The sequence below is a fragment of the Camelus bactrianus genome, chromosome 36 (assembly GCF_048773025.1).
Source record: "Camelus bactrianus isolate YW-2024 breed Bactrian camel chromosome 36, ASM4877302v1, whole genome shotgun sequence".
NCBI lineage: Eukaryota > Metazoa > Chordata > Mammalia > Artiodactyla > Camelidae > Camelus > Camelus bactrianus.
The window spans coordinates 7,779,966-7,852,054 of NC_133574.1; positions in this window are offsets into that span (position 1 = coordinate 7,779,966).

The following is a 72,089-nucleotide window of genomic DNA, read 5'->3' on the forward strand; positions in this document are numbered from 1 at the left end:
CATTTCAGTGTAAAGGCGAGTTGGAGCTAGTACCTCCCCATATGTATGTATGGATTGGAGTTTGCAACTGAAAAGAAACTTTGTGTTCCCAACAAGTAAGGTGAAGGATGGCTTTCACACACCCTTATCTCCCAGAACTGAGCATGGGGAGAGACGTGCGTTCATCTAGCACGAAGGGAAAGGGTTGCAGGAGAAACTTATACTCTGGTCTCTCAGTCTGTTTCCTAGTGACGGATTGAAGTTCCTGCAGTTTTCACTGTAAAACTTATTTGGTGCTAGTACTTCCCCACATATATATATGGAGTGGAGTTTGCTACTGAAAAGAAACTTTGTAATCCCAACAACATATGTGAAGGACGGCTTTCACACACAATTATCTCTCAGAACTGAGCATGTGGAGAGACATTCTTTCATCTAGCACCAAGGGAATGGGGTTGCAGGGGAAACTTTTACTCTGGTTTCTTTGTCTGTTTCCTAGTGCCGGTTTGTAGTTCCTGCAGTTTTCACTGTAAAACCGAGTTGGAGCTTGTACCTCCCCATATATATGTATGGAGTGGAGTTTGCCCCAGAAAATAAACTTTGTGTTCCCAACAAGCTAGGTGAAGGACGGCTTTCACACACACTTAATTCTCAGATCTGAGCATGTGGAGAGACGTTCTTTCATCTACCACCAAGGGAACGGGTTGCAGGAGAAACTTTTATTCTGGTTTCTCAGTCTGTTTCCTAGTGCCGGTTTGAAGTTCCTTCAGTTTACACTGTAAAACCGAGTTGGAGCTAGTACCTCCCCATATATATGTATGGAGTGGAGTTTGCAACTGGAAAGAAACTTTGTGTTCCCAACAAGCTAGGTGAAGGACGGCTTTCACACACACTTATCTCTCAGAACTGAACATGAGGAGAGAAGTTCGTTCATCTAGCACCAAGGGAACGGGTTGCAGGGGAAACTTTTACTCTGGTTTCTCAGTCTGTTTCCTAGTGCCGTTTTGAACTTCCTGCAGTTTTCACTGTAAAACAGAGTTGTAGCTAGTACCTCCCAATATATATGTATGGAGAGGAGTTTGCAACTGAAAAAAACTTTGTGTTCCAAACAAGCTAGTTGAAGTACGGCTTTCACACACACTTATCTCTCAGAACTGATCATGTAGAGAGACGTTCGTTCATCTAGCACCAACGGAACGGGTTGCAGGAGAAACTTTTACTCTGGTTTCTCAGTCTGTTTCCTAGTGCCGGTTTGAAGTTCCTGCAGTTTTCACTGTAAAACCGAGTTGGAGGTAGTACCTCCCCATATATATGTATTGTGTGGAGTTTGCAAGTGAAAAGAAACTTTGTGTTCCCAACAATCTATGTGAAGGACGGCTTTCACACACACTTATCTCTCAGAACTGAGCATGTGGAGAGACTTTCGTTCATCTAGCACCAAGGGAACGGGTTGCAGGGGAAACTTTTACTCTGGTTTCTCAGTCTGTTTCCTAGTGCCGGTTTGAAGTTCCTGCAGTTTTCACAGTAAAATCGAGTTGGAGCTTGTACCTCCCCATATATATGTATGGAGTGAAGTTAGGAACTGAAAAAAAATTTGTGTTCCCAACAAGCTAGTTTAAGGATGGCTTTCACACACACTTATCTCTCAGAACTGAGCATGTGGAGAGACGTTCGTTCATCAAGCACCAAGGGAATGGGTTGCAGGAGAAACTTTTACTCTGGTTTCTCAGTCTGTTTCCTAGTGCCGGTTTGAAGTTCCTGCATTTTTCACTCTAAAACCGAGTTGGAGCTAGTACCTCCCCATATATATGTATGGAGTGTAGTTTGCAACTGAAAAGAAACTATGTGTTCCCAACAAGGTAAGTGAAGGATGGCATTCACACACACTTATCTCTCAGATTTTAGCATGTGGAGAGACGTTCGTTCATCTAGCACAAAGGGAATGGGTTGCAGGAGCAACTTTTACTCTGGTTTCTCAGTCTGTTTCCTAGTGCCGGTTTGAAGTTCCTGCAGTTTTCATTGTAAAACCGAGTTGGAGCTTGTAACTCCCCATATATATGTATGGAGTGGAGTTTGCAACTGAAAAGAAACTTTGTGTTCCCAACAAGCTAAGTGAAGGACGGCTTTCACACACACTTATCTCTCAGAACTGAGCATGTGGAGAGACGTTCGTTCATCTAGCAACAACGGAACGGGTTGCAGCAGAAACTTATACTCTATTCTCTCAGTCTGTTTCCTACTGACGGATTGAAGTTCCTGCAGTTTTCACTGTAAAACTTAGTTGGTGCTAGTACTTCCCCATATATATGTATGGAGTGGAGTTTGCTACTGAAAAGAAACTTTGTAATCCCAACAACATATGTGAAGGACGGCTTTCACACACACTTATCTCTCAGAACTGAGCATGTGGAGAGACATTCTTTCATCTAGCACCAAGGGAATGGGGTTGCAGGGGAAACTATTTCTATGGTTTCTCTGTCTGTTTCCTACTGCCGGTTTGAAGTTCCTGCAGTTTTCACTGTAAAACCGAGTTCGAGCTTGTACCTCCCCATATATATGTATGGAGTGCAGTTTGCCCCTGAAAAGAAACTTTGTGTTCCCAACAAGCTAGGTGAAGGACGGCTTTCACACACACTTAATTCTCAGAACTGAGCATGTGGAGAGACGTTCTTTCATCTAACACCAAGGGAACGGGTTGCAGGAGAAACTTTTATTCTGGTTTCTCAGTCTGTTTCCTAGTGCCGGTTTGAAGTTCCTGCAGTTTACACTGTAAAACCGAGTTGGAGCTAGTACCTCCCCATATATATGTATGGAGTGGAGTTTGCAACTGAAAAGAAACTTTGTGTTCCCAACAAGCTAGGTGAAGGACGGCTTTCACACACACTTATCTCTCAGAACTGAGCATGTGGAGAGACATTCGTTCATCTAGCACCAAGCGAACGGGTTGCAGGGGAAACTTTTACTCTGGTTTCTCAGTCTGTTTCCTAGTGCCGGTTTGAAGTTCCTGCAGTTTTCACTGTAAAACCGAGTTGGAGCTAATACCTACAAATATATATGTATGGAGTGGAGTTTGCAACTGAAAAGAAACTTTGTGTTCCCAACAAATTAGGTGAAGGGCGGCTTTTACACACACTTATCTCTCAGAACTGAGCATGTGGAGAGACGTTCGTTCATCGAGCACCAAGGGAACGGGTTGCAGGGGAAACTTTTACTCTGGTTTCTCAGTCTGTTTCCTAGTTCCGTTTTGAACTTCCGGCAGTTTTCACTGTAAACAGAGTTGTAGCTAGTACATCCCTATATATATGTATGGAGTGGAGATTGCAACTGAAAAAAACTTTGTGTTCCCAACAAGCTAGGTGAAGGACGGCTTTCACACACACTTATCTCTCAGAACTGTTCATTTGGAGAGACGTTCGTTCATCTAGCACCAACAGAACGGGTTGCAGTAGAAACTTTTACTCTGGATTCTCAGTCTGTTTCCTAGTGCCGGTTTGAAGTTCCTGCAGTTTTCACTGTAAAGCCGAGTTGGAGCTAGTACCTCACCATATATATGTATGGAGTGGAGTTTGCAACTGAAAAGAAACTTTGTGTTCCCTACAATCTAGGTGAAGGACGGCTTTCACACACACTTAACTCTCAGAACTGAGCATGTGGAGAGACGTTCGTTCATCTAGCACCATGGGAACGGGTTGCAGGAGAAACTTTTACTCTGGTTTCTCAGTCTGTTTCCTTGTGCCGGTTTGAAGTTCCTGCAGTTTTCGCTGTAAAACCGAGTTGGAGGTAGTACCTCCCCATACATATGTATGGAGTGGAGTTTGGAACTGAAAAAAAACTTTGTGTTCCCAACAAGCTAGGTTAAGGATAGCTTTCACACACACTTATCTCTCAGAACTGAGCATGTGGAGAGACGTTCGTTCATCTAGCACCAAGGGTACGGGTTGCAGGAGAAACTTTTACTCTGGTTTCTCAGTCTGTTTCCTAGTGCCGGTTTGAAGATCCTGCAGTTTTCACAGTAAAACCGAGTTGGAGCTAGTACCTCCCCATATATATGTATTGAGTGGAGTTTGCAACTGAAAAGAAACTTTGTGTTCCGAACAAGTTAGGTGAAGGACGGCTTTTACACACACATCTCTCAGAACTGAATATGTGGAGAGACGTTCGTTCATGTAGCACCAAGGGAACGGGTTGCAGGGGAAACTTTTACTCTGGTTTCTCAGTCTGTTTCCTAGTGCCGTTTTGAACTTCCTGAAGTTTTCACTGTAAAACAGAGTTGTAGCTAGTACCTCCCAATATATATGTATGGAGAGGAGTTTGCAACTGAAACAAATCTTTGTGTTCCCTACAGTCTAGGTGAAGGACGGCTTTCACACACACTTATCTCTCAGAACTGAGCATGTGGAGAGACGTTCGTTCATCTAGCACCAAGGGAATGGGTTGCAGGAGAAACTTTTATTCTGGTTTCTCAGTCTGTTTCCTTGTGCCGGTTTGAAGTTCCTGCAGTTTTCATTGTAAAACCGAGTTGGAGGTAGTACCTCCCCATATATATGTATGGAGTGGAGTTTGGAACTGAAAAAAAACTTTGTGTTCCCAACAAGCTAGGTTAAGTATAGCTTTCACACACACTTATCTCTCAGAACTGAGCATGTGGAGAGACGTTCGTTCATCTAGCACCAAGGGTACGGGTTGCAGGAGAAACTTTTACTTTGGTTTCTCAGTCTGATTCCTAGTGCCGGTTTGAAGTTCCTGCATTTTTCACTATAAAACCGAGTTGGAGCTAGTACCACCCCATATATATGTATGGAGTGGAGTTTGCAACTGAAAAGAAACTATGTGTTCCCAACAAGCTAAATGAAGGATGGCTTTCACACACACTTATCTCTCAGATCTTAGCATGTGGAGAGACGTACGTTCATCTATCATCAAGGGAACAGGTTGCAGGGGAAACGTTTACTCCGGTCTCTCAGTCTATTTCCTAGTGCCGGTATGAAGTTCCTGCAGTTTTCATTGTAAAACCGAGTTGGAGCTAGTAACTCCCCATATATATGTATGGAGTGGAGTTTGCAACTGAAAAGAATCTTTGTGTTCCAAACAAGCTAGGTGAAGGACGGCTTTCACACACAATTATCTCTCAGAAATGAGCATGTGGAGAGACGTTCGTTCATCTAGCACCAAGGGAACGGGTTGCAGGAGAAACTTTTACACTGGTTTCTCAGTCTGTTTCCTAGTGCCGGTTTGAAGTTCCTGCAATTTTCAGTGTAAAACCTAGCTGGTGCTAGTACTTCCCCTTATATATGTATGGAGTGGAGTTTGCCTCTGAAAAGAAACTTTGTGTTCCCAACAAGCTAGGTGAAGGACGGCTTTCACACACACTTATCTCTCAGAACTGAGCATGTGGAGAGACGTTCGTTCATCAAGCACCACGGGATCGGGTTGCAGGGGAAACTTTTACTCTGGTTTCTCAGTCTGCTTCCTACTGCCGGTTTGAAGTTCCTGTAGTTTTCACTGTAAAACCGTTTTGGAGCTAGTACCCACAAATATATATGTATGGAGTGGAGTTTGCAACTGAAAAGAAACTATGTGTTCCCAACAAGCTAAATGAAGGATAGCTTTCACACACACTTATCTCTCAGATCTTAGCATGTGGAGAGACTTTCGTTCATCTATCATCAAGGGAACAGGTTGCAGGGGAAACTTTTACTCTGGTCTCTCAGTCTGTTTCCTAGTGCCGGTTTGAAGTTCCTGCAATTTTCACTGTAAATACTAGTTGGTGCTAGTACTTCCCCATATATATGTATGGATTGGAGTTTGCTACTGAAAAGAAACTTTGTAATCCCAACAACATATGTGAAGGACGGCTTTCACACACAATTATCTTTCAGAACTGAGCATGTGGAGAGACATTCTTTCATCTAGCACCAAGGGAATGGGGTTGCAGGGGAAACTTTTAGTCTGGTTTCTTTGTCTGTTTACTAGTGCCGGTTTGAAGTTCCTGCAGTTTTCACTGTAAAACCGAGTTGGAGCTTGTACCTCCCCATATATATGTATGGAGTGGAGTTTGCCCCTGAAAAGAAACTTTGTGTTCCCAACAAGCTAGTTGAAGGACGGCTTTCACACACACTTAATTCTCAGAACTGAGCATGTGGAGAGACGTTCTTTCATCTACCACCAAGGGAACGGGTTGCAGGAGAAACTTTTATTCTGGTTTCTCAGTCTGTTTCCTAGTGCCGGTTTGAGGTTCCTTCAGTTTACACTGTAAAAACGAGTTGGAGCTAGTACCTCCCCATATATATGTATGGAGTGGAGTTTGCAACTGAAAAGAAACTTTGTGTTCCCAAGAAGCTAGGTGAAGGACGGCTTTCACACACACTTATCTGTCAGAACTTAGCATGTGGAGAGACGTTCGTTCATCTAGCATCAAGGGAACGGGTTGAAGGGAAACTTTTACTCTGGTTTCTCAGTCTGTTTCCTAGTGCCGGTTTGAAGATACTGCAGTTTTCACAGTAAAACCGAGTTGGAGCTAGTACCTCCCCATATATATGTATTGAGTGGAGTTTGCAACTGAAAATAAACTTTGTGTTCCCAACAAGTTAGGTGAAGGACGGCTTTTACACACACATCTCTCAGAACTGAATATGTGGAGAGACGTTCGTTCATCTAGCACCAAGGGAACGGGTTGCAGGGGAAACTTTTACTCTGGTTTCTCAGTCTGTTTCCTAGTGCCGTTTTGAACTTCCTGAAGTTTTCACTGTAAAACAGAGTTGTAGCTAGTACCTCCCAATATATATGTATGGAGAGGAGTTTGCAACTGAAAAAAACTTTGTGTTCCAAACAAGCTAGTTGAAAGACGGCTTTCACACACACTTATCTCTCAGAACTGATCATGTGGAGAGACGTTCGTTCATCTAGCACCAACGGAACGGGTTGCAGGAGGAACTGTTACTCTGGTTTCTCAGTCTGTTTCCTAGTGCCGGTTTGAAGTTCCTGCAGTTTTCACTGTAAAACCGAGTTGGAGGTAGTACCTCCCCATATATATGTATTGTGTGGAGTTTGCAAGTGAAAAGAAACTTTAGTTCCCAACAATCTATGTGATGGACGGCTTTCACACACAGTTATCTCTCAGAACTGAGCATGTGGAAAGACGTTCGTTCATCAAGCACCAAGGGAACGGGTTGCAGGAGAAACTTTTACTCTGGTTTCTCAGTCTGTTTCCTAGTGCCGGTTTGAAGTTCCTGCAGTTTTCCCTGTAAAACAGAGTTGGAGCTAGTACCTCCCCATATATATGTATGGAGTGGAGTTTGCCCCTGAAAGAAACTTTGTGTTCCCAACAAGCTAGGTGAAGGACGGCTTTTACACACAATTATCTCTCAGAAATGAGCATGTGGAGAGACGTTCGTTCATCTAGCACCAAGGGAACGGGTTGCAGGAGAAACTTTTACACTGGATTCTCAGTCTGTTTCCTAGTGCCGGTTTGAAGTTCCTGCAATTTTCACTGTAAAACCTAGTTGGTGCTAGTACTTCCCCTTGTATATTTATGGAGTGGAGTTTGCAACTGAAAAGAAACTTTGTGTTCCCAACAAGCTAGTTGAAGGACGGCTTTCACACACATTTATTTCTCAGAACTGAGCATGTGGAGACACGTTCATTCATTTAGCACCAACGGAACGGGTTGCAGGAGAAACTTTTACTGTGTTTTCTCAGTGTGTTTCCTAGTGCCGGTTTGAAGTTCCTGCAGTTTTCACTGTAAAATTGTGTTGGAGCTAGTACCTCCCAATATATATGTATGGAGTGGAGTTTGCAACTGAAAAAAACTTTGTGTTCCCAACAAGCAAGGTGAAGGACGGCTTTCACACACACTTATCTCTCAGAACTGAGCATGTGGAGAGACGTTCGTTCATCTAGCACCAATGGAACCGGTTTCAGGATAAACTTTTACTCTGGTTTCTCAGTCTGTTTCCTAGTGCCGGTTTGAAGATCCTGCATTTTTCACTGTAAAACCGAGTTGGAGCTAGTTCCTCCCCATATATATGTATGGAGTGGAGTTTGCAACTGAAAAGAAACTTTGTGAACCCAATAAGCTAGTTGAAGGACGGCTTTCACACACACTTATCTCTCAGTACTGAGCATGTGGAAAGACGTTCGTTCATCTAGCTCAAGGGAACGGGTTGCAAGAGAAACTTTTTCTCTGTTTTCTCAGTCTGTTTCCTAGTGCCGGTTTGAAGTTCCTGCACATTTCAGTGTAAAGGCGAGTTGGAGCTAGTACCTCCCCATATGTATGTATGGATTGGAGTTTGCAACTGAAAAGAAACTTTGTGTTCCCAACAAGTAAGGTGAAGGATGGCTTTCACACACCCTTATCTCCCAGAACTGAGCATGGGGAGAGACGTGCGTTCATCTAGCACGAAGGGAAAGGGTTGCAGGAGAAACTTATACTCTGGTCTCTCAGTCTGTTTCCTAGTGACGGATTGAAGTTCCTGCAGTTTTCACTGTAAAACTTATTTGGTGCTAGTACTTCCCCACATATATGTATGGAGTGGAGTTTGCTACTGAAAAGAAACTTTGTAATCCCAACAACATATGTGAAGGACGGCTTTCACACACAATTATCTCTCAGAACTGAGCATGTGGAGAGACATTCTTTCATCTAGCACCAAGGGAATGGGGTTGCAGGGGAAACTTTTACTCTGGTTTCTTTGTCTGTTTCCTAGTGCCGGTTTGTAGTTCCTGCAGTTTTCACTGTAAAACCGAGTTGGAGCTTGTACCTCCCCATATATATGTATGGAGTGGAGTTTGCCCCAGAAAATAAACTTTGTGTTCCCAACAAGCTAGGTGAAGGACGGCTTTCACACACACTTAATTCTCAGATCTGAGCATGTGGAGAGACGTTCTTTCATCTACCACCAAGGGAACGGGTTGCAGGAGAAACTTTTATTCTGGTTTCTCAGTCTGTTTCCTAGTGCCGGTTTGAAGTTCCTTCAGTTTACACTGTAAAACCGAGTTGGAGCTAGTACCTCCCCATATATATGTATGGAGTGGAGTTTGCAACTGGAAAGAAACTTTGTGTTCCCAACAAGCTAGGTGAAGGACGGCTTTCACACACACTTATCTCTCAGAACTGAACATGAGGAGAGAAGTTCGTTCATCTAGCACCAAGGGAACGGGTTGCAGGGGAAACTTTTACTCTGGTTTCTCAGTCTGTTTCCTAGTGCCGTTTTGAACTTCCTGCAGTTTTCTCTGTAAAACAGAGTTGTAGCTAGTACCTCCCAATATATATGTATGGAGAGGAGTTTGCAACTGAAAAAAACTTTGTGTTCCAAACAAGCTAGTTGAAGTACGGCTTTCACACACACTTATCTCTCAGAACTGATCATGTAGAGAGACGTTCGTTCATCTAGCACCAACGGAACGGGTTGCAGGAGAAACTTTTACTCTGGTTTCTCAGTCTGTTTCCTAGTGCCGGTTTGAAGTTCCTGCAGTTTTCACTGTAAAACCGAGTTGGAGGTAGTACCTCCCCATATATATGTATTGTGTGGAGTTTGCAAGTGAAAAGAAACTTTGTGTTCCCAACAATCTATGTGAAGGACGGCTTTCACACACACTTATCTCTCAGAACTGAGCATGTGGAGAGACTTTCGTTCATCTAGCACCAAGGGAACGGGTTGCAGGGGAAACTTTTACTCTGGTTTCTCAGTCTGTTTCCTAGTGCCGGTTTGAAGTTCCTGCAGTTTTCACAGTAAAATCGAGTTGGAGCTTGTACCTCCCCATATATATGTATGGAGTGAAGTTAGGAACTGAAAAAAAATTTGTGTTCCCAACAAGCTAGTTTAAGGATGGCTTTCACACACACTTATCTCTCAGAACTGAGCATGTGGAGAGACGTTCGTTCATCAAGCACCAAGGGAATGGGTTGCAGGAGAAACTTTTACTCTGGTTTCTCAGTCTGTTTCCTAGTGCCGGTTTGAAGTTCCTGCATTTTTCACTCTAAAACCGAGTTGGAGCTAGTACCTCCCCATATATATGTATGGAGTGTAGTTTGCAACTGAAAAGAAACTATGTGTTCCCAACAAGGTAAGTGAAGGATGGCATTCACACACACTTATCTCTCAGATTTTAGCATGTGGAGAGACGTTCGTTCATCTAGCACAAAGGGAATGGGTTGCAGGAGCAACTTTTACTCTGGTTTCTCAGTCTGTTTCCTAGTGCCGGTTTGAAGTTCCTGCAGTTTTCATTGTAAAACCGAGTTGGAGCTTGTAACTCCCCATATATATGTATGGAGTGGAGTTTGCAACTGAAAAGAAACTTTGTGTTCCCAACAAGCTAAGTGAAGGACGGCTTTCACACACACTTATCTCTCAGAACTGAGCATGTGGAGAGACGTTCGTTCATCTAGCAACAACGGAACGGGTTGCAGCAGAAACTTATACTCTATTCTCTCAGTCTGTTTCCTAGTGACGGATTGAAGTTCCTGCAGTTTTCACTGTAAAACTTAGTTGGTGCTAGTACTTCCCCATATATATGTATGGAGTGGAGTTTGCTACTGAAAAGAAACTTTGTAATCCCAACAACATATGTGAAGGACGGCTTTCACACACACTTATCTCTCAGAACTGAGCATGTGGAGAGACATTCTTTCATCTAGCACCAAGGGAATGGGGTTGCAGGGGAAACTATTTCTATGGTTTCTCTGTCTGTTTCCTACTGCCGGTTTGAAGTTCCTGCAGTTTTCACTGTAAAACCGAGTTCGAGCTTGTACCTCCCCATATATATGTATGGAGTGCAGTTTGCCCCTGAAAAGAAACTTTGTGTTCCCAACAAGCTAGGTGAAGGACGGCTTTCACACACACTTAATTCTCAGAACTGAGCATGTGGAGAGACGTTCTTTCATCTAACACCAAGGGAACGGGTTGCAGGAGAAACTTTTATTCTGGTTTCTCAGTCTGTTTCCTAGTGCCGGTTTGAAGTTCCTGCAGTTTACACTGTAAAACCGAGTTGGAGCTAGTACCTCCCCATATATATGTATGGAGTGGAGTTTGCAACTGAAAAGAAACTTTGTGTTCCCAACAAGCTAGGTGAAGGACGGCTTTCACACACACTTATCTCTCAGAACTGAGCATGTGGAGAGACATTCGTTCATCTAGCACCAAGCGAACGGGTTGCAGGGGAAACTTTTACTCTGGTTTCTCAGTCTGTTTCCTAGTGCCGGTTTGAAGTTCCTGCAGTTTTCACTGTAAAACCGAGTTGGAGCTAATACCTACAAATATATATGTATGGAGTGGAGTTTGCAACTGAAAAGAAACTTTGTGTTCCCAACAAATTAGGTGAAGGGCGGCTTTTACACACACTTATCTCTCAGAACTGAGCATGTGGAGAGACGTTCGTTCATCGAGCACCAAGGGAACGGGTTGCAGGGGAAACTTTTACTCTGGTTTCTCAGTCTGTTTCCTAGTTCCGTTTTGAACTTCCGGCAGTTTTCACTGTAAACAGAGTTGTAGCTAGTACATCCCTATATATATGTATGGAGTGGAGATTGCAACTGAAAAAAACTTTGTGTTCCCAACAAGCTAGGTGAAGGACGGCTTTCACACACACTTATCTCTCAGAACTGTTCATTTGGAGAGACGTTCGTTCATCTAGCACCAACAGAACGGGTTGCAGTAGAAACTTTTACTCTGGATTCTCAGTCTGTTTCCTAGTGCCGGTTTGAAGTTCCTGCAGTTTTCACTGTAAAGCCGAGTTGGAGCTAGTACCTCACCATATATATGTATGGAGTGGAGTTTGCAACTGAAAAGAAACTTTGTGTTCCCTACAATCTAGGTGAAGGACGGCTTTCACACACACTTAACTCTCAGAACTGAGCATGTGGAGAGACGTTCGTTCATCTAGCACCATGGGAACGGGTTGCAGGAGAAACTTTTACTCTGGTTTCTCAGTCTGTTTCCTTGTGCCGGTTTGAAGTTCCTGCAGTTTTCGCTGTAAAACCGAGTTGGAGGTAGTACCTCCCCATACATATGTATGGAGTGGAGTTTGGAACTGAAAAAAAACTTTGTGTTCCCAACAAGCTAGGTTAAGGATAGCTTTCACACACACTTATCTCTCAGAACTGAGCATGTGGAGAGACGTTCGTTCATCTAGCACCAAGGGTAAGGGTTGCAGGAGAAACTTTTACTCTGGTATCTCAGTCTGTTTCCTAGTGCCGGTTTGAAGATCCTGCAGTTTTCACAGTAAAACCGAGTTGGAGCTAGTACCTCCCCATATATATGTATTGAGTGGAGTTTGCAACTGAAAAGAAACTTTGTGTTCCGAACAAGTTAGGTGAAGGACGGCTTTTACACACACATCTCTCAGAACTGAATATGTGGAGAGACGTTCGTTCATGTAGCACCAAGGGAACGGGTTGCAGGGGAAACTTTTACTCTGGTTTCTCAGTCTGTTTCCTAGTGCCGTTTTGAACTTCCTGAAGTTTTCACTGTAAAACAGAGTTGTAGCTAGTACCTCCCAATATATATGTATGGAGAGGAGTTTGCAACTGAAAAGAAACTTTGTGTTCCCTACAATCTAGGTGAAGGACGGCTTTCACACACACTTATCTCTCAGAACTGAGCATGTGGAGAGACGTTCGTTCATCTAGCACCAAGGGAATGGGTTGCAGGAGAAACTTTTACTCTGGTTTCTCAGTCTGTTTCCTTGTGCCGGTTTGAAGTTCCTGCAGTTTTCATTGTAAAACCGAGTTGGAGGTAGTACCTCCCCATATATATGTATGGAGTGGAGTTTGGAACTGAAAAAAAACTTTGTGTTCCCAACAAGCTAGGTTAAGTATAGCTTTCACACACACTTATCTCTCAGAACTGAGCATGTGGAGAGACGTTCGTTCATCTAGCACCAAGGGTACGGGTTGCAGGAGAAACTTTTACTTTGGTTTCTCAGTCTGATTCCTAGTGCCGGTTTGAAGTTCCTGCATTTTTCACTATAAAACCGAGTTGGAGCTAGTACCACCCCATATATATGTATGGAGTGGAGTTTGCAACTGAAAAGAAACTATGTGTTCCCAACAAGCTAAATGAAGGATGGCTTTCACACACACTTATCTCTCAGATCTTAGCATGTGGAGAGACGTACGTTCATCTATCATCAAGGGAACAGGTTGCAGGGGAAACGTTTACTCCGGTCTCTCAGTCTATTTCCTAGTGCCGGTATGAAGTTCCTGCAGTTTTCATTGTAAAACCGAGTTGGAGCTAGTAACTCCCCATATATATGTATGGAGTGGAGTTTGCAACTGAAAAGAATCTTTGTGTTCCAAACAAGCTAGGTGAAGGACGGCTTTCACACACAATTATCTCTCAGAAATGAGCATGTGGAGAGACGTTCGTTCATCTAGCACCAAGGGAACGGGTTGCAGGAGAAACTTTTACACTGGTTTCTCAGTCTGTTTCCTAGTGCCGGTTTGAAGTTCCTGCAATTTTCAGTGTAAAACCTAGTTGGTGCTAGTACTTCCCCTTATATATGTATGGAGTGGAGTTTGCCTCTGAAAAGAAACTTTGTGTTCCCAACAAGCTAGGTGAAGGACGGCTTTCACACACACTTATCTCTCAGAACTGAGCATGTGGAGAGACGTTCGTTCATCAAGCACCAAGGGATCGGGTTGCAGGGGAAACTTTTACTCTGGTTTCTCAGTCTGCTTCCTACTGCCGGTTTGAAGTTCCTGTAGTTTTCACTGTAAAACCGTTTTGGAGCTAGTACCCACAAATATATATGTATGGAGTGGAGTTTGCAACTGAAAAGAAACTATGTGTTCCCAACAAGCTAAATGAAGGATAGCTTTCACACACACTTATCTCTCAGATCTTAGCATGTGGAGAGACTTTCGTTCATCTATCATCAAGGGAACAGGTTGCAGGGGAAACTTTTACTCTGGTCTCTCAGTCTGTTTCCTAGTGCCGGTTTGAAGTTCCTGCAATTTTCACTGTAAATCCTAGTTGGTGCTAGTACTTCCCCATATATATGTATGGATTGGAGTTTGCTACTGAAAAGAAACTTTGTAATCCCAACAACATATGTGAAGGACGGCTTTCACACACAATTATCTTTCAGAACTGAGCATGTGGAGAGACATTCTTTCATCTAGCACCAAGGGAATGGGGTTGCAGGGGAAACTTTTAGTCTGGTTTCTTTGTCTGTTTACTAGTGCCGGTTTGAAGTTCCTGCAGTTTTCACTGTAAAACCGAGTTGGAGCTTGTACCTCCCCATATATATGTATGGAGTGGAGTTTGCCCCTGAAAAGAAACTTTGTGTTCCCAACAAGCTAGTTGAAGGACGGCTTTCACACACACTTAATTCTCAGCACTGAGCATGTGGAGAGACGTTCTTTCATCTACCACCAAGGGAACGGGTTGCAGGAGAAACTTTTATTCTGGTTTCTCAGTCTGTTTCCTAGTGCCGGTTTGAGGTTCCTTCAGTTTACACTGTAAAAACGAGTTGGAGCTAGTACCTCCCCATATATATGTATGGAGTGGAGTTTGCAACTGAAAAGAAACTTTGTGTTCCCAAGAAGCTAGGTGAAGGACGGCTTTCACACACACTTATCTGTCAGAACTTAGCATGTGGAGAGACGTTCGTTCATCTAGCATCAAGGGAACGGGTTGAAGGGAAACTTTTACTCTGGTTTCTCAGTCTGTTTCCTAGTGCCGGTTTGAAGATACTGCAGTTTTCACAGTAAAACCGAGTTGGAGCTAGTACCTCCCCATATATATGTATTGAGTGGAGTTTGCAACTGAAAATAAACTTTGTGTTCCCAACAAGTTAGGTGAAGGACGGCTTTTACACACACATCTCTCAGAACTGAATATGTGGAGAGACGTTCGTTCATCTAGCACCAAGGGAACGGGTTGCAGGGGAAACTTTTACTCTGGTTTCTCAGTCTGTTTCCTAGTGCCGTTTTGAACTTCCTGAAGTTTTCACTGTAAAACAGAGTTGTAGCTAGTACCTCCCAATATATATGTATGGAGAGGAGTTTGCAACTGAAAAAAACTTTGTGTTCCAAACAAGCTAGTTGAAAGACGGCTTTCACACACACTTATCTCTCAGAACTGATCATGTGGAGAGACGTTCGTTCATCTAGCACCAACGGAACGGGTTGCAGGAGGAACTGTTACTCTGGTTTCTCAGTCTGTTTCCTAGTGCCGGTTTGAAGTTCCTGCAGTTTTCACTGTAAAACCGAGTTGGAGGTAGTACCTCCCCATATATATGTATTGTGTGGAGTTTGCAAGTGAAAAGAAACTTTAGTTCCCAACAATCTATGTGATGGACGGCTTTCACACACAGTTATCTCTCAGAACTGAGCATGTGGAGAGACGTTCGTTCATCAAGCACCAAGGGAACGGGTTGCAGGAGAAACTTTTACTCTGGTTTCTCAGTCTGTTTCCTAGTGCCGGTTTGAAGTTCCTGCAGTTTTCCCTGTAAAACAGAGTTGGAGCTAGTACCTCCCCATATATATGTATGGAGTGGAGTTTGGCCCTGAAAGAAACTTTGTGTTCCCAACAAGCTAGGTGAAGGACGGCTTTTACACACAATTATCTCTCAGAAATGAGCATGTGGAGAGACGTTCGTTCATCTAGCACCAAGGGAACGGGTTGCAGGAGAAACTTTTACACTGGATTCTCAGTCTGTTTCCTAGTGCCGGTTTGAAGTTCCTGCAATTTTCACTGTAAAACCTAGTTGGTGCTAGTACTTCCCCTTGTATATTTATGGAGTGGAGTTTGCTACTGAAAAGAAACTTTGTTTTCCCAACAACCTAGTTGATGGACGGTTTTCACACACACTTATCTCTCAGAAATTAGCATGTGGATAGACGTTCGTTCATCTAGCACCAAGGGAACGGGTTGCAGGGGAAACTTTTACTCTGGTTTCTCAGTCTGTTTCCTAGTGCCTGTTTGATGTTCATTCAGTTTTCACTGTAAAACCGAGTTGGAGCTATTTCCTCCCCATATATATGTATGGATTGGGTTTGCAACTGAAAAGAAGCTTTGTGTTCCCAACAAGTTATGTGAAGGACGGCTTTTACACACACTTATCTCTCAGAACTGAGCATGTGGAGAGACGTTCGTTCATCTAGCACCAAGGGAACGGGTTGCAGGAGAAACTTTTACTCTGGTTTCTCAGTCTGTTTCCTAGTGCCGGTTTGAAGTTCCTGCAGTTATCACTGTAAAACAGAGTTGTAGCTAGTACCTCCCAATATATATGTATAGGGAGGAGTTTGAAATTGAAAAGAAACTTAGTGTTCCCAACAAGCTAGGTGAAGGACGGCTTTCACACACACTTATCTCTCAGAAATGATCATGTGGAGAGACGATCGTTCATATAGCACCAACGGAACGGGTTGCAGGAGAAACTTATACTCTGGTCTATCAGTCTGTTTCCTAGTGACGGATTGAAGATCCTGCAGTTTTCACTGTAAAACCGAGTTGGAGTTAGTACCCCCCATATATATGTATGGATTGGAGTTTGCAACTGAAAAGAAGCTTTGTGTTCCCAACAAGCTAGGTGAAGGATGGCTTTCACACACTCTTATCTCTCAGAACTGAGCATGGTGAGAGACGTGCGTTCATCTAGCACGAAGGGAACGGGTTGCAGGAGAAACTTTTACTCTGGTTTCTCTGTCTGTTTCCTAGTGCCGGTTTGAAGTTCCTGCAGTTTTCACTGTAAAACAGTTTGGAGCTAGTACCTCACATTATATATGTATGGAGTGGATTTTGCAACAGAAAAAATCTTTGTGTTCCCAACAAGCTAGGTGAAGGACGGCTTTCACACACACATATCTCTCAGAACATAGCATGTGGAGAGACGTTCGTTCATCTAGCACCAAGGGAACGGGTTGCAGGAGAAACTTTTACTCTGGTTTTTCAGTCTGTTTCCTTGTGCCGGTTTGAAGTTCCTGCAGTTTTCACTGTAAAACCGAGTTGGAGCTAGTACCGCCCCATATATATGTATGGAATGGAGTTTGCAACTGAAAAGAAACTTTGTGTTCCCAACAAGCTAGTTGAAGGACGGCTTTCACACACATTTTTTCTCAGAACTGAGCATGTGGAGACACGTTCATTCATTTAGCACCAACGGAACGGGTTGCAGGAGAAACTTTTACTGTGGTTTCTCAGTGTGTTTCCTAGTGCCGGTTTGAAGTTACTGCAGTTTTCACTGTAAAATTGAGTTGGAGCTAGTACCTCCCAATATATATGTATGGAGTGGAGTTTGCAACTGAAAAAAACTTTGTGTTCCCAACAAGCTAGGTGAAGGACGGCTTTCACACACACTTATCTCTCAGAACTGAGCATGTGGAGAGACGTTCGTTCATCTAGCACCAATGGAACCGGTTTCAGGATAAACTTTTACTCTGGTTTCTCAGTCTGTTTCCTAGTGCCGGTTTGAAGATCCTGCAGTTTTCACTGTAAAACCGAGTTGGAGCTAGTTCCTCCCCATATATATGTATGGAGTGTAGTTTGCAACTGAAAAGAAACTTTGTGAAACCAATAAGCTAGTTGAAGGACGGCTTTCACACACACTTATCTCTCAGTACTGAGCATGTGGAGAGACGTTCGTTCATCTAGCTCAAGGGAACGGGTTGCAGGAGAAACTTTTTCTCTGTTTTCTCAGTCTGTTTCCTAGTGCCGGTTTGAAGTTCCTGCACATTTCAGTGTAAAAGCGAGTTGGAGCTAGTACCTCCCCATATGTATGTATGGATTGGAGTTTGCAACTGAAAAGAAACTTTGTGTTCCCAACAAGTTAGGTGAAGGATGGCTTTCACACACTCTTATCTCCCAGAACTGAGCATGGGGAGAGACGTGCGTTCATCTAGCACGAAGGGAAAGGGTTGCAGGAGAAACTTATACTCTGGTCTCTCAGTCTGTTTCCTAGTGACGGATTGAAGTTCCTGCAGTTTTCACTGTAAAACTTAGTTGGTGCTAGTACTTCCCCACATATATGTATGGAGTGGAGTTTGCTACTGAAAAGAAACTTTGTAATCCCAACAACATATGTGAAGGACGGCTTTCACACACAATTATCTCTCAGAACTGAGCATGTGGAGAGACATTCTTTCATCTAGCACCAAGGGAATGGGGTTGCAGGGGAAACTATTTCTATGGTTTCTCTGTCTGTTTCCTACTGCCGGTTTGAAGTTCCTGCAGTTTTCACTGTAAAACCGAGTTCGAGCTTGTACCTCCCCATATATATGTATGGAGTGCAGTTTGCCCCTGAAAAGAAACTTTGTGTTCCCAACAAGCTAGGTGAAGGACGGCTTTCACACACACTTAATTCTCAGAACTGAGCATGTGGAGAGACGTTCTTTCATCTAACACCAAGGGAACGGGTTGCAGGAGAAACTTTTATTCTGGTTTCTCAGTCTGTTTCCTAGTGCCGGTTTGAAGTTCCTGCAGTTTACACTGTAAAACCGAGTTGGAGCTAGTACCTCCCCATATATATGTATGGAGTGGAGTTTGCAACTGAAAAGAAACTTTGTGTTCCCAACAAGCTAGGTGAAGGACGGCTTTCACACACACTTATCTCTCAGAACTGAGCATGTGGAGAGACATTCGTTCATCTAGCACCAAGCGAACGGGTTGCAGGGGAAACTTTTACTCTGGTTTCTCAGTCTGTTTCCTAGTGCCGGTTTGAAGTTCCTGCAGTTTTCACTGTAAAACCGAGTTGGAGCTAATACCTACAAATATATATGTATGGAGTGGAGTTTGCAACTGAAAAGAAACTTTGTGTTCCCAACAAATTAGGTGAAGGGCGGCTTTTACACACACTTATCTCTCAGAACTGAGCATGTGGAGAGACGTTCGTTCATCGAGCACCAAGGGAACGGGTTGCAGGGGAAACTTTTACTCTGGTTTCTCAGTCTGTTTCCTAGTTCCGTTTTGAACTTCCGGCAGTTTTCACTGTAAACAGAGTTGTAGCTAGTACATCCCTATATATATGTATGGAGTGGAGATTGCAACTGAAAAAAACTTTGTGTTCCCAACAAGCTAGGTGAAGGACGGCTTTCACACACACTTATCTCTCAGAACTGTTCATTTGGAGAGACGTTCGTTCATCTAGCACCAACAGAACGGGTTGCAGTAGAAACTTTTACTCTGGATTCTCAGTCTGTTTCCTAGTGCCGGTTTGAAGTTCCTGCAGTTTTCACTGTAAAGCCGAGTTGGAGCTAGTACCTCACCATATATATGTATGGAGTGGAGTTTGCAACTGAAAAGAAACTTTGTGTTCCCTACAATCTAGGTGAAGGACGGCTTTCACACACACTTAACTCTCAGAACTGAGCATGTGGAGAGACGTTCGTTCATCTAGCACCATGGGAACGGGTTGCAGGAGAAACTTTTACTCTGGTTTCTCAGTCTGTTTCCTTGTGCCGGTTTGAAGTTCCTGCAGTTTTCGCTGTAAAACCGAGTTGGAGGTAGTACCTCCCCATACATATGTATGGAGTGGAGTTTGGAACTGAAAAAAAACTTTGAGTTCCCAACAAGCTAGGTTAAGGATAGCTTTCACACACACTTATCTCTCAGAACTGAGCATGTGGAGAGACGTTCGTTCATCTAGCACCAAGGGTACGGGTTGCAGGAGAAACTTTTACTCTGGTATCTCAGTCTGTTTCCTAGTGCCGGTTTGAAGATCCTGCAGTTTTCACAGTAAAACCGAGTTGGAGCTAGTACCTCCCCATATATATGTATTGAGTGGAGTTTGCAACTGAAAAGAAACTTTGTGTTCCGAACAAGTTAGGTGAAGGACGGCTTTTACACACACATCTCTCAGAACTGAATATGTGGAGAGACGTTCGTTCATGTAGCACCAAGGGAACGGGTTGCAGGGGAAACTTTTACTCTGGTTTCTCAGTCTGTTTCCTAGTGCCGTTTTGAACTTCCTGAAGTTTTCACTGTAAAACAGAGTTGTAGCTAGTACCTCCCAATATATATGTATGGAGAGGAGTTTGCAACTGAAAAGAAACTTTGTGTTCCCTACAATCTAGGTGAAGGACGGCTTTCACACACACTTATCTCTCAGAACTGAGCATGTGGAGAGACGTTCGTTCATCTAGCACCAAGGGAATGGGTTGCAGGAGAAACTTTTACTCTGGTTTCTCAGTCTGTTTCCTTGTGCCGGTTTGAAGTTCCTGCAGTTTTCATTGTAAAACCGAGTTGGAGGTAGTACCTCCCCATATATATGTATGGAGTGGAGTTTGGAACTGAAAAAAAACTTTGTGTTCCCAACAAGCTAGGTTAAGTATAGCTTTCACACACACTTATCTCTCAGAACTGAGCATGTGGAGAGACGTTCGTTCATCTAGCACCAAGGGTACGGGTTGCAGGAGAAACTTTTACTTTGGTTTCTCAGTCTGATTCCTAGTGCCGGTTTGAAGTTCCTGCATTTTTCACTATAAAACCGAGTTGGAGCTAGTACCACCCCATATATATGTATGGAGTGGAGTTTGCAACTGAAAAGAAACTATGTGTTCCCAACAAGCTAAATGAAGGATGGCTTTCACACACACTTATCTCTCAGATCTTAGCATGTGGAGAGACGTACGTTCATCTATCATCAAGGGAACAGGTTGCAGGGGAAACGTTTACTCCGGTCTCTCAGTCTATTTCCTAGTGCCGGTATGAAGTTCCTGCAGTTTTCATTGTAAAACCGAGTTGGAGCTAGTAACTCCCCATATATATGTATGGAGTGGAGTTTGCAACTGAAAAGAATCTTTGTGTTCCAAACAAGCTAGGTGAAGGACGGCTTTCACACACAATTATCTCTCAGAAATGAGCATGTGGAGAGACGTTCGTTCATCTAGCACCAAGGGAACGGGTTGCAGGAGAAACTTTTACACTGGTTTCTCAGTCTGTTTCCTAGTGCCGGTTTGAAGTTCCTGCAATTTTCAGTGTAAAACCTAGTTGGTGCTAGTACTTCCCCTTATATATGTATGGAGTGGAGTTTGCCTCTGAAAAGAAACTTTGTGTTCCCAACAAGCTAGGTGAAGGACGGCTTTCACACACACTTATCTCTCAGAACTGAGCATGTGGAGAGACGTTCGTTCATCAAGCACCAAGGGATCGGGTTGCAGGGGAAACTTTTACTCTGGTTTCTCAGTCTGCTTCCTACTGCCGGTTTGAAGTTCCTGTAGTTTTCACTGTAAAACCGTTTTGGAGCTAGTACCCACAAATATATATGTATGGAGTGGAGTTTGCAACTGAAAAGAAACTATGTGTTCCCAACAAGCTAAATGAAGGATAGCTTTCACACACACTTATCTCTCAGATCTTAGCATGTGGAGAGACTTTCGTTCATCTATCATCAAGGGAACAGGTTGCAGGGGAAACTTTTACTCTGGTCTCTCAGTCTGTTTCCTAGTGCCGGTTTGAAGTTCCTGCAATTTTCACTGTAAATCCTAGTTGGTGCTAGTACTTCCCCATATATATGTATGGATTGGAGTTTGCTACTGAAAAGAAACTTTGTAATCCCAACAACATATGTGAAGGACGGCTTTCACACACAATTATCTCTCAGAACTGAGCATGTGGAGAGACGTTCGTTCATCAAGCACCAAGGGATCGGGTTGCAGGGGAAACTTTTACTCTGGTTTCTCAGTCTGCTTCCTACTGCCGGTTTGAAGTTCCTGTAGTTTTCACTGTAAAACCGTTTTGGAGCTAGTACCCACAAATATATATGTATGGAGTGGAGTTTGCAACTGAAAAGAAACTATGTGTTCCCAACAAGCTAAATGAAGGATAGCTTTCACACACACTTATCTCTCAGATCTTAGCATGTGGAGAGACTTTCGTTCATCTATCATCAAGGGAACAGGTTGCAGGGGAAACTTTTACTCTGGTCTCTCAGTCTGTTTCCTAGTGCCGGTTTGAAGTTCCTGCAATTTTCACTGTAAATCCTAGTTGGTGCTAGTACTTCCCCATATATATGTATGGATTGGAGTTTGCTACTGAAAAGAAACTTTGTAATCCCAACAACATATGTGAAGGACGGCTTTCACACACAATTATCTTTCAGAACTGAGCATGTGGAGAGACATTCTTTCATCTAGCACCAAGGGAATGGGGTTGCAGGGGAAACTTTTAGTCTGGTTTCTTTGTCTGTTTACTAGTGCCGGTTTGAAGTTCCTGCAGTTTTCACTGTAAAACCGAGTTGGAGCTTGTACCTCCCCATATATATGTATGGAGTGGAGTTTGCCCCTGAAAAGAAACTTTGTGTTCCCAACAAGCTAGTTGAAGGACGGCTTTCACACACACTTAATTCTCAGCACTGAGCATGTGGAGAGACGTTCTTTCATCTACCACCAAGGGAACGGGTTGCAGGAGAAACTTTTATTCTGGTTTCTCAGTCTGTTTCCTAGTGCCGGTTTGAGGTTCCTTCAGTTTACACTGTAAAAACGAGTTGGAGCTAGTACCTCCCCATATATATGTATGGAGTGGAGTTTGCAACTGAAAAGAAACTTTGTGTTCCCAAGAAGCTAGGTGAAGGACGGCTTTCACACACACTTATCTGTCAGAACTTAGCATGTGGAGAGACGTTCGTTCATCTAGCATCAAGGGAACGGGTTGAAGGGAAACTTTTACTCTGGTTTCTCAGTCTGTTTCCTAGTGCCGGTTTGAAGATACTGCAGTTTTCACAGTAAAACCGAGTTGGAGCTAGTACCTCCCCATATATATGTATTGAGTGGAGTTTGCAACTGAAAATAAACTTTGTGTTCCCAACAAGTTAGGTGAAGGACGGCTTTTACACACACATCTCTCAGAACTGAATATGTGGAGAGACGTTCGTTCATCTAGCACCAAGGGAACGGGTTGCAGGGGAAACTTTTACTCTGGTTTCTCAGTCTGTTTCCTAGTGCCGTTTTGAACTTCCTGAAGTTTTCACTGTAAAACAGAGTTGTAGCTAGTACCTCCCAATATATATGTATGGAGAGGAGTTTGCAACTGAAAAAAACTTTGTGTTCCAAACAAGCTAGTTGAAAGACGGCTTTCACACACACTTATCTCTCAGAACTGATCATGTGGAGAGACGTTCGTTCATCTAGCACCAACGGAACGGGTTGCAGGAGGAACTGTTACTCTGGTTTCTCAGTCTGTTTCCTAGTGCCGGTTTGAAGTTCCTGCAGTTTTCACTGTAAAACCGAGTTGGAGGTAGTACCTCCCCATATATATGTATTGTGTGGAGTTTGCAAGTGAAAAGAAACTTTAGTTCCCAACAATCTATGTGATGGACGGCTTTCACACACAGTTATCTCTCAGAACTGAGCATGTGGAGAGACGTTCGTTCATCAAGCACCAAGGGAACGGGTTGCAGGAGAAACTTTTACTCTGGTTTCTCAGTCTGTTTCCTAGTGCCGGTTTGAAGTTCCTGCAGTTTTCCCTGTAAAACAGAGTTGGAGCTAGTACCTCCCCATATATATGTATGGAGTGGAGTTTGCCCCTGAAAGAAACTTTGTGTTCCCAACAAGCTAGGTGAAGGACGGCTTTTACACACAATTATCTCTCAGAAATGAGCATGTGGAGAGACGTTCGTTCATCTAGCACCAAGGGAACGGGTTGCAGGAGAAACTTTTACACTGGATTCTCAGTCTGTTTCCTAGTGCCGGTTTGAAGTTCCTGCAATTTTCACTGTAAAACCTAGTTGGTGCTAGTACTTCCCCTTGTATATTTATGGAGTGGAGTTTGCTACTGAAAAGAAACTTTGTTTTCCCAACAACCTAGTTGATGGACGGTTTTCACACACACTTATCTCTCAGAAATTAGCATGTGGATAGACGTTCGTTCATCTAGCACCAAGGGAACGGGTTGCAGGGGAAACTTTTACTCTGGTTTCTCAGTCTGTTTCCTAGTGCCTGTTTGATGTTCATTCAGTTTTCACTGTAAAACCGAGTTGGAGCTATTTCCTCCCCATATATATGTATGGATTGGGTTTGCAACTGAAAAGAAGCTTTGTGTTCCCAACAAGTTATGTGAAGGACGGCTTTTACACACACTTATCTCTCAGAACTGAGCATGTGGAGAGACGTTCGTTCATCTAGCACCAAGGGAACGGGTTGCAGGAGAAACTTTTACTCTGGTTTCTCAGTCTGTTTCCTAGTGCCGGTTTGAAGTTCCTGCAGTTATCACTGTAAAACAGAGTTGTAGCTAGTACCTCCCAATATATATGTATAGGGAGGAGTTTGAAATTGAAAAGAAACTTAGTGTTCCCAACAAGCTAGGTGAAGGACGGCTTTCACACACACTTATCTCTCAGAAATGATCATGTGGAGAGACGATCGTTCATATAGCACCAACGGAACGGGTTGCAGGAGAAACTTATACTCTGGTCTATCAGTCTGTTTCCTAGTGACGGATTGAAGATCCTGCAGTTTTCACTGTAAAACCGAGTTGGAGTTAGTACCCCCCATATATATGTATGGATTGGAGTTTGCAACTGAAAAGAAGCTTTGTGTTCCCAACAAGCTAGGTGAAGGATGGCTTTCACACACTCTTATCTCTCAGAACTGAGCATGGTGAGAGACGTGCGTTCATCTAGCACGAAGGGAACGGGTTGCAGGAGAAACTTTTACTCTGGTTTCTCTGTCTGTTTCCTAGTGCCGGTTTGAAGTTCCTGCAGTTTTCACTGTAAAACAGTTTGGAGCTAGTACCTCACATTATATATGTATGGAGTGGATTTTGCAACAGAAAAAATCTTTGTGTTCCCAACAAGCTAGGTGAAGGACGGCTTTCACACACACATATCTCTCAGAACATAGCATGTGGAGAGACGTTCGTTCATCTAGCACCAAGGGAACGGGTTGCAGGAGAAACTTTTACTCTGGTTTTTCAGTCTGTTTCCTTGTGCCGGTTTGAAGTTCCTGCAGTTTTCACTGTAAAACCGAGTTGGAGCTAGTACCGCCCCATATATATGTATGGAATGGAGTTTGCAACTGAAAAGAAACTTTGTGTTCCCAACAAGCTAGTTGAAGGACGGCTTTCACACACATTTTTTCTCAGAACTGAGCATGTGGAGACACGTTCATTCATTTAGCACCAACGGAACGGGTTGCAGGAGAAACTTTTACTGTGGTTTCTCAGTGTGTTTCCTAGTGCCGGTTTGAAGTTACTGCAGTTTTCACTGTAAAATTGAGTTGGAGCTAGTACCTCCCAATATATATGTATGGAGTGGAGTTTGCAACTGAAAAAAACTTTGTGTTCCCAACAAGCTAGGTGAAGGACGGCTTTCACACACACTTTTCTCTCAGAACTGAGCATGTGGAGAGACGTTCGTTCATCTAGCACCAATGGAACCGGTTTCAGGATAAACTTTTACTCTGGTTTCTCAGTCTGTTTCCTAGTGCCGGTTTGAAGATCCTGCAGTTTTCACTGTAAAACCGAGTTGGAGCTAGTTCCTCCCCATATATATGTATGGAGTGTAGTTTGCAACTGAAAAGAAACTTTGTGAACCCAATAAGCTAGTTGAAGGACGGCTTTCACACACACTTATCTCTCAGTACTGAGCATGTGGAGAGACGTTCGTTCATCTAGCTCAAGGGAACGGGTTGCAGGAGAAACTTTTTCTCTGTTTTCTCAGTCTGTTTCCTAGTGCCGGTTTGAAGTTCCTGCACATTTCAGTGTAAAAGCGAGTTGGAGCTAGTACCTCCCCATATGTATGTATGGATTGGAGTTTGCAACTGAAAAGAAACTTTGTGTTCCCAACAAGTTAGGTGAAGGATGGCTTTCACACACTCTTATCTCCTAGAACTGAGCATGGGGAGAGACGTGCGTTCATCTAGCACGAAGGGAAAGGGTTGCAGGAGAAACTTATACTCTGGTCTCTCAGTCTGTTTCCTAGTGACGGATTGAAGTTCCTGCAGTTTTCACTGTAAAACTTAGTTGGTGCTAGTACTTCCCCACATATATGTATGGAGTGGAGTTTGCTACTGAAAAGAAACTTTGTAATCCCAACAACATATGTGAAGGACGGCTTTCACACACAATTATCTCTCAGAACTGAGCATGTGGAGAGACATTCTTTCATCTAGCACCAAGGGAATGGGGTTGCAAGGGAAACTTTTACTCTGGTTTCTTTGTCTGTTTCCTAGTGCCGGTTTGAAGTTCCTGCAGTTTTCACTGTAAAACCGAGTTGGAGCTTGTACCTCCCCATATATATGTATGGAGTGGAGTTTGCCCCTGAAAAGAAACTTTGTGTTCCCAACAAGCTAGGTGAAGGACGGCTTTCACACACACTTAATTCTCAGATCTGAGCATGTGGAGAGACGTTCTTTCATCTACCACCAAGGGAACGGGTTGCAGGAGAAACTTTTATTCTGGTTTCTCAGTCTGTTTCCTAGTGCCGGTTTGAAGTTCCTTCAGTTTACACTGTAAAACCGAGTTGGAGCTAGTACCTCCCCATATATATGTATGGAGTGGAGTTTGCAACTGGAAAGAAACTTTGTGTTCCCAACAAGCTAGGTGAAGGACGGCTTTCACACACACTTATCTGTCAGAACTTAGCATGTGGAGAGACGTTCGTTCATCTAGCATCAAGGGAACGGATTGCAGGGGAAACTTTACTCTGGTTTCTCAGTCTGTTTCCTAGTGCCGGTTTGAAGATCCTGCAGTTTTCACAGTAAAACCGAGTTGGAGCTAGTACCTCCCCATATATATGTATTGATTGGAGTTTGCAACTGAAAAGAAACTTTGTGTTCCCAACAAGTTAGGTGAAGAACGGCTTTTACACACACTTATCTCTCAGAACTGAACATGTGGAGAGAAGTTCGTTCATCTAGCACCAAGGGAACGGGTTGTAGGGGAAACTTTTACTCTGGTTTCTCAGTCTGTTTCCTAGTGCCGTTTTGAACTTCCTGCAGTTTTCACTGTAAAACAGAGTTGTAGCTAGTACCTCCCAATATATATGTATGGAGAGGAGTTTGCAACTGAAAAAAACTTTGTGTTCCAAACAAGCTAGTTGAAGGACGGCTTTCACACACACTTATCTCTCAGAACAGATCATGTAGAGAGACGTTCGTTCATCTAGCACCAACGGAACGGGTTGCAGGAGAAACTTTTACTCTGGTTTCTCAGTCTGTTTCCTAGTGCCGGTTTGAAGTTCCTGCAGTTTTCACTGTAAAACCGAGTTGGAGGTAGTACCTCCCCATATATATGTATTGTGTGGAGTTTGCAAGTGAAAAGAAACTTTGTGTTCCCAACAATCTATGTGAAGGACGGCTTTCACACACACTTATCTCTCAGAACTGAGCATGTGGAGAGACTTTCGTTCATCTAGCACCAAGGGAACGGGTTGCAGGGGAAACTTTTACTCTGGTTTCTCAGTCTGTTTCCTAGTGCCGGTTTGAAGTTCCTGCAGTTTTCACAGTAAAATCGAGTTGGAGCTTGTACCTCCCCATATATATGTATGGAGTGAAGTTAGGAACTGAAAAAAAATTTGTGTTCCCAACAAGCTAGTATAAGGATGGCTTTCACACACACTTATCTCTCAGAACTGAGCATGTGGAGAGACGTTCGTTCATCAAGCACCAAGGGAATAGGTTGCAGGAGAAACTTTTACTCTGGTTTCTCAGTCTGTTTCCTAGTGCCGGTTTGAAGTTCCTGCATTTTTCACTGTAAAACCGAGTTGGAGCTAGTACCTCCCCATATATATGTATGGAGTGTAGTTTGCAACTGAAAAGAAACTATGTGTTCCCAACAAGCTAAGTGAAGGATGGCATTCACACACACTTATCTCTCAGATTTTAGCATGTGGAGAGACGTTCGTTCATCTATCATCAAGGGAACAGTTTGCAGGGGAAACTTTTACTCTGCTCTCTCAGTATGTTTCCTAGTGCCGGTTTGAAGTTCCTGCAGTTTTCATTGTAAAACCGAGTTGGAGCTTGTAACTCCCCATATATATGTATGGAGTGGAGTTTGCAACTGAAAAGAAACTTTGTGTTCCCAACAAGCTAGGTGAAGGACGGCTTTCACACACACTTATCTCTCAGAACTGAGCATGTGGAGAGACGTTCGTTCATCTAGCAACAACGGAACGGGTTGCAGCAGAAACTTATACTCTATTCTCTCAGTCTGTTTCCTAGTGACGGATTGAAGTTCCTGCAGTTTTCACTGTAAAACTTAGTTGGTGCTAGTACTTCTCCATATATATGTATGGAGTGGAGTTTTCTACTGAAAAGAAACTTTGTAATCCCAACAACATATGTGAAGGACGGCTTTCACACACACTTATCTCTCAGAACTGAGCATGTGGAGAGACGTTCTTTCATCTAACACCAAGGGAACGGGTTGCAGGAGAAACTTTTATTCTGGTTTCTCAGTCTGTTTCCTAGTGCCGGTTTGAAGTTCCTGCAGTTTACACTGTAAAACCGAGTTGGAGCTAGTACCTCCCCATATATATGTATGGAGTGGAGTTTGCAACTGAAAAGAAACTTTGTGTTCCCAACAAGCTAGGTGAAGGACGGCTTTCACACACACTTATCTCTCAGAACTGAGCATGTGGAGAGACATTCGTTCATCTAGCACCAAGGGAACGGGTTGCAGGGGAAACTTTTACTGTGGTTTCTCAGTCTGTTTCCTAGTGCCGGTTTGAAGTTCCTGCAGTTTTCACTGTAAAACCGAGTTGGAGCTAATACCTACAAATATATATGTATGGAGTGGCGTTTGCAACTGAAAAGAAACTTTGTGTTCCCAACAAATTAGGTGAAGGGCGGCTTTTACACACACTTATCTCTCAGAACTGAGCATGTGGAGAGACGTTCGTTCATCGAGCACCAAGGGAACGGGTTGCAGGGGAAACTTTTACTCTGGTTTCTCAGTCTGTTTCCTAGTTCCGGTTTGAACTTCCGGCAGTTTTCACTGTAAACAGAGTTGTAGCTAGTACATCCCTATATATATGTATGGAGTGGAGATTGCAACTGAAAAAAACTTTGTGTTCCCAACAAGCTAGGTGAAGGACGGCTTTCACACACACTTATCTCTCAGAACTGTTCATTTGGAGAGACGTTCGTTCATCTAGCACCAACAGAACGGGTTGCAGTAGGAACTTTTCTCTGGATTCTCAGTCTGTTTCCTAGTGCCGGTTTGAAGTTCCTGCAGTTTTCACTGTAAAGCCGAGTTGGAGCTAGTACCTCACCATATATATGTATGGAGTGGAGTTTGCAACTGAAAAGAAACTTTGTGTTCCCTACAATCTAGGTGAAGGACGGCTTTCACACACACTTTACTCTCAGAACTGAGCATGTGGAGAGACGTTCGTTCATCTAGCACCATGGGAACGGGTTGCAGGAGAAACTTTTACTCTGGTTTCTCAGTCTGTTTCCTTGTGCCGGTTTGAAGTTCCTGCAGTTTTCACTGTAAAATCGAGTTGGAGGTAGTACCTCCCCATACATATGTATGGAGTGGAGTTTGGAACTGAAAAAAAACTTTGTGTTCCCAACAATCTAGGTTAAGGATAGCTTTCACACACACTTATCTCTCAGAACTGAGCATGTGGAGAGACGTTCGTTCATCTAGCACCAAGGGTACGGGTTGCAGGAGAAACTTTTACTCCGGTTTCTCAGTCTGTTTCCTAGTGCCGGTTTGAAGATCCTGCAGTTTTCACAGTAAAACCGAGTTGGAGCTAGTACCTCCCCATATATATGTATTGAGTGGAGTTTGCAACTGAAAAGAAACTTTGTGTTCCCAACAAGTTAGGTGAAGGACGGCTTTTACACACACATCTCTCAGAACTGAAAATGTGGAGAGACGTTCGTTCATCTAGCACCAAGGGAACGGGTTGCAGGGGAAATTTTTACTCTGGTTTCTCAGTCTGTTTCCTAGTGCCGTTTTGAACTTCCTGAAGTTTTCACTGTAAAACAGAGTTGTAGCTAGTACCTCCCAATATATATGTATGGAGAGGAGTTTGCAACTGAAAAAAACTTTGTGTTCCAAACAAGCTAGTTGAAGGACGGCTTTCACACACACTTATCTCTCAGAACTGATCATGTGGAGAGACGTTCGTTCATCTAGCACCAACGGAACGGGTTGCAGTAGAAACTGTTACTCTGGTTTCTCAGTCTGTTTCCTAGTGCCGGTTTGAAGTTCCTGCAGTTTTCACTGTAAAACCGAGTTGGAGGTAGTACCTCCCCATATATATGTATTGTGTGGAGTTGGCAAGTGAAAAGAAACTTTGTGTTCCCAACAATCTATGTGATGGACGGCTTTCACACACACTTATCTCTCAGAACTGAGCATGTGGAGAGACGTTCGTTCATCAAGCACCAAGGGAACGGGTTGCAGGAGAAACTTTTACTCTGGTTTCTCAGTCTGTTTCCTAGTGCCGGTTTGAAGTTCCTGCAGTTTTCCCTGTAAAACAGAGTTGGAGCTAGTACCTCCCCATATATATGTATGGAGTGGAGTTTGCCCCTGAAAAGAAACTTTGTGTTCTCAACAAGCTAGGTGAAGGACGGCTTTTACACACAATTATCTCTCAGAAATGAGCATGTGGAGAGACGTTCGTTCATCTAGCACCAAGGGAACGGGTTGCAGGAGAAACTTTTACACTGGATTCTCAGTCTGTTTCCTAGTGCCGGTGTGAAGTTCCTGCAGTTTTCACTGTAAAACCTAGTTGGTGCTAGTACTTCCCCTTGTATATTTATGGAGTGGAGTTTGCTACTGAAAAGAAACTTTGTTTTCCCAACAACCTAGTTGATGGACGGTTTTCACACACACTTATCTCTCAGAACTTAGCATGTGGATAGACGTTCGTTCATCTAGCACCAAGGGAACGGGTTGCAGGGGAAACTTTTACTCTGGTTTCTCAGTCTGTTTCCTAGTGCCTGTTTGATGTTCATTCAGTTTTCACTGTAAAACCGAGTTGGAGCTAGTTCCTCCCCATATATATGTATGGATTGGGTTTGCAACTGAAAAGAAGCTTTGTGTTCCCAACAAGTTATGTGAAGGACGGCTTTTACACACACTTATCTCTCAGAACTGAGCATGTGGAGAGACGTTCGTTCATCTAGCACCAAGGGAACGGGTTGCAGGAGAAACTTTTACTCTGGTTTCTCAGTCTGTTTCCTAGTGCCGGTTTGAAGTTCCTGCAGTTATCACTGTAAAACAGAGTTGTAGCTAGTACCTCCCAATATATATGTATAGGGAGGAGTTTGAAAGTGAAAAGAAACTTAGTGTTCCCAACAAGCTAGGTGAAGGACGGCTTTCACACACACTTATCTCTCAGAAATGATCATGTGGAGAGACGATCGTTCATATAGCACCAACGGAACGGGTTGCAGGAGAAACTTATACTCTGGTCTATCAGTCTGTTTCCTAGTGACGGATTGAAGATCCTGCAGTTTTCACTGTAAAACCGAGTTGGAGTTAGTACCCCCCATATATATGTATGGATTGGAGTTTGCAACTGAAAAGAAGCTTTGTGTTCCCAACAAGCTAGGTGAAGGATGGCTTTCACACACTCTTATCTCTCAGAACTGAGCATGGTGAGAGACGTGCGTTCATCTAGCACGAAGGGAACGGGTTGCAGGAGAAACTTTTACTCTGGTTTCTCAGTCTGTTTCCTAGTGCCGGTTTGAAGTTCCTGCAGTTTTCACTGTAAAAGAGTTTGGAGCTAGTACCTCACATTATATATGTATGGAGTGGATTTTGCAACAGAAAAAATCTTTGTGTTCCCAACAAGCTAGGTGAAGGACGGCTTTCACACACACATATCTCTCAGAACATAGCATGTGGAGAGACGTTCGTTCATCTAGCACCAAGGGAACGGGTTGCAGGAGAAACTTTTACTCTGGTTTTTCAGTCTGTTTCCTTGTGCCGGTTTGAAGTTCCTGCAGTTTTCACTGTAAAACCGAGTTGGAGCTAGTACCGCCCCATATATATGTATGGAATGGAGTTTGCAACTGAAAAGAAACTTTGTGTTCCCAACAAGCTAGTTGAAGGACGGCTTTCACACACATTTATTTCTCAGAACTGAGCATGTGGAGACACGTTCATTCATTTAGCACCAACGGAACGGGTTGCAGGAAAAACTTTTACTGTGGTTTCTCAGTGTGTTTCCTAGTGCCGGTTTGAAGTTCCTGCAGTTTTCACTGTAAAACTTAGTTGGTGCTAGTACTTCCCCATATATATGTATGGAGTGGAGTTTGCTACTGAAAAGAAACTTTGTAATTCCAACAACATATGTGAAGGACGGCTTTCACACACAATTATCTCTCAGAACTGAGCATGTGGAGAGACATTCTTTCATCTAGCACCAAGGGAATGGGGTTGCAGGGGAAACTTTTACTCTGGTTTCTTTGTCTGTTTCCTAGTGCCGGTTTGAAGTTCCTGCAGTTTTCACTGTAAAACCGAGTTGGAGCTTGTACCTCCCCATATATATGTATGGAGTGGAGTTTGCCCCTGAAAAGAAACTTTGTGTTCCCAACAAGCTAGGTGAAGGACGGCTTTCACACACACTTAATTCTCAGATCTGAGCATGTGGAGAGACGTTCTTTCATCTACCACCAAGGGAACGGGTTACAGGAGAAACTTTTATTCTGGTTTCTCAGTCTGTTTCCTAGTGCCGGTTTGAAGTTCCTTCAGTTTACACTGTAAAACCGAGTTGGAGCTAGTACCTCCCCATATATATGTATGGAGTGGAGTTGCAACTGGAAAGAAACTTTGTGTTCCCAACAAGCTAGGTGAAGGACGGCTTTCACACACACTTATCTGTCAGAACTTAGCATGTGGAGAGACGTTCGTTCATCTAGCATCAAGGGAACGGTTTGCAGGGGAAACTTTACTCTGGTTTCTCAGTCTGTTTCCTAGTGCCGGTTTGAAGATCCTGCAGTTTTCACAGTAAAACCGAGTTGGAGCTAGTACCTCCCCATATATTTGTATTGATTGGTGTTTGCAACTGAAAAGAAACTTTGTGTTCCCAACAAGTTAGGTGAAGGACGGCTTTTACACACACTTATCTCTCAGAACTGAACATGTGTAGAGATGTTCGTTCATCTAGCACCAGGGGAATGGGTTGCAGGGGAAACTTTTACTCTGGTTTCTCAGTCTGTTTCCTAGTGCCGTTTAGAACTTCCTGCAGTTTTCACTGTAAAACAGAGTTGTAGCTAGTACCTCCCAATATATATGTATGGAGAGGAGTTTGCAACTGAAAAAAACTTTGTGTTCCAAACAAGCTAGTTGAAGGACGGCTTACACACACACTTATCTCTCAGAACTGATCATGTAGAGAGACGTTCGTTCATCTAGCACCAACGGAACGGGTTGCAGGAGAAACTTTTACTCTGGTTTCTCAGTCTGTTTCCTAGTGCCGGTTTGAAGTTCCTGCAGTTTTCACAGTAAAATCGAGTTGGAGCTTGTACCTCCCCATATATATGTATGGAGTGAAGTTAGGAACTGAAAAAAAATTTGTGTTCCCAACAAGCTAGTTTAAGGATGGCTTTCACACACACTTATCTCTCAGAACTGAGCATGTGGAGAGACGTTCGTTCATCAAGCACCAAGGGAATGGGTTGCAGGAGAAACTTTTACTCTGGTTTCTCAGTCTGTTTCCTAGTGCCGGTTTGAAGTTCCTGCAGTTTTCACAGTAAAATCGAGTTGGAGCTTGTACCTCCCCATATATATGTATGGAGTGAAGTTAGGAACTGAAAAAAAATTTGTGTTCCCAACAAGCTAGTTTAAGGATGGCTTTCACACACACTTATCTCTCAGAACTGAGCATGTGGAGAGACGTTCGTTCATCAAGCACCAAGGGAATGGGTTGCAGGAGAAACTTTTACTCTGGTTTCTCAGTCTGTTTCCTAGTGCCGGTTTGAAGTTCCTGCATTTTTCACTGTAAAAACGAGTTGGAGCTAGTACCTCCCCATATATATGTATGGAGTGTAGTTTGCAACTGAAAAGAAACTATGTGTTCCCAACAAGCTAAGTGAAGGATGGCATTCACACACACTTATCTCTCAGATTTTAGCATGTGGAGAGACGTTCGTTCATCTATCATCAAGGGAACAGGTTGCAGGGGAAACTTTTACTCTGCTCTCTCAGTCTGTTTCCTAGTGCCGGTTTGAAGTTCCTGCCGTTTTCATTGTAAAACCGATTTGGAGCTTGTAACTCCCCATATATATGTATGGAGTGGAGTTTGCAACTGAAAAGAAACTTTGTGTTCCCAACAAGCTAGGTGAAGGACGGCTTTCACACACACTTATCTCTCAGAACTGAGCATGTGGAGAGACGTTCGTTCATCTAGCAACAACGGAACGGGTTGCAGCAGAAACTTATACTCTATTCTCTCAGTCTGTTTCCTAGTGACGGATTGAAGTTCCTGCAGTTTTCACTGTAAAACTTAGTTGGTGCTAGTACTTCCCCATATATATGTATGGAGTAGAGTTTGCTACTGAAAAGAAACTTTGTAATCCCAACAACATATGTGAAGGACGGCTTTCACACACACTTATCTCTCAGAACTGAGCATGTGGAGAGACATTCTTTCATCTAGCACCAAGGGAATGGGGTTGCAGGGGAAACTATTTCTCTGGTTTCTCTGTCTGTTTCCTAGTGCCGGTTTGAAGTTCCTGCAGTTTTCACTGTAAAACCGAGTTCGAGCTTGTACCTCCCCATATATATGTATGGAGTGGAGTTTGCCCCTGAAAAGAAACTTTGTGTTCCCAACAAGCTAGGTGAAGGACGGCTTTCACACACACTTAATTCTCAGAACTGAGCATGTGGAGAGACGTTCGTTCATCTAGCACCAAGGGAACGGGTTGCAGGGGAAACTTTTACTCTGGTTTCTCAGTCTGTTTCCTAGTGCCGGTTTGAAGTTCCTGCAGTTTACACTGTAAAACCGAGTTGGAGCTAGTACCTCCCCATATATATGTATGGAGTGGAGTTTGCAACTGAAAAGAAACTTTGTGTTCCCAACAAGCTAGGTGAAGGACGGCTTTCACACACACTTATCTCTCAGAACTGAGCATGTGGAGAGACATTCGTTCATCTAGCACCAAGGGAACGGGTTGCAGGGGAAACTTTTACTCTGGTTTCTCAGTCTGTTTCCTAGTGCCGGTTTGAAGTTCCTGCAGTTTTCACTGTAAAACCGAGTTGGAGCTAATACCTACAAATATATATGTATGGAGTGGAGTTTGCAACTGAAAAGAAACTTTGTGTTCCCAACAAATTAGGTGAAGGGCGGCTTTAAAACACACACTTATCTCTCAGAACTGAGCATGTGGAGAGACGTTCGTTCATCGAGCACCAAGGGAACGGGTTGCAGGGGAAACTTTTACTCTGGTTTCTCAGTCTGTTTCCTAGTTCCGGTTTGAACTTCCGGCAGTTTTCACTGTAAACAGAGTTGTAGCTAGTACATCACTATATATATGTATGGAGTGGAGATTGCAACTGAAAAAAACTTTGTGTTCCCAACAAGCTAGGTGAAGGACGGCTTTCACACACACTTATCTCTCAGAACTGTTCATTTGGAGAGGCGTTCGTTCATCTAGCACCAACAGAACGGGTTGCAGTAGAAACTTTTACTCTGGATTCTCAGTCTGTTTCCTAGTGCCGGTTTGAAGTTCCTGCAGTTTTCACTGTAAAGCCGAGTTGGAGCTAGTACCTCACCATATATATGTATGGAGTGGAGTTTGCAACTGAAAAGAAACTTTGTGTTCCCTACAATCTAGGTGAAGGACGGCTTTCACACACACTTAACTCTCAGAACTGAGCATGTGGAGAGACGTTCGTTCATCTAGCACCATGGGAACGGGTTGCAGGAGAAACTTTTACTCTGGTTTCTCAGTCTATTTCCTTGTGCCGGTTTGAAGTTCCTGCAGTTTTCACTGTAAAACCGAGTTGGAGGTAGTACCTCCCCATACATATGTATGGAGTGGAGTTGGAACTGAAAAAAAACTTTGTGTTCCCAACAATCTAGGTTAAGGATAGCTTTCACACACACTTATCTCTCAGAACTGAGCATGTGGAGAGACGTTCGTTCATCTAGCACCAAGGGTACGGGTTGCAGGAGAAACTTTTACTTTGGTTTCTCAGTCTGATTCCTAGTGCCGGTTTGAAGTTCCTGCAGTTTTCACTGTAAAAACGAGTTGGAGCTAGTACCACCCCATATATATGTAAGGAGTGGAGTTTGCAACTGAAAAGAAACTATGTGTTCCCAACAAGCTAAATGAAGGATGGCTTTCACACACACTTATCTCTCAGATCTTAGCATGTGGAGAGACGTTCGTTCATCTATCATCAAGGGAACAGGTTGCAGGGGAAACTTTTACTCCGGTCTCTCAGTCTGTTTCCTAGTGCCGGTTTGAAGTTCCTGCAATTTTCAGTGTAAAACCTAGTTGGTGCTAATACTTCCCCTTGTATATTTATGGAGTGGAGTTTGCTACTGAAAAGAAACTTTGTGTTCCCAACAACCTAGTTGATGGACGGTTTACACACACACTTATCTCTCAGAACTGAGCATGTGGATAGAAGTTCGTTCATCTAGCACCAAGGGAACGGGTTGCAGGGGAAACTTTTACTCTGGTTTCTCAGTCTGTTTCCTAGTGCCTGTTTGATTTTCATTCAGTTTTCACTGTAAAACCGAGTTGGAGCTAGTACCTCCCCATATATATGTATAGAGAGGAGTTTGCAACTGAAAATAAACTTTGTGTTCCCAACAAGTTAGGTGAAGGACGGCTTTTACACACACTTATCTCTCAGAACTGAGCATGTGGAGAGACGTTCGTTCATCTAGCACCAAGGGAACGGGTTGTAGGAGAAACTTATACTCTGGTCTATCAGTCTGTTTCCTAGTGACGGATTGAAGATCCTGCAGTTTTCACTGTAAAACCGAGTTGGAGCTAGTTCCTTCCCATATATATGTATGGATTGGGTTTGCAATTGAAAAGAAGCTTTGTGTTCCCAACAAGTTATGTGAAGGACGGCTTTTGCACACACTTATCTCTCAGAACTGAGCATGTGGAGAGACGTTCGTTCATCTAGCACCAAGGGAACGGGTTGCAGGAGAAACTTTTACTCTGGTTTCTCAGTCTGTTTCCTAGTGCCGGTTTGAAATTCCTGCAGTTATCACTGTAAAACAGAGTTGTAGCTAGTACCTCCCAATATATATGTATAGGGAGGAGTTTGAAAGTGAAAAGAAACTTAGTGTTCCCAACAAGCTAGGTGAAGGACGTCTTTCATACACACTTATCTCTCAGAAATGATCATGTGGAGAGACGATCGTTCATATAGCACCAACAGAACGGGTTGCAGGAGAAACTTTTACTCTGGTTTCTCAGTCTGTTTCCTAGTGCCGGTTTGAAGTTCCTGCAGTTTTCACTGTAAAACAGTTTGGAGCTAGTACCTCACATTATATATGTATGGAGTGGATTTTGCATCAGAAAAAATCTTTGTGTTCCCAACAAGCTAGGTGAAGGACGGCTTTCACACACACATATCTCTCAGAACATAGCATGTGGAGAGACGTTCGTTCATCTAGCACCAAGGGAACGGGTTGCAGGAGAAACTTTTACTCTGGTTTTTCAGTCTGTTTCCTAGTGCCGGTTTGAAGTTCCTGCAGTTTTCACTGTAAAACAGAGTTGGAGCTAGTACCGCCCCATATATATGTATGGAATGGAGTTTGCAACTGAAAAGAAACTTTGTGTTCCCAACAAGCTAGGTGAAGGACGGCTTTCACATACAATTATTTCTCAGAACTGAGCATGTGGAGAGACGTTCATTCATTTAGCACCAACGGAACGGGTTGCAGGAGAAACTTTTACTGTGGTTTCTCAGTGTGTTTCCTAGTGCCGGTTTGATGTTCCTGCAGTTTTCACTGTAAAAACCAGTTGGAGCTAGTACCTCCCCTTATATATGTATGGAATGTAGTTTGCAACTGAAAAGAATCTTTGTGTTCCCAACAAGCTAGGTGAAGGACGGCTTTCACACACACTTATCTCTCAGAACGGAGCATGTGGAGAGACTTTCGTTCATCTAGCACCAAGCGAACGGGTTGCTGGAGAAACTTTTACTCTGGTTTCTCATTCTGTTTCCTAGTGACGGTTTGAATTTCCTGCAGTTTTCACTGTAAAATTGAGTTGGAGCTAGTACCTCCCAATATATATGTATGGAGTGGAGTTTGCAACTGAAAAAAACTTTGTGTTCCCAACAAGCTAGGTGAAGGACGGCTTTCACACACACTTATCTCTCAGAACTGAGCATGTGGAGAGACGTTCGTTCATCTAGCACCAATGGAACCGATTTCAGGAGAAACATTTACTCTGGTTTCTCAGTCTGTTTCCTAGTGCCGGTTTGAAGATCCTGCAGTTTTCACTGTAAAACCGAGTTGGAGCTAGTTCCTCCCCATATATATGTATGGAGTGGAGTTTGCAACTGAAAAGAAACTTTGTGAACCCAATAAGCTAGGTGAAGGACGGCTTTCACACACACTTATCTCTCAGTACTGAGCATGTGGAGAGACGTTCGTTCATCTAGCTCAAGGGAACGGGTTGCAGGAGAAACTTTTTCTCTGTTTTCTCAGTCTGTTTCCTAGTGCCGGTTTGAAGTTCCTGCACATTTCACTGTAAAAGCGAGTTGGAGCTAGTACCTCCTCATATGTATGTATGGATTGGAGTTTGCAACTGAAAGAAACTTTGTGTTCCCAACATGTTAGGTGAAGGACGGCTTTCACACACTCTTATCTCTCAGAACTGAGCATGGGGAGAGACGTGCGTTCATCTAGCACGAAGGGAAAGGGTTGCAGGCGAAACTTACACTCTGGTCTCTCAGTCTGTTTCCTAGTGACGGATTGAAGTTCCTGCAGTTTTCACTGTAAAACTTAGTTGGTGCTAGTACTTCCCCATATATATGTATGGAGTGGAGTTTGCTACTGAAAAGAAACTTTGTAATCCCAACAACATATGTGAAGGACGGCTTTCACACACAATTATCTCTCAGAACTGAGCATGTGGAGAGACATTCTTTCATCTAGCACCAAGGGAATGGGGTTGTAGGGGAAACATTTACTCTGGTGTCTTTGTCTGTTTCCTAGTGCCGGTTAGAAGTTCCTGCATTTTTCACTGTAAAACCGAGTTGGAGCTTGTACCTCCCCATATATATGTATGGAGTGGAGTTTGCCCCTGAAAAGAAACTTTGTGTTCCCAACAAGCTAGGTGAAGGACGGCTTTCACACACACTTAATTCTCAGAACTGAGCATGTGGAGAGACATTCTTTCATCTACCACCAAGGGAACGGGTTGCAGGAGAAACTTTTATTCTGGTTTCTCAGTCTGTTTCCTAGTGCCGGTTTGAAGTTCCTTCAGTTTACACTGTAAAACCGAGTTGGAGCTAGTACCTCCCCATATATATGTATGGAGTGGAGTTTGCAACTGAAAAGAAACTTTGTGTTCCCAACAAGCTAGGTGAAGGACGGCTTTCACACACAATTATCTGTCAGAACTTAGCATGTGGAGAGACGTTCGTTCATCTAGCATCAAGGGAACGGGTTGCAGGGGAAACTTTACTCTGGTTTCTCAGTCTGTTTCCTAGTGCCGGTTTGAAGATCCTGCAGTTTTCACAGTAAAACGGAGTTGGAGCTAGTACCTCCCCATATATATGTATGGAGTGGAGTTTGCAACTGAAAAGAAACTTTGTGTTCCCAACAAGTTAGGTGAAGGCCGGCTTTTACACACACTTATCTCTCAGAACTGAACATGTGGAGAGACGTTCGTTCATCTAGCACCAAGGGAACGGGTTGCAGGGGAAACTTTTACTCTGGTTTCTCAGTCTGTTTCCTAGTGCCGTTTTGAACTTCCTGCAGTTTTCACTGTAAAACAGAGTTGTAGCTAGTACCTCCCAATATATATGTATGGAGAGGAGTTTGCAACTGAAAAAAACTTTGTGTTCCAAACAAGCTAGTTGAAGGACGGCTTTCACACACACTTATCTCTCAGAAATGATCATGTGGAGAGACGTTCGTTCATCTAGCAACAACGGAACGGGTTGCAGGAGAAACTTTTACTCTGGTTTCTCAGTCTGTTTCCTAGTGCCGGTTTGAAGTTCCTGCAGATTTCACTGTAAAACCGAGTTGGAGGTTGTACCTCCCCATATATATGTATTGTGTGGAGTTTGCAAGTGAAAAGAAACTTTGTGTTCCCAACAATCTATGTGAAGGACGGCTTTCACACACACTTATCTCTCAGAACTGAGCATGTGGAGAGACGTTCTTTCATCTAGCACCAAGGGAACGGGTTGCAGGGGAAACTTTTACTCTGGTTTCTCAGTCTGTTTCCTAATGCCGGTTTGAAGTTCCTGCAGTTTTCACAGTAAAACCGAGTTGGAGCTTGTACCTCCCCATATATATGTATGGAGTGAAGTTAGGAACTGAAAAAAAATTTGTGTTCCCAACAAGCTAGGTTAAGGATGGCTTTCACACACACTTATCTCTCAGAACTGAGCATGTGGAGAGACGTTCGTTCATCAAGCACCAAGGGAACGGGTTGCAGGAGAAACTTTTACTCTGGTTTCTCAGTCTGTTTCCAAGTGCCGGTTTGAAGTTCCTGCAGTTTTCACTGTAAAACCGAGTTGGAGCTAGTACCTCCCCATATATATGTATGGAGTGTAGTTTGCAACTGAAAAGAAACTATGTGTTCCCAACAAGCTAAGTGAAGGATGGCATTCACACACACTTATCTCTCAGATTTTAGCATGTGGAGAGACGTTCGTTCATCTATCATCAAGGGAAAAGTTTGCAGGTGAAACTTTTACTCTGCTCTCTCAGTCTGTTTCCTAGTGCCGGTTTGAAGTTCCTGCAGTTTTCATTGTAAAACAGAGTTGGAGCTTGTAACTCCCCATATATATGTATGGAGTGGAGTTTGCAACTGAAAAGAAACTTTGTGTTCCCAACAAGCTAGGTGAAGGACTTCTTTCACACACACTTATCTCTCAGAACTGAGCATGTGGGGAGACGTTCGTTCATCTAGCACCAATGGAATGGGTTGCAGGAGAAACTTATACTCTGTTCTCTCAGTCTGTTTCCTAGTGACGGATTGAAGTTCCTGCAGTTTTCACTGTAAAACTTAGTTGGTGCTAGTACTTCCCCATATATATGTATGGAGTGGAGTTTGCTACTGAAAAGAAACTTTGTAATCCCAACAACATATGTGAAGGACGGCTTTCACACACACTTATCTCTCAGAACTGAGCATGTGGAGAGACATTCTTTCATCTAGCACCAAGGGAATGGGGTTGCAGGGGAAACTATTTCTCTGGTTTCTCTGTCTGTTTCCTAGTGCCGGTTTGAAGTTCCTGCAGTTTTCACTGTAAAACCGAGTTGGAGCTTGTACCTCCCCATATATATGTATGGAGTGGAGTTTGCCCCTGAAAAGAAACTTTGTGTTCCCAACAAGCTAGTTGAAGGACGGCTTTCACACTCACATAATCCTCAGAACTGAGCATGTGGAGAGACGTTCTTTCATCTAACACCAAGGGAACGGGTTGCAGGAGAAACTTTTATTCTGGTTTCTCAGTCTGTTTCCTAGTGCCGGTTTGAAGTTCCTGCAGTTTACACTGTAAAACCGAGTTGGAGCTAGTACCTCCCCATATATATGTATGGAGTGGAGTTTGCATCTGAAAAGAAACTTTGTGTTCCCAACAAGCTAGGTGAAGTACGGCTTTCACCCACACTTATCTCTCAGAACTTAGCATGTGGAGAAACGTTCGTTCATCTAGCACCAAGGGAACGGGTTGCAGGGGAAACTTTTACTCTGGTTTCTCAGTCTGTTTCCTAGTGCCGGTTTGAAGTTCCTGCAGTTTTCACTGTAAAATCAAGTTGGAGCTAATACCTACAAATATATATGTATGGAGTGGAGTTTGCAACTGAAAATAAACTTTGTGTTCCCAACAAATTAGGTGAAGGGCGGCTTTTACACACACTTATCTCTCAGAACTGAGCATGTGGAGAGACGTTCGTTCATCTAGCACCAAGGGAACGGGTTGCAGGGGAAACTTTTACTCTGGTTTCTCAGTCTGTTTCCTAGTTCTGGTTTGAACTTCCGGCAGTTTTCACTGTAAACAGAGTTGTAGCTAGTACATCCCTATATATATGTATGGAGTGGAGATTGCAACTGAAAAAAACTTTGTGTTCCCAACAAGCTAGGTGAAGGACTGCTTTCACACACACTTATCTCTCAGAACTTAGCATGTGGAGAGACGTTCGTTCATCTAGCACCAAGGGAACGGGTTGCAGTAGAAACTTTTACTCTGGATTCTCAGTCTCTTTCCTAGTGCCGGTTTGAAGTTCCTGCAGTTTTCACTGTAAAGCCGAGTTGGAGCTAGTACCTCCCCATATATATGTATGGAGTGGAGTTTGCAACTGAAAAGAAACTTTGTGTTCCCTACAATCTAGGTGAAGGACGGCTTTCACACACACTTATCTCTCAGAACTGAGCATGTGGAGAGACGTTCGTTCATCTAGCACCAAGGGTACGGGTTGCAGGAGAAACTTTTACTTTGGTTTCTCAGTCTGATTCCTAGCGCCGGTTTGAAGTTCCTGCATTTTTCACTGTAAAACCGAGTTGGAGCTAGTACCACCCCATATATATGTATGGAGTGTAGTTTGCAACTGAAAAGAAACTATGTGTTCCCAACAAGCTAAATGAAGGATGGCTTTCACACACACTTATTTCTCAGATCTTAGCATGTGGAGAGACGTTCTTTCATCTATCATCAAGGGAACAGGTTGCAGGGGAAACTTTTACTCCGGTCTCTCAGTCTATTTCCTAGTGCCGGTTTGAAGTTCCTGCAGTTTTCATTGTAAAACCGATTTGGAGCTTGTAACTCCCCATATATATGTATGGAGTGGAGTTTGCAACTGAAAAGAAACTTTGTGTTCCAAACAAGCTAGGTGAAGGACGGCTTTCACACACAATTATCTCTCAGAAATGAGCATGTGGAGAGACGTTCGTTCATCTAGCACCAAGGGAACGGGTTGCAGGAGAAACTTTTACACTGGTTTCTCAGTCTGTTTCCTAGTGCCGGTTTGAAGTTCCTGCAATTTTCAGTGTAAAACCTAGTTGGTGCTAGTACTTCCCCTTATATATGTATGGATTGGAGTTTGCTACTGAAAAGAAACTTTGTGTTCCCAACAAGCTAGGTGAAGGACGGCTTTCACACACACTTATCTCTCAGAACTGAGCATGTGGAGAGACGTTCGTTCATCAAGCACCAAGGGATCGGGTTGCAGGGGAAACTTTTACTCTGGTTTCTCAGTCTGTTTCCTACTGCCGGTTTGAATTTCCTGTAGTTTTCACTGTGAAACCGATTTGGAGCTAGTACCTACAAATATATATGTATGGAGTGGAGTTTGCAACTGAAAAGAAACTTTCTGTTCCCAACAAATTAGGTGAAGGGCGGCTTTTACACACAATTATCTCTCAGAACTGAGCATGTGGAGAGACGTTCGTTCATCTAGCACCAAGGGAACGGGTTGCAGGGGAAACTTTTACTCTGGTTTCTCAGTCTGTTTCCTAGTTCCGGTTTGAATTTCCGGCAGTTTTCACTGTAAAACAGAGTTGTAGCTAGTACATCCCTATATATATGTATGGAGTGGAGATTGCAACTGAAAAAAACTTTGTGTTCCCAACAAGCTAGGTGAAGGACTGCTTTCACACACACTTTTCTCTCAGAACTGATCATGTGGAGAGACGTTCGTTCATCTAGCACCAACAGAACGGGTTGCAGGAGAAATTTTACTCTGGATTCTCAGTCTGTTTCCTAGTGCCGGTTTGAAGTTCCTGCAGTTTTCACTGTAAAGCCGAGTTGGAGCTAGTACCTCCCCATATATATGTATGGAGTGGAGTTTGCAACTGAAAAGAAACTTTGTGTTCCCAACAATCTAGGTGAAGGACGGCTTTCACACACACTTATCTCTCAGAACTGAGCATGTGGAGAGACGTTCGTTCATCTAGCACCAAGGGAACGGGTTGCAGGAGAAACTTTTACTCTGGTTTCTCAGTCTGTTTCCTAGTGCCGGTTTGAAGTTCCTGCAGTTTTCACTGTGAAACCGAGTTGGAGGTAGTACCTCCCCATATATATGTATGGAGTGGAGTTTGGAACTGAAAAAAAACTTTGTGTTCCCTACAAGATAGGTTAAGGATAGCTTTCACACACACTTATCTCCCAGAACTGAGCATGTGGAGAGACGTTTGTTCATCTAGCACCAAGGGAACGGGTTGCAGGAGAAACTTTTACTTTGGTTTCTCAGTCTGATTCCTAGTGCCGTTTTGAAGTTACTGCAGTTTTCACTGTAAAACCGAGTTTGAGCTAGTACCTTCCCATATATATGTATGGAGTGGAGTTTGCAACTGAAAAGAAACTATGTGTTCCCAACAAGCTAAATGAAGGATAGCTTTCACACACACTTATCTCTCAGATCTTAGCATGTGGAGAGACTTTCGTTCATCTATCATCAAGGGAACAGGTTGCAGGGGAAACTTTTACTCTGGTCTCTCAGTCTGTTTCCTAGTGCCGGTTTGAAGTTCCTGCAATTTTCACTGTAAATCCTAGTTGGTGCTAGTACTTCCCCATATATATGTATGGATTGGAGTTTGCTACTGAAAAGAAACTTTGTAACCCCAACAACATATGTGAAGGACGGCTTTCACACACAATTATCTATCAGAACTGAGCATGTGGAGAGACATTCTTTCATCTAGCACCAAGGGAATGGGGTTGCAGGGGAAACTTTTAGTCTGGTTTCTTTTTCTGTTTCCTAGTGCCGGTTTGAAGTTCCTGCAGTTTTCACTGTAAAACCGAGTTGGAGCTTGTACCTCCCCATATATATGTATGGAGTGGAGTTTGCCCCTGAAAAGAAACTTTGTGTTCCCAACAAGCTAGTTGAAGGACGGCTTTCACACACACTTAATTCTCAGAACTGAGCATGTGGAGAGACGTTCTTTCATCTACCACCAAGGGAACGGTTTGCAGGAGAAACTTTTATTCTGGTTTCTCAGTCTGTTTCCTAGTGCCGGTTTGAGGTTCCTTCAGTTTACACTGTAAAAACGAGTTGGAGCTAGTACCTCCCCATATATATGTATGGAGTGGAGTTTGCAACTGAAAAGAAACTTTGTGTTCCCAAGAAGCTAGGTGAAGGACGGCTTTCACACACACTTATCTGTCAGAACTTAGCATGTGGAGAGACGTTCGTTCATCTAGCATCAAGGGAACGGGTTGAAGGGAAACTTTTACTCTGGTTTCTCAGTCTGTTTCCTAGTGCCGGTTTGAAGATCCTGCAGTTTTCACAGTAAAACCGAGTTGGAGATAGTACCTCCCCATATATATGTATTGAGTGGAGTTTGCAACTGAAAATAAACTTTGTGTTCCCAACAAGTTAGGTGAAGGACGGCTTTTACACACACATCTCTCAGAACTGAATATGTGGAGAGACGTTCGTTCATCTAGCACCAAGGGAACGGGTTGCAGGGGAAACTTTTACTGTGGTTTCTCAGTCTGTTTCCTAGTGCCGTTTTGAACTTCCTGAAGTTTTCACTGTAAAACAGAGTTGTAGCTAGTACCTCCCAATATATATGTATGGAGAGGAGTTTGCAACTGAAATAAACTTTGTGTTCCAAACAAGCTAGTTGAAGGACGGCTTTCACACACACTTATCTCTCAGAACTGATCATGTGGAGAGACGTTCGTTCATCTAGCACCAACGGAACGGGTTGCAGGAGAAACTGTTACTCTGGTTTCTCAGTCTGTTTCCTAGTGCCGGTTTGAAGTTCCTGCATTTTTCACTGTAAAACCGAGTTGGAGGTAGTACCTCCCCATATATATGTATTGTGTGGAGTTTGCAAGTGAAAAGAAACTTTGTGTTCCCAACAATCTATGTGATGGACGGCTTTCACACACACTTATCTCTCAGAACTGAGCATGTGGAGAGACGTTCGTTCATCAAGCACCAAGGGAACGGGTTGCAGGAGAAACTTTTACTCTGGTTTCTCAGTCTGTTTCCTAGTGCCGGTTTGAAGTTCCTGCAGTTTTCCCCGTAAAACCGAGTTGGAGCTAGTACCTCCCCATATATATTTATGGAGTGTAGTTTGCAACTGAAAAGAATCTATGTGTTCCCAACAAGCTAAGTGAAGGATGGCATTCACACACACTTATCTCTCAGATTTTAGCATGTGGAGAGACGTTCGTTCATCTATCATCAAGAGAAAAGTTTGCAGGGGAAACTTTTACTCTGCTCTCTCAGTCTGTTTCCTAGTGCCGGTTAGAAGTTCCAGCAGTTTTCATTGTAAAACCGAGTTGGAGCTTGTAACTCCCCATATATATGTATGGAGTGGAGTTTGCAACTGAAAAGAAACTTTGTGTTCCCAACAAGCTAGGTGAATGACGGGTTTCACACACACTTACCTCTCAGAAATGAGCATGTGGAGAGACGTTCGTTCATCTAGCACCAATGGAATGGGTTGCAGGAGAAACTTATACTCTGTTCTCTCAGTCTGTTTCCTAGTGACGGATTGAAGTTCCTGCAGTTTTCACTGTAAAACTTAGTTGGTGCTAGTACTTCCCCATATATATGTATGGAGTGGAGTTTGCTACTGAAAAGAAACTTTGTAATCCCAACAACATATGTGAAGGACGGCTTTCACACACACTTATCTCTCAGAACTGAGCATGTGGAGAGACATTCTTTCATCTAGCACCAAGGGAATGGGGTTGCAGGGGAAACTATTTCTCTGGTTTCTCTGTCTGTTTCCTAGTGCCGGTTTGAAGTACCTGCAGTTTTCACTGTAAAACCGAGTTGGAGCTTGTACCTCCCCATATATATGTATGGAGTGGAGTTTGCCCCTGAAAAGAAACTTTGTGTTCCCAACAAGCTAGGTGAAGGACGGCTTTCACAAACACTTAATTCTCAGAACTGAGCATGTGGAGAGACGTTCTTTCATCTAACACCAAGGGAACGGGTTGCAGGAGAAACTTTTATTCTGGGTTCTCAGTCTGTTTCCTAGTGCCGGTTTGAAGTTCCTGCAGTTTACACTGTAAAACCGAGTTGGAGCTAGTACCTCCCCATATATATGTATGGAGTGGAGTTTGCAACTGAAAAGAAACTTTGTGTTCCCAACAAGCTAGGTGAAGGACGGCTTTCACACACACTTATCTCTCAGAACTTAGCATGTGGAGAGACGTTCGTTCATCTAGCACCAAGGGAACGGGTTGCAGGGGAAACTTTTACTCTGGTTTCTCAGTCTGTTTCCTAGTGCCGGTTTGAAGTTCCTGCAGTTTTCACTGTAAAACCGAGTTTGAGCTAATACCTACAAATATATATGTATGGAGTGGGGTTTGCAACTGAAAGAAACTTTGTGTTCCCAACAAATTAGGTGAAGGGCGGCTTTTACACACACTTATCTCTCAGAACTGAGCATGTGGAGAGACGTTCGTTCATCTAGCACCAAGGGAACGGGTTGCAGGGGAAACTTTTACTCTGGTTTCTCAGTCTGTTTCCTAGTTCCGGTTTGAACTTCCGGCAGTTTTCACTGTAAACAGAGTTGTAGCTAGTACATCCCTATATATATGTATGGAGTGGAGATTGCAACTGAAAAAAACTTTGTGTTCCCAACAAGCTAGGTGAAGGACGGCTTTCACACACACTTATCTCTCAGAACTGAGCATGTGGAGAGACGTTCGTTCATCTAGCACCAACAGAACGGGTTGCAGTAAAAACTTTTCCTCTGGATTCTCAGTCTGTTTCCTAGTGCCGGTTTGAAGTTCCTGCAGTTTTCACTGTAAAGCCGAGTTGGAGCTAGTACCTCCCCATATATATGTATGGAGTGGAGTTTGCAACTGAAAAGAAACTTTGTGTTCCCAACAATCTAGGTGAAGGACGGCTTTCACACACTCTTATCTCTCAGAACTGAGCATGTGGAGAGACGTTCGTTCATCTAGCACCAAGGGAACGGGTTGCAGGAGAAACTTTTACTCTGGTTTCTCAGTCTGTTTCCTTGTGCCGGTTTGAAGTTCCTGCAGTTTTCACTGTAAAACCAAGTTGGAGGTAGTACCTCCCCATATATATGTATGGAGTGGAGTTTGGAACTGAAAAAAAACTTTGTGTTCCCAACAAGCTAGGTTAAGAATAGCTTTCACACACACTTATCTCTCAGAACTGAGCATGTGGAGAGACGTTCGTTCATCTAGCACCAAGGGTACGGGTTGCAGGAGAAACTTTTACTTTGGTTTCTCAGTCTGATTCCTAGTGCCGGTTTTAAGTTCCTGCAGTTTTCACTGTAAAACCGAGTTGGAGCTAGTACCACCCCATATATATATATGGAGTGGAGTTTGCAACTGAAAAGAAACTATGTGTTCCCAACAAGCTAAATGAAGGATGGCTTTCACACACACTTATCTCTCAGATCTTAGCATGTGGAGAGACGTTCGTTCATCTATCATCAAGGGAAAAGGTTGCAGGGGAAACTTTTACTCTGGTCTCTCAGTCTGTTTCCTAGTGCCGGTTTGAAGTTCCTGCAGTTTTCATTGTAAAACCGAGTTGGAGCTAGTAACTCCCCATATATATGTAAGGAGTGGAGTTTGCAACTGAAAAGAAACTTTGTGTTCCGAAGAAGCTAGGTGAAGGACGGCTTTCACACACAATTATCTCTCAGAATTGAGCATGTGGAGAGACGTTCGTTCATCTAGCACCAAGGGAACGGGTTGCAGGGGAAACTTTACACTGGTTTCTCAGTCTGTTTCCTAGTGCCGGTTTGAATTTCCTGCAATTTTCACTGTAAAACCTGGTTTGTGCTACTACTTCCCCTTATATATGTATGGAGTGGAGTTTGCTACTGAAAAGAAACTTTGTGTTCCCAACAACCTATGTGTAGGACGGCTTTCACACACACTTATCTCTCAGAACTGAGCATGTGGAGAGACGTTCGTTCATCTAGCACCAAGGGATCGGGTTGCAGGGGAAACTTTTACTCTGGTTTCTCAGTCTGTTTCCTAGTGCCGGTTTGAAGTTCCTGTAGTTTTCACTGTAAAACCGGTTTGGGGCTAGTACCTACAAATATATATGTATGGAGTGGAGTTTGCAACTGAAAAGAAACTTTGTGTTCCCAACAAATTAGGTGAAGGGCGGCTTTTACACACAATTATCTCTCAGAACTGAGCATGTGGAGAGACGTTCGTTCATCTAGCAACAAGGGAACGGGTTGCAGGGGAAACTTTTACTCTGGTTTCTCAGTCTGTTTCCTAGTTCCGGTTTGAATTTCCGGCAGTTTTCACTGTAAAACAGAGTTGTAGCTAGTACATCCCTATATATATGTATGGAGTGGAGATTGCAACTGAAAAAAACTTTGTGTTCCCAACAAGCTAGGTGAAGGACGGCTTTCAAACACACTTATCTCTCAGAACTGATCATGTGGAGAGACGTTCGTTCATCTAGCACCAACAGAACGGGTTGCAGTAAAAACTTTTCCTCTGGATTCTCAGTCTGTTTCCTAGTGCCGGTTTGAAGTTCCTGCAGTTTTCACTGTAAAGCCGAGTTGGAGCTAGTACCTCCCCATATATATGTATGGAGTGGAGTTTGCAACTGAAAAGAAACTTTGTGTTCCCAACAATCTAGGTGAAGGACGGCTTTCACACACTCTTATCTCTCAGAACTGAGCATGTGGAGAGACGTTCGTTCATCTAGCACCAAGGGAACGGGTTGCAGGAGAAACTTTTACTCTGGTTTCTCAGTCTGTTTCCTTGTGCCGGTTTGAAGTTCCTGCAGTTTTCACTGTAAAACCAAGTTGGAGTTAGTACCTCCCCATATATATGTATGGTGTGGAGTTTGGAACTGAAAAAAAACTTTGTGTTCCCAACAAGCTAGGTTAAGAATAGCTTTCACACACACTTATCTCTCAGAACTGAGCATGTGGAGAGACGTTCGTTCATCTAGCACCAAGGGTACGGGTTGCAGGAGAAACTTTTACTTTGGTTTCTCAGTCTGATTCCTAGTGCCGGTTTTAAGTTCCTGCAGTTTTCACTGTAAAACCGAGTTGGAGCTAGTACCACCCCATATATATATATGGAGTGGAGTTTGCAACTGAAAAGAAACTATGTGTTCCCAACAAGCTAAATGAAGGATGGCTTTCACACACACTTATCTCTCAGATCTTAGCATGTGGAGAGACGTTCGTTCATCTATCATCAAGGGAAAAGGTTGCAGGGGAAACTTTTACTCTGGTCTCTCAGTCTGTTTCCTAGTGCCGGTTTGAAGTTCCTGCAGTTTTCATTGTAAAACCGAGTTGGAGCTAGTAACTCCCCATATATATGTAAGGAGTGGAGTTTGCAACTGAAAAGAAACTTTGTGTTCCGAAGAAGCTAGGTGAAGGACGGCTTTCACACACAATTATCTCTCAGAATAGAGCATGTGGAGAGACGTTCGTTCATCTAGCACCAAGGGAACGGGTTGCAGGGGAAACTTTACACTGGTTTCTCAGTCTGTTTCCTAGTGCCGGTTTGAATTTCCTGCAATTTTCACTGTAAAACCTGGTTTGTGCTACTACTTCCCCTTATATATGTATGGAGTGGAGTTTGCTACTGAAAAGAAACTTTGTGTTCCCAACAACCTATGTGTAGGACGGCTTTCACACACACATATCTCTCAGAACTGAGCATGTGGAGAGACGTTCGTTCATCTAGCACCAAGGGATCGGGTTGCAGGGGAAACTTTTACTCTGGTTTCTCAGTCTGTTTCCTAGTGCCGGTTTGAAGTTCCTGTAGTTTTCACTGTAAAACCGGTTTGGGGCTAGTACCTACAAATATATATGTATGGAGTGGAGTTTGCAACTGAAAAGAAACTTTGTGTTCCCAACAAATTAGGTGAAGGGCGGCTTTTACACACAATTATCTCTCAGAACTGAGCATGTGGAGAGACGTTCGTTCATCTAGCAACAAGGGAACGGGTTGCAGGGGAAACTTTTACTCTGGTTTCTCAGTCTGTTTCCTAGTTCCGGTTTGAATTTCCGGCAGTTTTCACTGTAAAACAGAGTTGTAGCTAGTACATCCCTATATATATGTATGGAGTGGAGATTGCAACTGAAAAAAACTTTGTGTTCCCAACAAGCTAGGTGAAGGACGGCTTTCACACACACTTTTCTCTCAGAACTGATTATGTGGAGAGACGTTCGTTCATCTAGCACCAAGGGAACGGGTTCCAGGAGAAACTTTTACTTTGGTTTCTCAGTCTGATTCCTAGTGCCGGTTTGAAGTTCCTGCAGTTTTCACTGTAAAACCGAGTTGGAGCTAGTACCTCCCCATATATATGTATGGAGTGGAGTTTGCAACTGAAAAGAAACTATGTATTCCCAACAAGCTAAGTGAAGGATGGCTTTCACACACACTTATCCCTCAGATCTTAGCATGTGGAGAGACGTTCGTTCATCTATCATCAAGGGAACAGTTTGCAGGGGAAACTTTTACTCTGGTCTCTCAGTCTGTTTCCTAGTGCCGGTTTGAAGTTCCTGCAATTTTCACTGTAAATCCTAGTTGGTGCTAGTACTTCCCCTTATATATGTATGGAGTGGAGTTTGCCCCTGAAAAGAAACTTGGTGTTCCAAAGAAGCTAGGTGAAGGACGGCTTTCACACACAATTATCTCTCAGAATTGAGCATGTGGAGAGACGTTCGTTCATTTAGCACCAAGGGAACGGGTTGCAGGGGAAACTTTTACACTGGTTTCTCAGTCTGTTTCCTAGTTCCGGTTTGAAGTTCCTGCAATTTTCACTGTAAAACCTAGTTTGTGCTACTACTTCCCCTTATATATGTATGGAGAGGAGTTTGCTACTGAAAAGAAACTTTGTGTTCCCAACAACCTATGTGTAGGACGGCTTTCACACACACTTATCTCTCAGAACTGAGCATGTGGAGAGACGTTCGTTCATCTAGCACCAAGGGATCGGGTTGCAGGGGAAACTTTTACTCTGGTTTCTCAGTCTGTTTCCTAGTGCCGGTTTGAAGTTCCTGTAGTTTTCACTGTAAAACCGGTTTGGATCTAGTACCTACAAATATATATGTATGGAGTGGAGTTTGCAACTGAAAAGAAACTTTGTGTTCCCAACAAGCTAGGTGAAGGACGGCTTTCACACACACTTATCTCTCAGAACTTAGCATGTGGAGAGACGTTCGTTCATCTAGCACCAAGGGAACGGGTTGCAGGGGAAACTTTTACTCTGGTTTCTCAGTCTGTTTCCTAGTGCCGGTTTGAAGTTCCTGCAGTTTTCACTGTAAAACCGAGTTGGAGCTAATACCTACAAATATATATGTATGGAGTGGAGTTTGCAACTGAAAGAAACTTTGTGTTCCCAACAAATTAGGTGAAGGGCGGCTTTTACACACACTTATCTCTCAGAACTGAGCATGTGGAGAGACGTTCGTTCATCTAGCACCAAGGGAACGGCTTGCAGGGGAAACTTTTACTCTGGTTTCTCAGTCTGTTTCCTAGTTCCGGTTTGAATTTCCGGCAGTTTTCACTGTAAAACAGAGTTGTAGCTAGTACATCCCTATATATATGTATGGAGTGGAGATTGCAACTGAAAAAAACTTTGTGTTCCCAACAAGCTAGTTGAAGGACGGCTTTCACACACACTTTTCTCTCAGAACTGATTATGTGGAGAGACGTTCGTTCATCTAGCACCAAGGGAACGGGTTCCAGGAGAAACTTTTACTTTGGTTTCTCAGTCTGATTCCTAGTGCCGGTTTGAAGTTCCTGCAGTTTTCACTGTAAAACCGAGTTGGAGCTAGTACCTCCCCATATATATGTATGGAGTGGAGTTTGCAACTGAAAAGAAACTATGTGTTCCCAACAAGCTAAATGAAGAATGGCTTTCACACACACTTATCTCTCAGATCTTAGCATGTGGAGAGAAGTTCGTTCATCTATCATCAAGGGAACAGTTTGCAGGGGAAACTTTTACTCTGGTCTCTCAGTCTGTTTCCTAGTGCCGGTTTGAAGTTCCTGCAATTTTCACTGTAAATCCTTGTTGGTGCTAGTACTTCCCCTTATATATGTATGGAGTGGAGTTTGCCCCTGAAAAGAAACTTTGTGTTCCCAACAAGCTAGGTGAAGTACGGCTTTCACAAAAACTTAATTCTCAGAACTGAGCATGTGGAGAGACGTTCTTTCATCTAACACCAAGGGAACGGGTTGCAGGAGAAACTTTTATTCTGGTTTCTCAGTCTGTTTCCTAGTGCCGGTTTGAAGTTCCTGCAGTTTACACTGTAAAAGCGAGTTGGAGCTAGTACCTCCCCATATATATGTATGGAGTGGAGTTTGCAACTGAAAAGAAACTTTGTGTTCCCAACAAGCTAGGTGTAGGACGGCTTTCACACACACTTATCTCTCAGAACTTAGCATGTGGAGAGTCGTTCGTTCATCTAGCACCTAGGGAACGGTTTGCAGGGGAAACTTTTACTCTGGTTTCTCAGTCTGTTTCCTAGTGCCGGTTTGAAGTTCCTGCAGTTTTCACAGTAAAACCGAGTTGGAGCTAATACCTACAAATATATATGTATGGAGTGGAGTTTGCAACTGAAAAGAAACTTTGTGTTCCCAACAAATTAGGTGAAGGGCGGCTTTTACACACACTTATCTCTCAGAACTGAGCATGTGGACAGACGTTCGTTCATCTAGCACCAAGGGAACGGGTTGCAGGGGAAACTTTTACTCTGGTTTCTCAGTCTGTTTCCTAGTTCCGGTTTGAACTTCCGGCAGTTTTCACTGTAAACAGAGTTGTAGCTAGTACATCCCTATATATATGTATGGAGTGGAGATTGCAAATGAAAAAAACTTTGTGTTCCCAACAAGCTAGGTGAAGGACGGCTTTCACACACACTTATCTCTCAGAACTGATCATGTGGAGAGACGTTCGTTCATCTAGCACCAACAGAACGGGTTGCAGTAGAAACTTTTACTCTGGATTCTCAGTCTGTTTCCTAGTGCCGGTTTGAAGTTCCTGCAGTTTTCACTGTAAAGCCGAGTTGGAGCTAGTACCTCCCCATATATATGTATGGAGTGGAGTTTGCAACTGAAAAGAAACTTTGTGTTCCCAACAATCTAGTTGAAGGACGGTTTTCACACACTCTTATCTCTCAGAACTGAGCATGTGGAGAGACGTTCGTTCATCTAGCACCAAGGGAACGGGTTGCAGGAGAAACTTTTACTCTGGTTTCTCAGTCTGCTTCCTTGTGCCGGTTTGAAGTTCCTGCAGTTCTCACTGTAAAACCGAGTTGGAGGTAGTACCTCCCCATATATATGTATGGAGTGGAGTTTGGAACTGAAAAAAAACTTTGTGTTCCCAACAAGCTAGGTTAAGGATAGATTTCACACACACTTATCTCTCAGAACTGAGCATGTGGAGAGACGTTCGTTCATCTAGCACCAAGGGTACGGGTTGCAGGAGAAACTTTTACTTTGGTTTCTCAGTCTGATTCCTAGTGCCGGTTTTAAGTTCCTGCAGTTTTCACTGTAAAACCGATTTGGAGCTAGTACCACCCCATATATATATATGGAGTGGAGTTTGCAACAAAAAAGGAACTATGTGTTCCCAACAAGCTAAATGAAGGATGGCTTTCACACACACTTATCTCTCAGATCTTAGCATGTGGAGAGACGTTCGTTCATCTAGCACCAAGGGAACGGGTTGCAGGGGAAACTTTTACACTGGTTTCTCAGTCTGTTTCTTAGTGCCGGTTTGAAATTCCTGAAATTTTCACTGTAAAACTTAGTTGGTGCTAGTACTTCCCCTTATATATGTATGGAGTGGAGTTTGCTACTGAAAAGAAACTTTGTGTTCCCAACAACATATGTGAAGGACGGCTTCACACACACTTATCTCTCAGAACTGAGCATGTGGAGAGACGTTCGTTCATCTAGCACCAAGGGATCGGGTTGCAGGGGAAACTTTTACTCTGGTTTCTCAGTCTGTTTCCTAGTGCCGGTTTGAAGTTCCTGCAATTTTCACTGTAAAAGGGAGTTGGAGCTTGTACCTCCCCATATATATGTATGGAGTGGAGTTTGCCCCTGAAAAGAAACTTTGTGTTCCCAACAAGCTAGGTGAAGGACGGCTTTCACACACACTTAATTCTCAGAACTGAGCATGTGGAGAGAAGTTCGTTCATCTAGCATCAAGGGAACGTGTTGCAGGGGAAACTTTTACTCTGGTTTCTCAGTCTGTTTCCTAGTGCCGGTTTGAAGATCCTGCAGTTTTCACAGTAAAAACGAGTTGGAGCTAGTACCTCCCCATATATATGTATTGAGTGGAGTTTGCAAATGAAAAGAAACTTTGTGTTCCCAACAAGTTAGTTGAAGGACGGCTTTTACACACAATTATCTCTCAGAACTGAACATGTGGAGAGACGTTCGTTCATCTAGCACTAAGGGAACGGGTTGCAGGGGAAACTTTTACTCTGGTTTCTCAGTCTGTTTCCTAGTGCCGTTTTGAACTTCCTGAAGTTTTCACTGTAAAATAGAGTTGTAACTAGTACCTCCCAATATATATGTATGGAGAGGAGTTTGCAACTGAAAAAAACTTTGTGTTCCCAACAAGCTAGTTGAAGGACGGCTTTCACACACACTTATCTCTCAGAACTGTTCATGTGGAGATACGTTCGTTCATCTAGCACCAACGGAACGGGTTGCAGGAGAAACTTTTACTCTGGTTTCTCAGTCTGTTTCCTAGTGCCGGTTTGAAATTCCTGCAGTTTTCACTGTAAAACCGAGTTGGAGGTAGTACCTCCCCATATATATGTATTGTGTGGAGTTTGCAAGTGAAAAGAAACTTTGTGTTCCCAACAATCTATGTGAAGGACGGCTTTCACACACACTTATCTCTCAGAACTGAGCATGTGGAGAGACGTTCGTTCATCTAGCACCAAGGGAATGGGTTGCAGGGGAAACTTTTACTCTGGTTTCTCAGTCTGTTTCCTAGTGCCGGTTTGAAGTTCCTGCAGTTTTCACAGTAAAACCGAGTTGGAGCTTGTACCTCCCCATATATATGTATGGAGTGAAGTTAGGAACTGAAAAAAAATTTGTGTTCCCAACAAGCTAGGTTAAGGATGGCTTTCACACACACTTATCTCTCAGAACTGAGCATGTGGGGAGACGTTCGTTCATCAAGCACCAAGGGAACGGGTTGCAGGAGAAACTTTTACTGTGGTTTCTCAGTCTGTTTCCTAGTGCCGGTTTGAAGTTCCTGCAGTTTTCTCTGTAAAACCGTGTTGGAACTAGTACCTCCCCATATATATGTATGGAGTGTAGTTTGCAACTGAAAAGAATCTATGTGTTCCCAACAAGCTAAGTGAAGGATGGCATTCACACCCACTTATCTCTCAGATTTTAGCATGTGGAGAGACGTTCGTTCATCTATAATCAAGGGAACAGTTTGCAGGGGAAACTTTTACTCTGCTCTCTCAGTCTGTTTCCTAGTGCCGGTTTGAAGTTCCTGCAGTTTTCATTGTAAAACCGAGTTGGAGCTTGTAACTCCCCATATATATGTATGGAGTGGAGTTTGCAACTGAAAAGAAACTTTGTGTTCCCAACAAGCTAGGTGAAGGACGGCTTTCACACACACTTATCTCTCAGAACTGAGCATGTGGAGAGACGTTCGTTCATCTAGCACCAATGGAATGGGTTGCAGGAGAAACTTATACTCTGTTCTCTCAGTCTGTTTCCTAGTGACGGATTGAAGTTCCTGCAGTTTTCACTGTAAAACTTAGTTGGTGCTAGTACTTCCCCATATATATGTATGGAGTGGAGTTTGCTACTGAAAAGAAACTTTGTAATCCCAACAACATATGTGAAGGACGGCTTTCACACACACTTATCTCTCAGAACTGAGCATGTGGAGAGACGTTCGTTCATCTAGCACCAAGGGAACGGGTTGCAGGGGAAAACTTTACTCTGGGTTCTCAGTCTGTTTCCTAGTTCCGGTTTGAACTTCCGGCAGTTTTCACTGTAAACAGAGTTGTAGCTAGTACATCCCTATATATATGTATGGAGTGGAGATTGCAACTGAAAAAAACTTTGTGTTCCCAACAAGCTAGGTGAAGGACGGCTTTCACACACACTTATCCCTCAGAACTGATCATGTGGAGAGACGTTCGTTCATCTAGCACCAACAGAACCGGTTGCAGTAGAAACTTTTACACTGGTTTCTCAGTCTGTTTCCTAGTGCCGGTTTGAAGTTCCTGCAATTTTCAGTGTAAAACCTAGTTGGTGCTAGTACTTCCCCTTATATATGTATGGAGTGGAGTTTGCTACTGAAAAGAAACTTTGTGTTCCCAACAAGCTAGGTGAAGGACGGCTTTCACACACACTTATCTCTCAGAACTGAGCATGTGGAGAGACGTTCGTTCATCAAGCACCAAGGGATCGGGTTGCAGGGGAAAATTTTACTCTGGTTTCTCAGTCTGTTTCCTACTGCCGGTTTGAAGTTCCTGTAGTTTTCACTGTAAAACCGATTTGGAGCTAGTACCTACAAATATATATGTATGGAGTGGAGTTTGCAACTGAAAAGAAACTTTGTGTTCCAAACAAATTAGGTGAAGGGCGGCTTTTACACACAATTATCTCTCAGAACTGAGCATGTGGAGAGACGTTCGTTCATCTAGCACCAAGGGAACGGGTTGCAGGGGAAACTTTTACTCTGGTTTCTCAGTCTGTTTCCTAGTTCCGGTTTGAATTTCCGGCAGTTTTCACTGTAAAACAGAGTTGTAGCTAGTACATCCCTATATATATGTATGGAGTGGAGATTGCAACTGAAAAAAACTTTGTGTTCCCAACAAGCTAGTTGAAGGACGGCTTTCACACACACTTTTCTCTCAGAACTGATCATGTGGAGAGACGTTCGTTCATCTAGCACCAACAGAACGGGTTGCAGGAGAAATTTTACTCTGGATTCTCAGTCTGTTTCCTAGTGCCGGTTTGAAGTTCCTGCAGTTTTCACTGTAAAGCCGAGTTGGAGCTAGTACCTCCCCATATATATGTATGGAGTGGAGTTTGCAACTGAAAAGAAACTTTGTGTTCCCAACAATCTAGGTGAAGGACGGCTTTCACACACACATATCTCTCAGAACTGAGCATGTGGAGAGACGTTCGTTCATCTAGCACCAAGGGAACGGGTTGCAGGAGAAACTTTTACTCTGGTTTCTCAGTCTGTTTCCTAGTGCCGGTTTGAAGTTCCTGCAGTTTTCACTGTAAAACTGAGTTGGAGGTAGTACCTCCCCATATATATGTATGGAGTGGAGTTTGGAACTGAAAAAAAACTTTGTGTTCCCTACAAGATAGGTTAAGGATAGCTTTCACACACACTTATCTCCCAGAACTGAGCATGTGGAGAGACGTTCGTTCATCTAGCACCAAGGGAACGGGTTGCAGGAGAAACTTTTACTTTGGTTTCTCAGTCTGATTCCTAGTGCCGTTTTGAAGTTCCTGCAGTTTTCACTGTAAAACCGAGTTGGAGCTAGTACCTTCCCATATATATGTATGGAGTGGAGTTTGCAACTGAAAAGAAACTATGTGTTCCCAACAAGCTAAATGAAGGATAGCTTTCACACACACTTATCTCTCAGATCTTAGCATGTGGAGAGACTTTCGTTCATCTATCATCAAGGGAACAGGTTGCAGGGGAAACTTTTACTCTGGTCTCTCAGTCTGTTTCCTAGTGCCGGTTTGAAGTTCCTGCAATTTTCACTGTAAATCCTAGTTGGTGCTAGTACTTCCCCATATATATGTATGGATTGGAGTTTGCTACTGAAAAGAAACTTTGTAATCCCAACAACATATGTGAAGGACGGCTTTCACACACAATTATCTTTCAGAACTGAGCATGTGGAGAGACATTCTTTCATCTAGCACCAAGGGAATGGGGTTGCAGGGGAAACTTTTAGTCTGGTTTCTTTGTCTGTTTCCTAGTGCCGGTTTGAAGTTCCTGCAGTTTTCACTGTAAAACCGAGTTGGAGCTTGTACCTCCCCATATATATGTATGGAGTGGAGTTTGCCCCTGAAAAGAAACTTTGTGTTCCCAACAAGCTAGTTGAAGGACGGCTTTCAAACACACTTAATTCTCAGAACTGAGCATGTGGAGAGACGTTCTTTCATCTACCACCAAGGGAACGGGTTGCAGGAGAAACTTATATTCTGGTTTCTCAGTCTGTTTCCTAGTGCCGGTTTGAGGTTCCTTCAGTTTACACTGTAAAAACGAGTTGGAGCTAGTACCTCCCCATATATATGTATGGAGTGGAGTTTGCAACTGAAAAGAAACTTTGTGTTCCCAACAAGCTAGGTGAAGGACGGCTTTCACACACACTTATCTGTCAGAACTTAGCATGTGGAGAGACGTTTGTTCATCTAGCATCAAGGGAACGGGTTGAAGGGAAACTTTTACTCTGGTTTCTCAGTCTGTTTCCTAGTGCCAGTTTGAAGATCCTGCGGTTTTCACAGTAAAACCGAGTTGGAGCTAGTACCTCCCCATATATATGTATTGAGTGGAGTTTGCAACTGAAAAGAAACTTTGTGTTCCCAACAAGTTAGGTGAAGGACGGCTTTTACACACACATCTCTCAGAACTGAATATGTGGAGAGACGTTCGTTCATCTAGCACCAAGGGAACGGGTTGCAGGGGAAACTTTTACTCTGGTTTCTCAGTCTGTTTCCTAGTGCCGTTTTGAACTTCCTGAAGTTTTCACTGTAAAACAGAGTTGTAGCTAGTACCTCCCAATATATATGTATGGAGAGGAGTTTGCAACTGAAAAAAACTTTGTGTTCCAAACAAGCTAGTTGAAGGACGGCTTTTACACACAATTATCTCTCAGAACTGAACATGTGGAGAGACGTTCGTTCATCTAGCACTAAGGGAACGGGTTGCAGGGGAAACTTTTACTCTGGTTTCTCAGTCTGTTTCCTAGTGCCGTTTTGAACTTCCTGAAGTTTTCACTGTAAAATAGAGTTGTAACTAGTACCTCCCAATATATATGTATGGAGAGGAGTTTGCAACTGAAAAAAACTTTGTGTTCCCAACAAGCTAGTTGAAGGACGGCTTTCACACACACTTATCTCTCAGAACTGTTCATGTGGAGATACGTTCGTTCATCTAGCACCAACGGAACGGGTTGCAGGAGAAACTTTTACTCTGGTTTCTCAGTCTGTTTCCTAGTGCCGGTTTGAAATTCCTGCAGTTTTCACTGTAAAACCGAGTTGGAGGTAGTACCTCCCCATATATATGTATTGTGTGGAGTTTGCAAGTGAAAAGAAACTTTGTGTTCCCAACAATCTATGTGAAGGACGGCTTTCACACACACTTATCTCTCAGAACTGAGCATGTGGAGAGACGTTCGTTCATCTAGCACCAAGGGAATGGGTTGCAGGGGAAACTTTTACTCTGGTTTCTCAGTCTGTTTCCTAGTGCCGGTTTGAAGTTCCTGCAGTTTTCACAGTAAAACCGAGTTGGAGCTTGTACCTCCCCATATATATGTATGGAGTGAAGTTAGGAACTGAAAAAAAATTTGTGTTCCCAACAAGCTAGGTTAAGGATGGCTTTCACACACACTTATCTCTCAGAACTGAGCATGTGGGGAGACGTTCGTTCATCAAGCACCAAGGGAACGGGTTGCAGGAGAAACTTTTACTGTGGTTTCTCAGTCTGTTTCCTAGTGCCGGTTTGAAGTTCCTGCAGTTTTCTCTGTAAAACCGTGTTGGAACTAGTACCTCCCCATATATATGTATGGAGTGTAGTTTGCAACTGAAAAGAATCTATGTGTTCCCAACAAGCTAAGTGAAGGATGGCATTCACACCCACTTATCTCTCAGATTTTAGCATGTGGAGAGACGTTCGTTCATCTATAATCAAGGGAACAGTTTGCAGGGGAAACTTTTACTCTGCTCTCTCAGTCTGTTTCCTAGTGCCGGTTTGAAGTTCCTGCAGTTTTCATTGTAAAACCGAGTTGGAGCTTGTAACTCCCCATATATATGTATGGAGTGGAGTTTGCAACTGAAAAGAAACTTTGTGTTCCCAACAAGCTAGGTGAAGGACGGCTTTCACACACACTTATCTCTCAGAACTGAGCATGTGGAGAGACGTTCGTTCATCTAGCACCAATGGAATGGGTTGCAGGAGAAACTTATACTCTGTTCTCTCAGTCTGTTTCCTAGTGACGGATTGAAGTTCCTGCAGTTTTCACTGTAAAACTTAGTTGGTGCTAGTACTTCCCCATATATATGTATGGAGTGGAGTTTGCTACTGAAAAGAAACTTTGTAATCCCAACAACATATGTGAAGGACGGCTTTCACACACACTTATCTCTCAGAACTGAGCATGTGGAGAGACGTTCGTTCATCTAGCACCAAGGGAACGGGTTGCAGGGGAAAACTTTACTCTGGGTTCTCAGTCTGTTTCCTAGTTCCGGTTTGAACTTCCGGCAGTTTTCACTGTAAACAGAGTTGTAGCTAGTACATCCCTATATATATGTATGGAGTGGAGATTGCAACTGAAAAAAACTTTGTGTTCCCAACAAGCTAGGTGAAGGACGGCTTTCACACACACTTATCCCTCAGAACTGATCATGTGGAGAGACGTTCGTTCATCTAGCACCAACAGAACCGGTTGCAGTAGAAACTTTTACACTGGTTTCTCAGTCTGTTTCCTAGTGCCGGTTTGAAGTTCCTGCAATTTTCAGTGTAAAACCTAGTTGGTGCTAGTACTTCCCCTTATATATGTATGGAGTGGAGTTTGCTACTGAAAAGAAACTTTGTGTTCCCAACAAGCTAGGTGAAGGACGGCTTTCACACACACTTATCTCTCAGAACTGAGCATGTGGAGAGACGTTCGTTCATCAAGCACCAAGGGATCGGGTTGCAGGGGAAAATTTTACTCTGGTTTCTCAGTCTGTTTCCTACTGCCGGTTTGAAGTTCCTGTAGTTTTCACTGTAAAACCGATTTGGAGCTAGTACCTACAAATATATATGTATGGAGTGGAGTTTGCAACTGAAAAGAAACTTTGTGTTCCAAACAAATTAGGTGAAGGGCGGCTTTTACACACAATTATCTCTCAGAACTGAGCATGTGGAGAGACGTTCGTTCATCTAGCACCAAGGGAACGGGTTGCAGGGGAAACTTTTACTCTGGTTTCTCAGTCTGTTTCCTAGTTCCGGTTTGAATTTCCGGCAGTTTTCACTGTAAAACAGAGTTGTAGCTAGTACATCCCTATATATATGTATGGAGTGGAGATTGCAACTGAAAAAAACTTTGTGTTCCCAACAAGCTAGTTGAAGGACGGCTTTCACACACACTTTTCTCTCAGAACTGATCATGTGGAGAGACGTTCGTTCATCTAGCACCAACAGAACGGGTTGCAGGAGAAATTTTACTCTGGATTCTCAGTCTGTTTCCTAGTGCCGGTTTGAAGTTCCTGCAGTTTTCACTGTAAAGCCGAGTTGGAGCTAGTACCTCCCCATATATATGTATGGAGTGGAGTTTGCAACTGAAAAGAAACTTTGTGTTCCCAACAATCTAGGTGAAGGACGGCTTTCACACACACATATCTCTCAGAACTGAGCATGTGGAGAGACGTTCGTTCATCTAGCACCAAGGGAACGGGTTGCAGGAGAAACTTTTACTCTGGTTTCTCAGTCTGTTTCCTAGTGCCGGTTTGAAGTTCCTGCAGTTTTCACTGTAAAACTGAGTTGGAGGTAGTACCTCCCCATATATATGTATGGAGTGGAGTTTGGAACTGAAAAAAAACTTTGTGTTCCCTACAAGATAGGTTAAGGATAGCTTTCACACACACTTATCTCCCAGAACTGAGCATGTGGAGAGACGTTCGTTCATCTAGCACCAAGGGAACGGGTTGCAGGAGAAACTTTTACTTTGGTTTCTCAGTCTGATTCCTAGTGCCGTTTTGAAGTTCCTGCAGTTTTCACTGTAAAACCGAGTTGGAGCTAGTACCTTCCCATATATATGTATGGAGTGGAGTTTGCAACTGAAAAGAAACTATGTGTTCCCAACAAGCTAAATGAAGGATAGCTTTCACACACACTTATCTCTCAGATCTTAGCATGTGGAGAGACTTTCGTTCATCTATCATCAAGGGAACAGGTTGCAGGGGAAACTTTTACTCTGGTCTCTCAGTCTGTTTCCTAGTGCCGGTTTGAAGTTCCTGCAATTTTCACTGTAAATCCTAGTTGGTGCTAGTACTTCCCCATATATATGTATGGATTGGAGTTTGCTACTGAAAAGAAACTTTGTAATCCCAACAACATATGTGAAGGACGGCTTTCACACACAATTATCTTTCAGAACTGAGCATGTGGAGAGACATTCTTTCATCTAGCACCAAGGGAATGGGGTTGCAGGGGAAACTTTTAGTCTGGTTTCTTTGTCTGTTTCCTAGTGCCGGTTTGAAGTTCCTGCAGTTTTCACTGTAAAACCGAGTTGGAGCTTGTACCTCCCCATATATATGTATGGAGTGGAGTTTGCCCCTGAAAAGAAACTTTGTGTTCCCAACAAGCTAGTTGAAGGACGGCTTTCAAACACACTTAATTCTCAGAACTGAGCATGTGGAGAGACGTTCTTTCATCTACCACCAAGGGAACGGGTTGCAGGAGAAACTTATATTCTGGTTTCTCAGTCTGTTTCCTAGTGCCGGTTTGAGGTTCCTTCAGTTTACACTGTAAAAACGAGTTGGAGCTAGTACCTCCCCATATATATGTATGGAGTGGAGTTTGCAACTGAAAAGAAACTTTGTGTTCCCAACAAGCTAGGTGAAGGACGGCTTTCACACACACTTATCTGTCAGAACTTAGCATGTGGAGAGACGTTTGTTCATCTAGCATCAAGGGAACGGGTTGAAGGGAAACTTTTACTCTGGTTTCTCAGTCTGTTTCCTAGTGCCAGTTTGAAGATCCTGCGGTTTTCACAGTAAAACCGAGTTGGAGCTAGTACCTCCCCATATATATGTATTGAGTGGAGTTTGCAACTGAAAAGAAACTTTGTGTTCCCAACAAGTTAGGTGAAGGACGGCTTTTACACACACATCTCTCAGAACTGAATATGTGGAGAGACGTTCGTTCATCTAGCACCAAGGGAACGGGTTGCAGGGGAAACTTTTACTCTGGTTTCTCAGTCTGTTTCCTAGTGCCGTTTTGAACTTCCTGAAGTTTTCACTGTAAAACAGAGTTGTAGCTAGTACCTCCCAATATATATGTATGGAGAGGAGTTTGCAACTGAAAAAAACTTTGTGTTCCAAACAAGCTAGTTGAAGGACGGCTTTCACACACACTTATCTCTCAGAACTGATCATGTGGAGAGACGTTCGTTCATCTAGCACCAACGGAACGGTTTGCAGGAGAAACTGTTACTCTGGTTTCTCAGTCTGTTTCCTAGTGCCGGTTTGAAGTTCCTGCAGTTTTCACTGTAAAACCGAGTTGGAGGTAGTACCTCCCCATATATATGTATTGTGTGGAGTTTGCAAGTGAAAAGAAACTTTGTGTTCCCAACAATCTATGTGATGGACGGCTTTCACACACACTTATCTCTCAGAACTGAGCATGTGGAGAGACGTTCGTTCATCTAGCACCAACAGAACGGGTTGCAGGGGAAACTTTTACTCTGGTTTCTCAGTCTGTTTCCTAGTGCCGGTTTGTAGTTCCTGCAGTTTTCACAGTAAAACCGAGTTGGAGCTTGTACCTCCCCATATATATGTATGGAGTGAAGTTAGGAACTGAAAAAAAATTTGTGTTCCCAACAAGCTAGGTTAAGGATGGCTTTCACACACACTTATCTCTCAGAACTGAGCATGTGGAGAGACGTACGTTCATCAAGCACCAAGGGAACGGGTTGCAGGAGAAACTTTTACTGTGGTTTCTCAGTCTGTTTCCTAGTGCCGGTTTGAAGTTCCTGCAGTTTTCCCTGTAAAACCGAGTAGGAGCTAGTACCTCCCCATATATATGTATGGAGTGTAGTTTGCAACTGAAAAGAATCTATGTGTTCCCAACAAGCTAAGTGAAGGATGGCATTCACACACACTTATCTCTCAGAACTGAGCATGTGGAGAGACGTTCGTTCATCTAGCACCAATGGAATGGGTTGCAGGAGAAACTTATACTCTGTTCTCTCAGTCTGTTTCCTAGTGACGGATTGAAGTTCCTGCAGTTTTCACTGTAAAACTTAGTTGGTGCTAGTACTTCCCCATATATATGTATGGAGTGGAGTTTGCTACTGAAAAGAAACTTTGTAATCCCAACAACATATGTGAAGGACGGCTTTCACAAACACTTATCTCTCAGAACTGAGCATGTGGAGAGACATTCTTTCATCTAGCACCAAGGGAATGGGGTTGCAGTGGAAACTATTTCTCTGGTTTCTCTGTCTGTTTCCTAGTGCCGGTTTGAAGTTCCTGCAGTTTTCACTGTAAAACCGAGTTGGAGCTAGTACCTCCCCATATATATGTATTGAGTGGAGTTTGCCCCTGAAAAGAAACTTTGTGTTCCCAACAAGCTAGGTGAAGGACGGCTTTCACAAACACTTAATTCTCAGAACTGAGCATGTGGAGAGACGTTCTTTCATCTAACACCAAGGGAACGGGTTGCAGGAGAAACTTTTATTCTGGTTTCTCAGTCTGTTTCCTAGTGCCGGTTTGAAGTTCCTTCAGTTTACACTGTAAAACCGAGTTGGAGCTAGTACCTCCCCATATATATGTATGGAGTGGAGTTTGCAACTGAAAAGAAACTTTGTGTTCCCAACAAGCTAGGTGAAGGACGGCTTTCACACACACTTATCTCTCAGAACTTAGCATGTGGAGAGACGTTCGTTCATCTAGCACCAAGGGAACGGGTTGCAGGGGAAACTTTTACTCTGGTTTCTCAGTCTGTTTCCTAGTGTCGGTTTGAAGTTCCTGCAGTTTTCACTGTAAAACCGAGTTGGAGCTAATACCTACAAATATATATGTATGGAGTGGAGTTTGCAACTGAAAGAAACTTTGTGTTCCCAACAAATTAGGTGAAGGGCGGCTTTTACACACAATTATCTCTCAGAACTGAGCATGTGGAGAGACGTTCGTTCATCTAGCACCAAGGGAACGGCTTGCAGGGGAAACTTTTACTCTGGTTTCTCAGTCTGTTTCCTAGTTCCGGTTTGAACTTCCGGCAGTTTTCACTGTAAACAGAGTTGTAGCTAGTACATCCCTATATATATGTATGGAGTGGAGATTGCAACTGAAAAAAACTTTGTGTTCCCAACAAGCTAGGTGAAGGACGGCTTTCACACACACTTATCTCTCAGAACTGATCATGTGGAGAGACGTTCGTTCATCTAGCACCAACAGAACGGGTTGCAGTAAAAACTTTTACTCTGGATTCTCAGTCTGTTTCCTAGTGCCGGTTTGAAGTTCCTACAGTTTTCACTGTAAAGCCGAGTTGGAGCTAGTACCTCCCCATATATATGTATGGAGTGGAGTTTGCAACTGAAAAGAAACTTTGTGTTCCCAACAATCTAGGTGAAGGACGGCTTTCACACACTCTTATCTCTCAGAACTGAGCATGTGGAGAGACGTTCGTTCATCTAGCACCAAAGGAACGGGTTGCAGGGGAAACTTTTACTCTGGTTTCTCAGTCTGTTTCCTAGTGCCGGTTTGAAGTTCCTGCAGTTTTCATTGTAAAACCGAGTTGGAGCTAGTAACTCCCCATATATATGTAAGGAGTGTAGTTTGCAACTGAAAAGAATCTATGTGTTCCCAACAAGCTAAGTGAAGGATGGCATTCACACACACTTATCTCTCAGAACTGAGCATGTGGAGAGACGTTCGTTCATCTAGCACCAATGGAATGGGTTGCAGGAGAAACTTATACTCTGTTCTCTCAGTCTGTTTCCTAGTGACGGATTGAAGTTCCTGCAGTTTTCACTGTAAAACTTAGTTGGTGCTAGTACTTCCCCATATATATGTATGGAGTGGAGTTTGCTACTGAAAAGAAACTTTGTAATCCCAACAACATATGTGAAGGACGGCTTTCACACACACTTATCTCTCAGAACTGAGCATGTGGAGAGACATTTTTTCATCTAGCACCAAGGGAATGGGGTTGCAGTGGAAACTATTTCTCTGGTTTCTCTGTCTGTTTCCTAGTGCCGGTTTGAAGTTCCTGCAGTTTTCACTGTAAAACCGAGTTGGAGCTAGTACCTCCCCATATATATGTATTGAGTGGAGTTTGCCCCTGAAAAGAAACTTTGTGTTCCCAACAAGCTAGGTGAAGGACGGCTTTCACAAACACTTAATTCTCAGAACTGAGCATGTGGAGAGACGTTCTTTCATCTAACACCAAGGGAACGGGTTGCAGGAGAAACTTTTATTCTGGTTTCTCAGTCTGTTTCCTAGTGCCGGTTTGAAGTTCCTTCAGTTTACACTGTAAAACCGAGTTGGAGCTAGTACCTCCCCATATATATGTATGGAGTGGAGTTTGCAACTGAAAAGAAACTTTGTGTTCCCAACAAGCTAGGTGAAGGACGGCTTTCACACACACTTATCTCTCAGAACTTAGCATGTGGAGAGACGTTCGTTCATCTAGCACCAAGGGAACGGGTTGCAGGGGAAACTTTTACTCTGGTTTCTCAGTCTGTTTCCTAGTGTCGGTTTGAAGTTCCTGCAGTTTTCACTGTAAAACCGAGTTGGAGCTAATACCTACAAATATATATGTATGGAGTGGAGTTTGCAACTGAAAGAAACTTTGTGTTCCCAACAAATTAGGTGAAGGGCGGCTTTTACACACAATTATCTCTCAGAACTGAGCATGTGGAGAGACGTTCGTTCATCTAGCACCAAGGGAACGGCTTGCAGGGGAAACTTTTACTCTGGTTTCTCAGTCTGTTTCCTAGTTCCGGTTTGAACTTCCGGCAGTTTTCACTGTAAACAGAGTTGTAGCTAGTACATCCCTATATATATGTATGGAGTGGAGATTGCAACTGAAAAAAACTTTGTGTTCCCAACAAGCTAGGTGAAGGACGGCTTTCACACACACTTATCTCTCAGAACTGATCATGTGGAGAGACGTTCGTTCATCTAGCACCAACAGAACGGGTTGCAGTAAAAACTTTTACTCTGGATTCTCAGTCTGTTTCCTAGTGCCGGTTTGAAGTTCCTACAGTTTTCACTGTAAAGCCGAGTTGGAGCTAGTACATCCCCATATATATGTATGGAGTGGAGTTTGCAACTGAAAAGAAACTTTGTGTTCCCAACAATCTAGGTGAAGGACGGCTTTCACACACTCTTATCTCTCAGAACTGAGCATGTGGAGAGACGTTCGTTCATCTAGCACCAAAGGAACGGGTTGCAGGGGAAACTTTTACTCTGGTTTCTCAGTCTGTTTCCTAGTGCCGGTTTGAAGTTCCTGCAGTTTTCATTGTAAAACCGAGTTGGAGCTAGTAACTCCCCATATATATGTAAGGAGTGGAGTTTGCAACTGAAAAGAAACTTTGTGTTCCAAAGAAGCTAGGTGAAGGACGGCTTTCACACACAATTATCTCTCAGAATTGAGCATGTGGAGAGACGTTCGTTCATCTAGCACCAAGGGAACGGGTTGCAGGGGAAACTTTTACACTGGTTTCTCAGTCTGTTTCCTAGTGCCGGTTTGAAGTTCCTGCAATTTTCACTGTAAAACCTAGTTTGTGCTACTACTTCCCCTTATATATGTATGGAGTGGAGTTTGCTACTGAAAAGAAACTTTGTGTTCCCAACAACCTATGTGTAGGACGGCTTTCACACACACTTATCTCTCAGAACTGAGCATGTGGAGAGACGGTCGTTCATCTAGCACCAAGGGATCGGGTTGCAGGTGAAACTTTTACTCTGGTTTCTCAGTCTGTTTCCTAGTGCCGGTTTGAAGTTCCTGTAGTTTTCACTGTAAAACCGGTTTGGAGCTAGTACCTACAAATATATATGTATTGAGTGGAGTTTGCAACTGAAAAGAAACTTTGTGTTCCCAACAAGTTAGGTGAAGGACGGCTTTTACACACACATCTCTCAGAACTGAATATGTGGAGAGACGTTCGTTCATCTAGCACCAAGGGAACGGGTTGCAGGGGAAACTTTTACTCTGGTTTCTCAGTCTGTTTCCTAGTGCCGTTTTGAACTTCCTGAAGTTTTCACTGTAAAACAGAGTTGTAGCTAGTACCTCCCAATATATATGTATGGAGAGGAGTTTGCAACTGAAAAAAACTTTGTGTTCCAAACAAGCTAGTTGAAGGACGGCTTTCACACACACTTATCTCTCAGAACTGATCATGTGGAGAGACGTTCGTTCATCTAGCACCAACGGAACGGTTTGCAGGAGAAACTGTTACTCTGGTTTCTCAGTCTGTTTCCTAGTGCCGGTTTGAAGTTCCTGCAGTTTTCACTGTAAAACCGAGTTGGAGGTAGTACCTCCCCATATATATGTATTGTGTGGAGTTTGCAAGTGAAAAGAAACTTTGTGTTCCCAACAATCTATGTGATGGACGGCTTTCACACACACTTATCTCTCAGAACTGAGCATGTGGAGAGACGTTCGTTCATCTAGCACCAACAGAACGGGTTGCAGGGGAAACTTTTACTCTGGTTTCTCAGTCTGTTTCCTAGTGCCGGTTTGTAGTTCCTGCAGTTTTCACAGTAAAACCGAGTTGGAGCTTGTACCTCCCCATATATATGTATGGAGTGAAGTTAGGAACTGAAAAAAAATTTGTGTTCCCAACAAGCTAGGTTAAGGATGGCTTTCACACACACTTATCTCTCAGAACTGAGCATGTGGAGAGACGTACGTTCATCAAGCACCAAGGGAACGGGTTGCAGGAGAAACTTTTACTGTGGTTTCTCAGTCTGTTTCCTAGTGCCGGTTTGAAGTTCCTGCAGTTTTCCCTGTAAAACCGAGTAGGAGCTAGTACCTCCCCATATATATGTATGGAGTGTAGTTTGCAACTGAAAAGAATCTATGTGTTCCCAACAAGCTAAGTGAAGGATGGCATTCACACACACTTATCTCTCAGAACTGAGCATGTGGAGAGACGTTCGTTCATCTAGCACCAATGGAATGGGTTGCAGGAGAAACTTATACTCTTTTCTCTCAGTCTGTTTCCTAGTGACGGATTGAAGTTCCTGCAGTTTTCACTGTAAAACTTAGTTGGTGCTAGTACTTCCCCATATATATGTATGGAGTGGAGTTTGCTACTGAAAAGAAACTTTGTAATCCCAACAACATATGTGAAGGACGGCTTTCACACACACTTATCTCTCAGAACTGAGCATGTGGAGAGACATTCTTTCATCTAGCACCAAGGGAATGGGGTTGCAGTGGAAACTATTTCTCTGGTTTCTCTGTCTGTTTCCTAGTGCCGGTTTGAAGTTCCTGCAGTTTTCACTGTAAAACCGAGTTGGAGCTAGTACCTCCCCATATATATGTATTGAGTGGAGTTTGCCCCTGAAAAGAAACTTTGTGTTCCCAACAAGCTAGGTGAAGGACGGCTTTCACAAACACTTAATTCTCAGAACTGAGCATGTGGAGAGACGTTCTTTCATCTAACACCAAGGGAACGGGTTGCAGGAGAAACTTTTATTCTGGTTTCTCAGTCTGTTTCCTAGTGCCGGTTTGAAGTTCCTTCAGTTTACACTGTAAAACCGAGTTGGAGCTAGTACCTCCCCATATATATGTATGGAGTGGAGTTTGCAACTGAAAAGAAACTTTGTGTTCCCAACAAGCTAGGTGAAGGACGGCTTTCACACACACTTATCTCTCAGAACTTAGCATGTGGAGAGACGTTCGTTCATCTAGCACCAAGGGAACGGGTTGCAGGGGAAACTTTTACTCTGGTTTCTCAGTCTGTTTCCTAGTGTCGGTTTGAAGTTCCTGCAGTTTTCACTGTAAAACCGAGTTGGAGCTAATACCTACAAATATATATGTATGGAGTGGAGTTTGCAACTGAAAGAAACTTTGTGTTCCCAACAAATTAGGTGAAGGGCGGCTTTTACACACAATTATCTCTCAGAACTGAGCATGTGGAGAGACGTTCGTTCATCTAGCACCAAGGGAACGGCTTGCAGGGGAAACTTTTACTCTGGTTTCTCAGTCTGTTTCCTAGTTCCGGTTTGAACTTCCGGCAGTTTTCACTGTAAACAGAGTTGTAGCTAGTACATCCCTATATATATGTATGGAGTGGAGATTGCAACTGAAAAAAACTTTGTGTTCCCAACAAGCTAGGTGAAGGACGGCTTTCACACACACTTATCTCTCAGAACTGATCATGTGGAGAGACGTTCGTTCATCTAGCACCAACAGAACGGGTTGCAGTAAAAACTTTTACTCTGGATTCTCAGTCTGTTTCCTAGTGCCGGTTTGAAGTTCCTACAGTTTTCACTGTAAAACCGAGTTGGAGCTAGTACCTCCCCATATATATGTATGGAGTGGAGTTTGCAACTGAAAAGAAACTTTGTGTTCCCAACAATCTAGGTGAAGGACGGCTTTCACACACTCTTATCTCTCAGAACTGAGCATGTGGAGAGACGTTCGTTCATCTAGCACCAAAGGAACGGGTTGCAGGGGAAACTTTTACTCTGGTTTCTCAGTCTGTTTCCTAGTGCCGGTTTGAAGTTCCTGCAGTTTTCATTGTAAAACCGAGTTGGAGCTAGTAACTCCCCATATATATGTAAGGAGTGTAGTTTGCAACTGAAAAGAATCTATGTGTTCCCAACAAGCTAAGTGAAGGATGGCATTCACACACACTTATCTCTCAGAACTGAGCATGTGGAGAGACGTTCGTTCATCTAGCACCAATGGAATGGGTTGCAGGAGAAACTTATACTCTGTTCTCTCAGTCTGTTTCCTAGTGACGGATTGAAGTTCCTGCAGTTTTCACTGTAAAACTTAGTTGGTGCTAGTACTTCCCCATATATATGTATGGAGTGGAGTTTGCTACTGAAAAGAAACTTTGTAATCCCAACAACATATGTGAAGGACGGCTTTCACACACACTTATCTCTCAGAACTGAGCATGTGGAGAGACATTCTTTCATCTAGCACCAAGGGAATGGGGTTGCAGTGGAAACTATTTCTCTGGTTTCTCTGTCTGTTTCCTAGTGCCGGTTTGA